The sequence below is a fragment of the Nicotiana tomentosiformis genome, chromosome 4 (genome assembly GCF_000390325.3).
Source record: "Nicotiana tomentosiformis chromosome 4, ASM39032v3, whole genome shotgun sequence".
In the NCBI taxonomy this organism is placed as follows: domain Eukaryota; kingdom Viridiplantae; phylum Streptophyta; class Magnoliopsida; order Solanales; family Solanaceae; genus Nicotiana; species Nicotiana tomentosiformis.
Genome location: NC_090815.1, coordinates 24,175,064 through 24,247,152, shown reverse-complemented (window position 1 = coordinate 24,247,152; position 72,089 = coordinate 24,175,064). Strand labels below are relative to the sequence as shown.

The window sequence follows — 72,089 nt, the reverse complement described above, 5'->3', positions numbered from 1 at the left end:
GAAGGACTTGAAAAGGATTTGAGTAAAAAGGATTTGGATTGAATTACAACTTTGGAACCTCTCAGGTGTTTGGATAGCGAGAATGAAAGCCTTCATCATCCCAATCAGAGAACATTAATGCTATATAGAGGATCAAACATAGTACCTTTTGACTGCATCCGCGTTGACGGTTGTTTCAGGGACACTTTCTTCGTTGCTTCCCAAGTACAACGCTCTCTTTTGTAGTATTCTCATTACAATGTATGTACCTTTCCAATTTAGAGCCAATTTTCCTTTAGCTTCTTCATGAGTTGGGAGGATACGTCTCAGAATGAGTTGTCCTATTTTAAATTTATAGGGCCGCACTTTCTTGTTGTAGACACGGACTATTCTTTGTTGGCACAACTGCCCGTGGAAAATTGCGGCCAATCATTTTTCATCCATCAGTGTCAATTATTTCAATTGGTTCTTGACCCAATCTTTATCCTCAATCCCGGCTTCAACAATGATCCGAAGAGAGGGAACCTAAACTTCATTCCAATTTTCTATTTATTTTCTTACAAGCCTTGTCTTCAAAATATTTTGTTTCTTGATCTATTATTTTGGGGTCTGACAACGTTTTAGGATCTGGGCATGAAGTCCGCAAGCATGTCATGTCATTAAAATCTGCATTAACAGAAGTAAAAAGAGAATAAGAAAAGTGACAAGATTAAGAAAAGAAACATTCCCCGATAATGAAATATTAATTTTATTTGATTTTTTTAAAAAAGTTTTTAAGATAGAAGGGTTTACATCAGAAAGCAAAGCAGTGAAGTAAAATATTAGGAATAGATCCTGAAATAATTCGGACGCAGAAAAGATAGCAAGACCGGCTACCGAGACTCCCTTATGAAAATTTCAGGTTTAGCGCCCGTTTTTAGGTTTCTCTTCTGTCTCGGCAATGACTGTAATGGCCTTCAATGCCAGATCAAATTTCTCATCTTCATAGATCATTCCGATTACTGGCCCATTGGTGTGAGTAGGCAGAGAATTGTTCATCATATTAGGGGCCTCTTCATTCCTAAGCACTATTTCCTTGACATTGATGAGGTCTTCCACTGCTCTCTTAAGAGTCTAACAGTCTTCTGTATCATGTCTGACTGTTCCAGAGTGGTATTCACATCTAGCATTAGCCTGGTGCGAATGGGACTCAGGGTTTGGCCGGTTCGGGGCTACTGGCCACAGTAGACCTAGCCTGACTAGCTTTTGGAACAAGATCGAGTATGATTCACCAACAGGGGTAATCCATCTCGGGAGGCTCTCTCTCTTCTTCTTTTTTTTTTTGATTTTTTTTTTCATATCTTGATTTTTTTCTCTTTTTGTTATTTTTCGCTCTTCGTTTTTCTCTGTTATTTTTTGTCACTCTTTCTCTTCTTCTTTTTCACTCAATGTTTTTTCGATTTTTTTTTTTACTCAATTTGTTTATGGCTATGATCGAATCCGATGGGGATTGCCTACGTATCATGACGCCGCATGAATCAGATCATTACGTAGTTCAGGAATACCGGGAACAAAGTACATAAGCTAGCTCTTTTTTTCTTTTTGAATGTTTGAAAAGAAGAATTCTTAAAGGAGAAAGAATTTTTTTTTTTTTGGATTTTGATTATTTTTGTTTTTGGATTTTTTGGCAGAAAGACTTCTAAAGAAGGAAAAAACATATTTTTGGATTTTGATTTTTTTTTTCAAATGAAAGACTTCTAAAAAGAAAGAAAATATTTTTGGTTTTTTTTTTCCGGTGAGAATCAGACCCGTGTAGTTCGGTGGATCAGAAATAAAATAGATAAACTAACTCTTTTTTATATACAATTAATCCGACAAAATTTCCTAGCAAAGAAAATATTTTTAAATTTTTTTTTTCGATTTTTTTTTTGGAATTGGTGAAAGAAAAACTTCTAAAGTAGAAAAAAAAATTATTTTTGAATTTAATTTTTTTTAAAAAAAAATTCAAAAGAAAGAAAATATTTTTTTTTTTTTGGATTTTGGGTGAAAGACTTTTTAAAAAAATAAAAGGAAGAAAATATTTTTGGATTTTTGGTCTAAAAAAAAAAAGGAATCTTCTAAAGAAGTAATTAAAGGAAAATATCTTTTTGGATTTTTTAAAAATTGGGGGCCGAAACCGATGAGCTTTGCCTACGTATCTCACATCCGGTGAGAATCAGACCCGCGTAGTTCGGTGGATCAACTATGTTTTTTTTTGATTTTTTTGAAAAATTAATCTTTAAAAACCGTATGCACTAGACCACATCATTTTTTCTATATTTGTTCAACTGATTTATGCTAAGGTCGGTCGACATGCCAGCCTCCCAAATAATGCAACAAGTAGCACATAACATGACATAATGGTCTCAACAAGGTACCTATCCTAAAACAGAACTCGGCCCTTGTGTCGAACGCTGCTAAGTCAAATGCATATGATGCAAATAAAGCGTAGACTACTGGGGATATTCATATTCATTGCTTGTGGCTTGTTCTTCTAAGTTTCTAAATTCTAAAGGAGATAGTATCTAGACCTGACTTATCTGGGCGGACAACCCGAGCCGAGGAGCGTCAAGCGTCACCAGAAGTAGAACAACACTGGCTAGCTAACGGCTCTCCCGCGTAAGCATGTGTGACTAAATCCTTCACCAGAAGCTGGTAGGCTAACTGACTTTATCTCAAGATAGAAATTTTGTGATGCTGGTAGGCAAACACAACATAACTAACTATAAGAAGACTCAGAGGGGTGCGAGAGGATACAATTTATATGTACAGTTCAAAAATATCAAAACGGAAAAAAGTGGACAAGTAACACATTAGGCCCAAATAAATCACAATATATACAAAAATTAATAAAGCCAAACAAAGTCAATATACAAGCTCGAATTCTTGAGATTCCCCAGCAGAGTCGCCAGAGCTGTCACACCCCTTTTATGCCCCCCCAAAATGATAATGTGTTTGGATTGTGGTTTAAAGAGTTTTTCCAATTAAAGTGACAATTTTTGAAATAGGGATTATTTTATTTACAGAGTCGCCACTTGGAATTAATTTTTCGCCGGTGTTCCAGGTCACCTTTTATTTGAATCCCTAGTCAAAGAAAGATTTGATTCCTTTATTATTGGTCTGCGAAAATAAAGTCCGGGTAAGAAATTCTGTTAACCGGGGAGAAGGTGTAAGGCATTCCCCGAGTCCCGTGGTTCTAGCACGGTCGCTTTATTGACTAAAATTTGGCTTGAATAAATTTTGGATAAACTGTGTTTTATTGATTTTCACATTTTACCTATGTCCGATTTTATTTATTAAAATATGGAATTATTTTGGATAAACTGTGTTTTTTTTTAATTATTTGAAGTTATGGTCAAGTCGCATGAAATGCGCACTCGAATTGAGGATTATGTATCATGACTATGCCACGAAAATCGTATCCATAGTCACGATATTTTATTATTAACGTGCCTAAAAGCAAACTACGAGTGTTTATAAGAATTATTTTCTAAACTAGCGATTATTGCAAGGACAATTGTTTATGGATGTGGAGTTATCGAAATGATTTTTTACATCTATTACTAAGTCGTTTGATCTAACAAAATTGACATTCTCTTCATTTAATTTTCACATGACTCAAGTCTTATACCATACAGTTCTTACATATATCTATGCCCCATTTAAACTCTAAATAACCAAGTTCTTACCACCCTATGGCCCAAATATCTTAGCTAATAGTCCATTTTGTAATCCAGCCCATTAGACCGAGGTCCAAACTACCAATAAAGATCTTAAGCAAAAAAAAGGAAACAACTGAAGCAAGTTCAATGCTAACACAGTAGGCAATGAAATGAAGAATAACAAAGTATCCAACAGTCAATGCACTCAAGAAAAATCAAGATGCATTCATAGTTTGTCTAAAAAAAAATGAACGAAACATAAATTTTTATATCTCCAACACAAAACAAAAATAGAAAGTAGACCTTCAATATTTATTCGCTAAATGAGATCTACAGCAGTTGAAAATGAGCACAACAACAATGCTTTCATTGTACCTTAAAAGCAAACCACGAGCGACGGAAGCCGAAGGAACCTCAGTTACGACATGTACGTCTTCGTGTCGTTTTTTAGGAACCTGTGGTGTCGTTTTGGAAACAGTAATGAGGGTCGTTTTTGGCTGGGTTTGGGACTGGTTTCAAGACAGTTTTGCAGTTGTTTGTTAGAGGAAAAGGAGCTGGTTGGAGATGGTATAAATATGACGGAGACAAGGCTATTTCTGGGGTGTTTCGAGACTGTTTTTGGAGCTATTTGGTGGAGGTTTTCAGCTCATTTTGGGGCTGTTTTTGATGCTTTTTGAGCAGATTTTGTGGCTTTTTAGCTTCTGTTTTGAACTGATTTTAAGAGCTGGGGTTTTGATTTGGAAACAGAGCTGGTTTATGGACTGTTTTTGGATTGGATTTTGAGTAAGAAAGCAGTGCGTTTCAGCTGCGTTTTTGGGTGGATTTGGACTGATTTTAAGAGCTGGTTAGGAGGTGTTTTTGTTGGTTCAATTGCTGGAATTTTTCATGCTTGTTGTTAGAGGAAGAAAAGGATTGAGCTCCCTCTTTTTTGTGTGTTATGTGTGTGTTTTATAGCTGAAAATGGGGTATGGGGTTTGTGATAAGAGACAAACATGGGGGACAAGGAGTGGGGAACAATGGAGAGTGAAGTAGGAAGCAAAGTGTGGGGGGGACAAGCATGAGGGACAAGGAGTGAGGAACAATGGAGAGTGGAGTAGGGAGCAAAGTGGGGGGGGGGGGGAAGCATGGGGGACAAACATGGGGGAAAAATGAAAGTGGAGTGGGGACACGCCTGGGAAGATGGGAGCGAGAAATATTCAAGCACGGTAAAAAATTAGGTGCTCACAATATCATGGACCAGGAGACAACATACAACGCCATAATAGGGCGACCATGGATACACACCATGAGAGCCATTCTCTCCAGCTTGTACCAAGTCATCAAATTCCCAAATCCATGGGTATATTCAGTATACAAGGGGAACAACGCATATCTCGGGAATACTACCGCATCGCTCTACCCTGCACTATCACTCAACAAACGAAGGGCAAAGAAAAAGAAGCATAGCAATCAATAGGGTCGAGGTCGATTCACGATGATAGCGAAAACGTCATCAGAGACCCCGATACGGTCGAAGCTGCGGGATCGACCGTAGAAGACCACATCAAGAAAGCTTACATCGGCTGCAAGCTTCAGGAACCAGGTAAATTTTATCAATTCTTTACTGCTAACGCGGACTTGTTTGATTTTAGCCATGCAGATATGCCAGGTATCTCGAAAGAAATCACCACACACAAGATGAACGTCGATCCATTTCATCCCCCGGTGAGGCAGGTTAGGCGTAAGTTCAACTCCACAATTAATGATGCAGTACGCTAAGAGGTGAAAAAACTATTAGAAAACGGCTCTGTCAAGGAGTCAAAATACCCCCCAATAGGTCGACAACGTAGTCATGGTGAAAAAGAAGAATGGGAAATGGAGGATGTGCATAGACTTTACAGATTCGAACAAAGCATGCCCCAAAGATTCATTTCCGTTACCCCATATCGACCAACTCATCGACGCAATGGCCGGGCACGAACTACTGAGCTTCTTGGATGCCTACTCGGGCTATAATCAATTCCTTATGGAAGAAGAGGACCAGAAGAAAACCACTTTCATCACCCATCAGGGGACGTACTGCTACAGGGTCATGCCCTTCGGGTTGAAAAACGCAGGGCCAACTTACCAAAGGTTAGTGGCGAGGATGTTCAAAGACCAACTCGCCAAAACGATGAAAGTCTATATAGACAACATGCTGGTCAAGTCCAAAAGGAAAGGGGATCACATCGACCACCTAAGAGAAACCTTCGACATACTCAGAAGGTACAAAATGAAACTGAATCCCGAAAAGTGTGCATTCGGCATGGCCTCGGGAAAATTCCTAGGTTTCCCGATATCGCAGCGAGGAATCGAGGTCAACCCTGATCAAATTAGAGCCATCGAAGGAATAACAGAACACCTAACCACAAAAAAATAGGTTCAGAGCTTAACTGGTCGTATCACCACCCTTTCAAGATTCATTTCGCGATCATCGGATAAGAGTCACAGATACTTTAACGTACTCAAGAAGGATAACGGCCTCCAATGGACTTCTGAGTGCATCAAAGCCCTGAAGGAATTAAAAGCATATTTATCATCGCTACCATTACTTTCAAAACTAGAGCCGGGGGAACGTCTCCTCGTCTACCTTGCCGTATCCGAAGTAGTTATGAGCACAGTCCTGGTCTGAGAAAATGAAGGTACACAGTCTCCCATCTATTACATTATTAAATACTAGTCGACATCGAGACGAGATACCCTCACCTCGAAAAACTGGCTATGGCCTTAGTCGTAGCTTCATGAAAGCTTAGACCATATTTCCAATGCCACCCCATCTCGGTCATCTTGACTTTCCCCCTAAGAAGCATTTGGCATAAACCCAAGCTATAGGGCAGGTTGGCCAAATGGGCCATCGAACTGAGTGAGTACGATATCACATATCAACCATAAACAACGATATAGTCACAAGTCCTTGCAGACTTTGTCGCCGACTTCAGTGCAAAAATAATGCCCGAAGTCGAAAAAGAAGTCGTCCACACTTCTCCCCAAACACAAGACCTCTAGGTCCTATACACTGACGGTGCGTCCAATGCGTCAGGGTCCGGACTGGGACTCGTACTCGAAGTCCCAACCAGCGAAGTGATTCGCCAGTCCATAAGGTGCCCAGACATAACTAACAATGAGACTGAGTATGAGGCCGTAATTGCAGGGCTAAAACTAACACTCAAATACAGGGCGAAACGGCTAAGACTACGCTGTGATTCTCAACTCGTTGTCAACCAAGTCACATAAACTTTCTAAATCAAGGAACAAAAGTTACAAAAGTACCAGACCAAAATCTGCAAGCTGCTTCCCGAGTTCGACGAATGCCAACTCGGTCAAGTCCCCCGAACACAGAATATCGAGGCAGACGGCCTCGCCAAATTAGCCACAACCAGCAAAAACATTGCAACCGGAGACAGAAGTGTAATCCACCTTCTTAACTCATCGCTAGACCTAATCGAGGTAAGAACCATAAACCTGACTTGGGACTGGCGCAACCGTATTATCATATATTTGCAGGATAGAGTACTCCCAAGTGATAAAAAAGAAGCCAAGAAACTGAGAATGCAAGCAGCCAGGTATAGCATCATCCACAACGACCTGTATAAGAGAATGTACGGCGGCCCTCTGGCGAAATGCTTGGGCCCAAATCAGACGCGGCACATTCTTGAAGAGGTCCATGAATGCCATTGCAGAGCTCATTATGACAATCAGGCTTTGATCAGATGCCTAATACGAGCAGGGTATTACTGGCCCACAATGAAAAAAAGGTCGCGGATTTCGTGAAAAAATGCGAGCAATGCCAAAAGTAGGCCCCAATGATTCACCAAGCAGGAGAACACCTCCACTCAGTCACTTCTCCTTGGTCGTTAATCAAATGGGGAATGCACATCGTAGGCCCCCTCCAGGCAGGACGAGGTAACATATGATTCCTTTTGGTTTTGACTGACTATTTCTCTAAATGGGTAGAAGCAGAAACATTCGCCCAAATACGTGAACATGAAGTGATCGCCTTCATATGGAAAAACATCATATGCCGATTCGGCCTCCCCAAAGAGATCAACTGCGACAACGGTCCCCAATTTACAGGAAAGAAGGTCGCTAATGTTTTTGAAAAATGGCATATCAAAAGAATACTCTCAACGCCATTTCATCCTGCGGGTAACGGACAAGCGGAGTCCTCCAACAAGTCGATACTGAACATCATGAAGAAAAAACATAAAGACGCTAAAGGGCTGTGGCCGAAAATATTACCAGAAGTACTTTGGGCTTACCGAACAAAGAAGAAGACAAGCACATAAGAGACACCTTACTCATTAATTTATGGGACTGATGCAGTAATACCGGTCAAAGTCGGGGAGCTCAGTCTAAGATACTCCAACGAGAGTAGACCAAGGAAAGATGAAAGCAGAAGGCAGGAGCTCGACGGAGTTGAAGAATGAAGAGATATGGCCTACGTAAGGATGATCGCCCAAAAACAACAAGCAGAACGCTATTATAACAAAAAGGCAAAGGTCTGGACACTCAAAGTCGGGGACTACGTGCTTAAAGCTAAAACACAAGCAAGCAAAGACTCACGGGAAGGTAAATTGGGAGCAAATTGGGATGGCCCGTACAAAATCACAGCAACAGCAAACAAAGGGTCAATCCAACTAGAAACAATAGAGGGAAAGCTACTACCAAACAACTGGAATATTACTTACCGCAAGTACTTCAACTTTTAAGGGATAAAACGTTCCCTAAATCATACTCTTTTTCCCCTCACTTGAGTTTTGTCCCAATTGGGTTTTCTCAAAGAGGCTTTTAATGAGGCGACGATAGGGACACTTCAGGTTGAAGTGCACACAAACGGAGGCACAGGACGACTAGTTCATTACTCAACCTCTCAAGACTTCTCCAGGTCGACCAATGACGGGACTAGATAAACTGGGACTGGGGCTGGAACGCCAGCCAACGCCCGAAAAAAAGATGTAAATTTCTCCAAATGTATGAACAAAGCACAAATGCATGAAGTTTATTTCTATTTCTCCGGATATACAACCAAGGCAACATTGCCTTAAAGTTCACAATGTCGATAAATGCCTCACCTAGAGGCATATCTTTCTAAACATAGGTTATGTTCGACCTCGCACGAATTAACACCTAACTGGCCCTCGGCCATAACTCAACATAGGTTATATTCGACCTCGCTCGAATTAACACCTAACTGGCCCTCGGCCATAACTCAACATAGGTTATATTCGACCTTACTCGAATTAATACCTAACTAGCCCTCGGCCATAACTAAACATAGGTTATATTCGACTTCGCTCGAATTAACACCTAACTGGCCCTCGACCATAACTAAACATAGGTTATATTCGACCTCGTTCGAATTAACACCTAACTGGCCCTCGGCCATAACTAAACATAGGTTATATTCGACCTTGTTCGAATTAATACCTAACATGCTCTCGGCCATAATTAAATATAGGACATGTTCGACCTCGTTCGAATTAATAGCTACTGGCCCTCGGCCATAATCAAACATAGGTTTTGGTTTGACCCCATTCAAACTAATGATCCTCGACCGTAATTAAACTTAGGATGTGTTCAATCTTATTCAAGATAAATGATTACGGCTAAGAAAATCAAAAAGCATACAAGTGAGAACCAAAGAAAAAGAGTCAAGTACGAGTAACAAAGTCGGCATTTCATACTTAGAATATTTTTACAACGGCTTATAAAGACGCCTACAAAAAATGCACAAATTTATAGCAAAATAAATGAAGGAAAAAGAAAAACTATTGGTCGCCACCAGGACCATCAGTGCCACCGGCTTGACCAGCTGCCCCCTCACCATCACAACCGCCCTCAGGGTACGTGTCCTCATACCAGGCGTCCTCTTCTATCTGATCCACATCCGCGTCTCTCTCATCGTTACCGGTCTCCAGCGTAATAGGGTCATATCCACAAGCAATTCGAGCTTCACGAGCCTTAACACGAGCATCTTCAAGGGAGTCCCCAGGAACAGATCCCGCCACATGCAAATCTCGGAACACGTCCAGTTGGGCCTCAGCGTGAATCCATTTCTCGTATAGGCCCCGGGGAACGTTTGGGAAATTTGAAGTGTGAGAAGATGATGGTTGCGCAAGCATTTGAGACTTCTCGGCCTCTAAGGCGGCCACCTAGTCCTGAAGGAGGGAGTTGTCTTTCTCCAACTCCCCAATCCTCTTATCAAGCCACTCTTCTTTAAGCCTAGCCATCTCCAAGTCATTTTGTTGCTCAGAACGAAGAATACAGATCACTACCTCCAAGCTTCCACCTTCCTCAAAGCCCCCGACCGAGCAAACTCATCTTTCTCAAGGTCCTATGCCTTCTCGACGACCTCGCCTCTTAGAGAATCCGCTCTGAATTGCCACTCCTCAAGTTGGGCGCGCAGATAATTTACCTGGGCTTAGAGGTCTCCGCACTAGGCTTCGACCTCCCTGCTAACATCAAGCTCTTCCTCTTGATTTCTGAGCGTCTCCTCGAGGACGCTGCACTTTTCGTTGACCCTCACCAGTTCGTCATCCTTCTCCTTCAGTACATCTCGAAGAGCTTGGAAATCTCACCAAACCGCCTATAAATTTCCCGGTGCTTGCCACGGTACTCGCAGTATTTTCGCTGCAACTTTATAAAAATAGCCTTACGTCGCTCCTCTCTTCAGGCACTTTCAATTTCCAAGATCACGGTCTGAAAATGAAAGAAAAAGAAAACAGACAGAGTAAGAACAAAGCCTAAATGTTGAGCATAACGAACAGAAGCATCGAAAAACTTACCCTGAGAGCGAGGCCGGCTATGTTCCTCAATAAGGTAGCATCTTTTAGCTCATGGAGAGTTCGACTCTCCATGTCAGAACAAAGGGGACCGAGGGCATTAACCACGTTCTCAGTATCTTTTAATAAATCCCGATCCATAGGGATCGCAATAGTCCGCGTAGACCCCTCCAGTCTCACCTCCAGCTGGGTAAATCCCTCCTCCATCATCATCATCTCGTCAGCATCGAGATCAGAAGTCATAGCAGCCAGCCGTTCGGCTCCTATCACCGCAAAAGGAAGAGGTATTTTCCCAACGGCCTCCGCCGATATCGGAACATGAGATGCCAGTTCGGCGTCGTCCTCAAGTATTATGGTCTCCGTCTCACGGATGACAAAATCATCCCTTGCTGAATCCGCAACCCGAGCGACCCCATCACCAAAGTCCACCAATCTTCTCTTACAGGGGACCAAATTTCCTCCGCTCGGTGACTCCTCCTCCTCTTTGTCCACTAGACGGTACAAAGGGGAAGCCGGAAGCTCTGCAGTCAGGATATCCACAGGTTGAGAAGAAACAGACGCTGAGGCATCATTAGATGGGGCCGACGATCGAGCAGACCTGGCCATGGTTGAGGAAGGAATAAAAGCAGATGATCATGCAGTCTAGTCGCGGTCACAGCGGGAATAGACGCCGAAGAGGAGGCAGCCTTCCTCTTATGAAACGCAGGAGGAGGAGCCCTCGGCCTCCTCGAAGATCCTCGGGATGAAAATAAATAAATCATAGCAAGGTAATCATCACCACCAAGAGCAAACTACAATAAGTAGGCGACCATGAGGCCAAAACATCAAAAACATATATAGATAAACTCACTGGCCAAGGAAAGAGCAGGCCCGAACTTCTTGAAAAAGCTCGGCCACTCACGAATTCCCACGATATGAGGCAGAATCTGGCCAACCCAGTCAGAAATGTCCCCGACCAAAGGAGGGGCGTAGTCTTGGCTGCACAAAGAAGGGATAAAATTTCAGGGCCTATGACTAAAGCACACAGATCAAATGTTTTAACAAAAGAAGAATAGACACTCACGAGTGTAGTTCCAAGTCTCAGGGAAGCCGTACGCGTTGGCCACCATGTCTTCAGTTCTGACAAAGAAGAAGTTGTGCCAGAACTGTCGATTTGCCTTGTCGTCCATCTTCACCACCGGGCATTTGCCTCCTCGATGGCGAATGTTCAATATTGCCCCTATAAAAACTAGGGGCGAAGAAATGCATCAGATGCCGGAGTGTGATCTCGACCCCGACTAACTCAGCAAATTTAGTAAGCATCCTAATGAGCTTATAGATATATGGGGCGAGTTGAGCCGGGCACACACCATAGTAGCGACAGAATTCCTCCGCCAATAGGAGAAGAGGAAGAGTGTAGCCGACCTGGAAGGGATATGCATAGAACGAGCAATACCCAGGGCGGTGGATTTGTACCACATCACGCCCTGCTGGGACCAAATCGATACGGGCAATAATGTTGAAATTTGCCCTAAGCTCTTCTTGATCGGCCTCTTTCATCGCCGACTCAGAAACCTCGGGCTCGTCTTCAGGCGCCTTTGAAAAATCAGACCTAACTTTCTCACTGCGAGAAATTATTTCCTCCATAGTAGGAAAGTTCCCATCTTCGAGGCGACAAAGACGCCATCAGAGTGAGGAGGCATAAGCACCGCCAAAGGGACAAGATCAGTTCCTACACCAGAACCAGAGGATACATTAGCCATATTTCCGATGAGAGAAAGGATATTAGGGAAAAGAAGGATTAGAAGCAACATGAAGCACTAAGACCAGGAAAAAAGACTTACAGCAAGGGAGGAAGGAGAAGAAGTCACAAGGTTTGATGAGAAAAACACATAAAGAACAAATGGATGTCATCACATCTCTATTTATAAGAGTTCGGGCATCAAAACCAAGAGATTATGCCATCATTACCCAGCACTGGAATCGACGCGGCAGCTCCAACTGACAGTCGCACGAGAAACGACGCAAAGCATCGGAAAAATGCACCATAATGACGCATTATGTCATGACGTCATTCTAGTGCAGAAACGACGCAACCTCAAAAGTTGTGACTCACGAACGGCCCACTCTCCTTGACCATAACCAACAAAGTCCGCTCATCGAGGTCGTCTGAGGACGACCTCAATAAGCTGAGGGACTAACTGTATAGGTCAAAATCTACCACGGAATATTTATGGCGAGGAAGTATTGAGGAAAACTCAGTCGAGGTCGATTAGGAAATGACGAAACTCGTGGTCGGGATGCTTATGATGGTCGAGGACGAGGTCCGTGAGAAGAATCATAACGTCTAGTTTTTAGAATAGGATAATATTCTATTCTCTGCACATGTACTATTAGGATTTATTGGGGATATGTCTCATATAAAAAGGACAAAAGAGAAGGAAAATGGTATGTAATATTCAGGGGATAAGAAGAGATTTCTGAAAAAGATTCTTTCTCTAGCAAAGATATAAACATTATATTTTCATCAAGATTCTTGTTCGTATTATTCCATACTTTTCCATCAGATCCGAGAATAGTTCGAACATTCTAGGATTTATCTGTCACTCATCACTGTTAAGAGGAATAATCATCTAGTTCATTCTTTATTGGGTGAATCATTCCTCCTATTTACTTAAATATCATTTATTGTTATTTATTGCTAGTTTCTCCTCCATTATTGCTCATACGTTTTGGAATATTTAATGCAATTGTTATTGTCAATCTCTCACTAGATCTGTCCCACATTATCTACACTTCCAGGATCAGTATTTAGAGATATTATCATTAACTAGGTTTAACCGTTCATTATATAAATGCAATAATTTTAATCGAAAGTTATACTTTTTGATCAAACAATATGTCCATATTTTTAAAATATCACTGGGTTTTTATTGGCTTGAACTCGGAACATATAATAAAATCATTTATATATGCATAACGGATGGCTGGATGATGTAGATGGGCGAGAGAGGACTGACAGGTTATTTGACTTTGTAGACCGGTAAATTTCTTAAGAAAGAGAACATATGACCCTTAGGCAAATCTCATATTAGTAATAATATAATATAGGAAGAATTTCTTCCGCATTAGATGGAGAGCAAAGTATATGAACGTTAGCATCACCTAAAACGATAGACTTAATAAAGGATCGATGGTCTCATTCCATAATGTCCATAGTTAAAAGTCTACTTCGATTTCAACACTCCGACAAAATTGTTGGTTTTTTTGTGCTCTTAGATAAGGTCTTTCACGAGCTCCACATAGCTTTGTGTTTTCCAATAGTTTCCCACCTCCTTTGAGTTGGTCTCTGGCCACAATTTTTTGAACCTCCAAACTCATTATTTTTTTAACTACTTGACAAACACAAAAGTAGTGACATATATATATATATATATATATATATATATATATATATATATATGAGAATTAACCTAAATATATATTAGAATTAACCTAAATAATCTTTCGCTCAATCCCTTAAACTAAAAATAGTTAGCGGATATATAATATTTAAGTTAATTCTTCTTATATGGGATCTTTATGCAAATAGCCAGATAGATTTATTGTTTATATTTCTTAGCCGGTATACATAGATTATGCCTGATTATATACAGTTATACATATATTATACATGAATTATACTTATATTATACATCCGTCAACTATTTTTAATTTAAGCGATTTGGTGAACGACTATGAGGTGCTCGTAAAAGACCAACACAAAGCTATATATAACTGCATAAGCTTCAATAAACAGTATGTATACGGTCGAAATAGATTTCGGCCTTCGTACGATTGATCGAGGTCAAAACATAATGTATCGAAGTAAGACTTCGAGATGAGTTCCGAAGATGGTACAAACAAGCTTCGAGCCCGAGGGACCGATTAATGTGGAGCTCGATATCCTTATCAAGCTCGAATCCAAGTCGAACTATGATGCAAAGTAAAGTTATCGAACTTATGATTCAGAGATCGACCAACATTGGCCCCGAATCAATTCAAGGGTCCAAGTCAGAATCGGGCTCAAGTCAAGATCGAGAGCTCGAGTCAAAATCAAAAACTCGAGTCAATATCGAGCTCATAGACAAGAGCCGTTGCAATCCCACTAGAGGAGAGAATCTTGGCAGGAATTATGGAAAAACTGATTTATCATGGATCTTCTACTATGTATTTTAATTATATCTAAAGTAAGGTCCCTCTACTATAAAGGGCATGGTTATTATTTCTATAAGGACCAAGTTTTTACTTACATTGTAATTCAAGCACCATATTCTTCCATAATCAAAAATTATTCTTTTAAGCTTCATTAATTGATCCATTGTGCTAAGTCCTAAAAGTCATTTTCTTTCCTACCTTGTTTATATCGCATTCTTTACAATCCATATTCGATATTTCTATTTATCCCTACGGTTTGTATCAAGTTATATCATATATCCTTAGAACTACGTACAAATTCAACTCTATCCATTTTTCGGGTAAACACTGTGAGCACAGTAGGTAAATTGCTACGTGCCTTTTGTTTTTCTGTTATACCATTCAGTGGCGTAGCCACCCTATGTCAAGAGTAGTCAAGCACATATCCTTCATCGAAAAATTATATTGCGTATATATATTAAATATTATTTTATATGATTATATATTATATTTTGAATACCCTTAACACAGTTGAGTGAGGTAATCCAGCGGTTTATGGTGTTCAAAGTGACGTGTTGTTCATGGTTCAAAGTTCTGCTTATTTTATTTGCCAAAACTAAACTGAGACCACCATATATGGTATTTTTGGATTCTTTTTCAATCAGAAAAAGTTTCTAATAAAATTCTTAAAACTTAAAATTTGCAACTAATCTTAAAAGTAATTTTTTAACTAAAAGTTAATTCTTAAATAAATATTACAATTTAAAAGTCAAGCACTATAAAAAAAATTCTTCAACAAAATCTCTCTACAAACTACAAATCCTCTCTATTCTCTCTTTTCTTTGGTAATATGCTTATTTTTATTAGTAAAATTTCTAATATTGTCTTTTAGCTATTTTAATTTTCATTTATAAAATTATATTCTATTATTTATTTTTTATTGTTTAACTATAATATGTGTAGTTTGATCTAAAAACTTTGGTAATAGCATTCATCCACAAAAATAATTATTAACTTAATTAAAGTTTGAACATCATGAAATTTAGCACGTGGCTTACATTAGGCAACTTACAAAGTTGGATTAGATTGTCAGTGGCGATAAGCAATTGTATCATTGTATTCTACTCAAGGATTTATTTTTTTTGGTTAAATACTACTCTGCGTGTTGCAGGGTAGGTGCTGTATATATCATGTAAAAAGAGGGGGACTAGGCCAAAACCTAAGAGTTACTACAAAAATATACAACACAAGAATGGTGTACCAGACCATTCTTCAAAAAATGGGGAGGTTATGAACAAAATGACTCCCTTAATCAGAGTTCTAATTACATTCAACTTACAAAAAAGTTAGCCTTATCAAATCTACTTCTGAAACTTGGTAATTGCCATTATCGAAAATAATCTCACTAATCTTTCTCTTTCTTCCTTCTATTCACTAGCCCATCTTTCTATTTAATCTCACAGTATTGTGTACTCATTTTCTTTCTAGCTGGATATTTATCTTTTCTCTTAGATTTTCAAGTCAAGTTTTTAATGTTATAGAGACAGCGAAATGTGCAGGAAGGAGGAAATGAGGCTTGAGAATTTGTGGAGCCATGAAGATATGGAAAAAGAGGAGGATAACCAGGTCTCTAATACCATTAAGGCATGAATAATAAGCAACTTCAATAATTAAACAATTACGAGTGGTATTTGTAATATGTAATAATAATTTAAAAAAATTATCCTTCTAGCAGCTATACAAAATATATCTATTAAAATACATTAATTATTAACGTAAAGTAGCTGGTACCAGCAGCGACGGATGTAGCTATCAAGCTGCGAGTTCTAACTGAAACCAATAACTTTTTATACGGAGTTTAGATAATACATATAAAAATTACTAAAATTTCAATAAATATTACGTATAATTCTAAAAATGCAATGAGTACAATGATAAAACCATAAAGATCGATCCCATCAAGCACTACAAGAAAGTGGAGATACGACGACATTTAATAAATGTCGTACTAAGCTGTTTAAATGTCACAAATTCATTTACCGACATTTAATTTACATTTGCATCAAATGTCGTTAATTTCAATGTCGGTAATTTTCCGACATTTAAGTAAATATCGGTAAGAAATTATGACACTTATTTTATGACATTTAGGTAAATGTCGATAAAAAATTTATGACACTTATTTTACAACATCTAGGTAAATGTCAATAAGAAATTTATGACATTTAATTTACGATATTTAGGTAAATATCGGTAAGAATGTTACGACGTTTAATTTACGACATCTAGGAGAAACGTCACTTAAAATTTTCGACATTTAGATTAATGTTACTAAAAAAATATGACATTTACGTATGATCTTCACAAAATGTCGTATTAAAATTTCCGACATTTTGGTAAATGTCAATAAGAAAATTCACAACATATACAAAATGTCGTATCCACGTTACGTGAATGTCATTTAAAAAATTAGTGACATATCTTTTACAATATAGCAAAATGTCGCATTAAATATTTGACATTTAAATTAATGTAGGTATCATATTTTTTAGAATGTAAATAATAATGTTCTGTTTAGTTTCATCATCATTTACATTCACAAATGTCAAACTTTTATAATAAACATGAAATAAATGTAAAGAAAATATCTTTTAATATCGTAACCAAAGAATAAAGTAGCAGTATAAAATGTACTTAGTACAAGATAGATAATCTCAAATCAAATAATTTGTTCTCACTTAAAACTAAAATCTAACTAAATCATAAAAGATAGTAACTTCAGCGTGTAAGTACGTTAAGATCACTCCTAATTCGAATTAATTTCCTTAACTTCTAGACTAAATCTTATAAAACCAACTCTCCACAAGTCGAGCTTTTCATTGCCAGTAATTGACATGTATCACTTCCTTCAAAAATGCTACACAAGAAGTCGCAAAAAAAAAAAGAATTATAACTTTTTAATAAAGTGAATTCTTTCCTCCTCTAAAACAATTGGAATACCAAAAATAATAACTGATTGAGGTTCTAAAAGAGAAACAAATTGATAATAAATGTAATACTAGTAGCTGAAGAGAGAAAGAAACAGACAACATAAAGCAAAAAATCCAACAAAGTGAACGCAACCGCCAAAACTCAACAACAACTGAAATAATCTAATATCATAATGCAGTTGAAGATATTTTTTTGGTTGTGGGGGGATGTGAGAGGGGAGGGTTGAATTTTGAAATATTAGTTTCTGTAAATGATATAGTGAGTTGAAAACTAATGAATGTTATATAAGTTTTGCAAACTATAACATGAAGGGTTTCTCCCTTTGAAAAGGAAGAACAAAAATCTTGTATTTTTTTCAAACTTACCCACTTCTTTTTCTTTGTGCCAACTTCACTAACTCCAGTCTTCTTGATTATGTTAACCTGTGAAGAAATATAAGATTGGTTACTCTGGTAGTTTAGAAAATTGTGAATACAAGATATAAAAAATAGAACAAAGTCAAATAATAATTTTTATTTCCTAATATGATGGCGTTTCAATCATAGATCTTTATTTTCCTAATCTAGACAAGAGTCTTTAACTTATTCTTTCTTCGAGGTTCTACAAGAGTCTAAATAACTTATGTAGGAGGGTAAAATCATGCTTGATGGGAATCTTATCAACATACTAGAACTTAACTACTAATAAAAACTTCTCAATCAAATCCCTTTATAATATGTTTCATATTAGTAATGACAACTCCATAATCACTCAAGATACTTCTATTAATTGCATTTGGAAGATAAGGTCGCTAAATAAGATAAAGTAAATTTGACTTCTATGCCAAGTAAAACTACCCAATAATTATCTCTTAAGTAAGAGATCAATTTAGCTAGCTGAAATGAATCATACATCAGAATATACCCTTCAAATTATTTTACACTCAAGCAGCACATAATAGCCACATATCCAAAAAAAGAAAAAAGGCAGACATTAGAATTCTGAACCTTATAAGAAATATGCAAGAGAAGAAACCAAATAACTTATAAATCAAACATCATATGATGTTAAACAATAATCCAACATTCTACGTGAATAAAGAACAAATGAATCATATATATGAGCAAAAATAAACTTGTAAAAACTTACGATGTGACCTATTTTATACGACCAATCAGTCGCACTCCAACCATAAATATAAGCAAATAACTTTTACATAATCCAATATAATATTTTCTTAATCCTTAAGCCCTTGGTAAAGTAATTTTTCTTTTCCATGGCAGAGATAAATCAAATTGTGCAACTAAATATGGCAAACATAAACCGCCTTTTAGATTTGATTGTCGCATTAACTTCTTTAGGTCACAGGATTACATGAAATTGTCCTAAAGAAAAGCTCCTTATCAATAAAAGTTACTTGAAAGAGGGAGACAAACCCATGTCCCTACAAAAGACCACCGAGTCAATAAGCTAGAGATAATTCAGTTGAGAAGAAAGGGAAAAATGATGTGGAATTTGCTAGAGAGAAACAATGAAGATGATAACCCAGGCTATTAAAACTAATCCACTCTGACTTCCCCCTGCTGGCTTAGGGCCCACTGCTAGCCTCTATGATCATCACAGCACCACAAACTTTAGCAACTATCACTGACCACCCACATTTATTATAGCTTGAATTTCAATAAAATGCACATATGCAAGAGAAGGAAAAATACTCGGTCACTGCAAAGTTTTTACCAATAACTTAAACCGACTATGTGTGCTTAAACAAAGCATTCTTCTTTTGAAATTATCGGAGCCAATCTGGTTAAAGTGCAACCAGCACAATTAAACCCTTAGGCAATAATTCCAATATAATGTAGATACGTAAAAGATTATAATTAATATTTTCCCAAAATAGCACAAGCTACAAATCCAAGATTCTTTAAAATGGGAATGCAACTATCCCTGAAACTCATGTGAGGTACATACCCAAAAAACATATACATAACTTTCTTAAGTTGAAATTAGATACGAACAGAAAGTAAAAGCAATAAACTAAGGCTACACCCATAGTAACATCAATTCGTAATTTATAGTTAAAAAGATATAGTTAAAATGAGCTTACGAACTCACCTTCTTTGTGTGAACAACGAAAACAGGTGATAGTGATTATTGGTGATCGTCCATTGAGTTATCAGAAACCTATCACAAAAGAGGAAGATTACTACATTTAAAAGAAAACTAAATTACAAGATTATCGTAAAAACAATAAATTTTTGCTAAAGAGCACAATATTTTTTACCTGCTCATTACCAAATAATTTCCTATTTGAGCCAATAGTAATACCCAAAGACTCTAGATATGCACCTATACCCAACTTTACTTTCTCGTCTATTTTTGCTTCCATATCCTTTGTTGCTTCAAATATTTTCCCCCCATCTCTTTTATTTCTTCTTTTGCTTCAAATAACTTTTTCTCCTTCGCTTCTATTTCTTCTTTTGCTTAAGACAATTTTTCTTCCATCTCAATTCTTATGGCGGAGGTAGTTTTTTTAACTTCTATCTCAACCCTTCTATCAAATTCTCTTTGCTCAGCCTGGGATCGTTTATATGCAGGGCCATAAACAAAACTTGAAGCTGCTCTTTTTCCTAGAGTTCGAACATTTCCATGAGTGCCTGGTCCCATAACCTGTGCATACACATCATTGGGAGCACTTCCACGGACATTTAACTCAGGATACACCTTAGCAAGTTCATCCATTTCTTTCTTTTGGAAATAAAAGGTAAAACAATAAAAAGTTAATAAAATTTTATTTGGAAAGAAAGTAATTTTATATTCATAAAGAATGAGAATTTACCATAGTTTCATCAGCTATCTCATTTACTGGTTGTTTATTCTTTCTCGTATGTGTTTCTTTGAACACCTCAATACGACTTGGTTTTACACCATTCTTCTTTGTCATCTGTTTAAATAGTAAAAAATGAATTGCAAATATATTCAAGAAAATAAGAATTGATATATAAATTGCAGAAAGCTTATAGTAAACATGGCATACATTATCTATAATTTGAGAATGACTTTTTCTTCCTGATGTGTGTGGCATACTCAACTTCCTTCGACTTTCTTTGTTCCTCTCACTTTTTTCCTAGAAAAGTTACACATAATTTTATATATTAGAGATAATTCATGGCCAAACATTTTTAAAAGAAAAAAGATAAAAAGTAAGAAGAATGACAGAGGAAAAGCATAAGAATATTTAAAGGAAAAAGTGGGATCCGCATACGGAATGCGCTAATAGCATGTGCTAAGAGCAAGAGAAGAAGATGTTTGATGCTTGGAGAATACCTTTGCTTCATTAGAGCTCCAATAATGAACTAATGCACGCCACTGGTCTTCTTCTACCTTATCTGGACGTTTAGCTAAGCGTTCAATATCGTTGTTATATGGCTCATAACCGATTATTTTTGCTTCATGCTTCCATTCTTTCCATTTAGATCCAACCGATATCATCAACATAAGTCTCATATCCTCAGTAGCATCAGTATTTTCCTGCAAATATCAACATATAACACATGTATAAAAGTATAATATCAATAAGCATCTTAGTATATAATATTTTTTTTATTTTTCTAAGCACCTTAATATGATCCCATATCTATTCTTGTACAGTTTAGGCACAAGCCTCCAATCTTTATGATTTAAGGGAGCTAAAATACCATTTCGTGCTATGACACCAAGTTTTAAACTCAATCTAGATGCATCAGGCCCAATAGCTTGGCTAAGATCATTGAACTCAACATGTAAAATGCCACCATCTTTTTCCCATCCTAAGTGAATCATAGTAGGACCCCTAGGTCGCTTAGATTGCTCTTCACTAGCACTAGAGTCTGCAATAACCAAATATAAAAAAGAGGTTGCTTATGAAAAAGTGTACAAATACACAAAGAGTAACTATTCAAGAAAGATAAGATATTATACAGAATAAGTACCTAGGGAATTTTCTATTTCATGTGAATAATTTCTTGATTTACCAGATCAGATAGCTTGTCCTTCATTTTGTGTCCAGTTTTGAGGTGGTTGAGGCATTGCCGCACCTCCCATTTGTTCTTCTTGTTGCTCCGAAAAATCAGGCAGAAGCATTTCTTGACTGGAATTTCTCTGTCTTTTTCTTGCCATCACAATAAAGTTGCTCAAATACTATAGTTCCTGCAAAATTGAAAAATATTTTCTACTATCCAAAAGTATAAAATAATATCAAACTAACAAGCCAAACAAAAAGACACATGCACATATTAAACAACTAAAACGCATAGTAAGAAATCCCCAACACGATGATCTATATATGTTCAATAACAATCTTTACTAAAATAATGACAAATAATAAAAGTAACTAAGATATGTCGTCTTCTTCATCATATGTCTCATTACTTTACAAAGTAAGTGGGTCAATTTCTATTCCCAGCACACCTTCTCTAACCCATTCAATATCCTCTTCATTTTTAAATATAGTATCATCCAGCTGTTGTTCTGGCCACAATTTCATGTGCTCTTCCATATGCTCATTTGCTGGTTTGTTTTTACCTAAATTATAAAAACCTCTTGGTTTAATTTCAACTATAATCTGCCATTCTTTTGCCATTGGATGATGGACATAAAACACATGTTGAGCTTGAGAAGCAAAGATGAAAGGTTCATTTGATGGGTGCTGCCTTTTGTAGAGTAGATGAGAAAAATTAACAAGAGTAAATCCATAATCATCTTCCACAATAAGCCCATTGTTATTGTCCACCCATTCACATCTAAATAGAATAAACTTGAGGTTTGCGGTATAATACAACTCAATTATGTCCGTGAGAATTCCATAAAAGGTGACTTCTGCTAATATGGGATTTCTGTCTCTTGCGCTTGCATAGCTCTGAGTGGCAGCCTTTACCATAACTCCACTATTTTGTGTTTTTAGCTTTGCATCACGAGACTTTGTTAGGTATCTAACTCCATTACTTATGTATCCGCTCATCCTTTTTGCTTGCTTTGATGGGCCAATAACTAGATTTTGAATTTCTTCTGGTATTTGCTCACCTGCCATATGTATCTTCTCAACCTATCAATTATAAATAAGCAAGAACTAATTAAAAAATGATATTCTATATAGTGTGTGTGGGTGTGTAAAAGCATTTTAGATGGTTCACAATTACATATTTTCTAAACCATATGTGAAAATTTTCATTGTGAATCCGATCCACATCATGTCTCGATAGACGAGGATTTTGCTTCTTGATTTCTTTTATATGCTCACTCAAAAAGTAAAACACATAAAAACTTAATAAAGAAATTATAAATATTATAACCTAATAATTAATTATAAAGCAGAATATTATTGATACTTACTCGCGATATGGAGTTATGGTAGCAGAATTAAATAAAACATATCTATGTGCTTGGGCATGGGTAATGTCATCAAGCATAAACCCGTCAATTTTAGTTGACTGACGACCCTCTTGATTTGGAATCTCATTATACAAACCATAATTTCTTAAAGGTCGATTTAACTTTGTCTCCACATCATGTAAATATCTTGAGCAGAATGTCATGCACTCTTCTATCCAATATCCCTCTGCAATTGAACCTTCTGGATGGCTTCTACTCCTCACATAATTTTTAAGAGTAAGCAAATACATAAAATAATAAATAATATTATAGTTCAATATAATACTTCATAAATACTATAAATAAGAATAACGAAATGGTACCTTTCAAATGCCCACATCGAACGGTATTGTGGAGGTCCACCAATCTTTGCCTCTTCAGCTAAATGGATGACTAGATGTTCCATGATATCAAAAAAATATAGAGGAAATATTCTCTCCAGATGACAAAGAGTTATTGCAACTCGATCTTGGAGCTTTTCTAATTCACATATATTCATAACTGTTGAACAAATGCCCCTAAAAAAGTTACTTAATTCGATAATTGGCTTAAGGACATTCATGGGAAGGAGGCCTCGCAAAGCAATAGGAAGGAGTTGTTACATTAAAATATGGCAGTCATGACTCTTCAATCCATGCACAGTGCGTTGCTTAAGATCAACACAACGTGATATATTTGAAGCATATCCATTTGGTACTTTCACATCTCTTAAAACTTGTAAGAGCATATCTTTTTGTGCATTGCTCAAGGTGAAACATGCCGGAGGTAGATAGTATTTGCCATTAGCTCTTTTTTTAGGGTGCAACGCCTTTCGAATCCCCATCTCTTGTAAATCCAAACGAGAATTCAGATTGTCTTTTCCTTTCCGGTCAACATTTAGTAATGTCCAAAATATATTGTCAAATACATTCTTTTTAATATGCATTGTGTCAAGATTATGACGAATCATATTATCTTTTCAGTAGTCTAACTAAAAAAATATGCTCTTTTTCTTCCATAAATATTGCAACATGGCATCATCAACATGATCAGAATTCTTCCATTTTCTTTTCTGGGATTTGGTCGATGGACATTTTCCGAATTTATTTTTAATACCTTTCAATTGCTTAAGAACTTCAATACCTGACAAACATTTAGGTGCTGCCTCTAACTCCTTAAAACCATCAAACAAAACTTTATCTTTTTGAAACTTGTGCCCATGGGGTAACCATCGCCTGTGCGACATGAAACAATATTTTCGCCCATATTTCAATCTCAGAAATTTAGTCTTGGTCAGACAACATGGACAAGCATATCTGGTTTTCACACCATATCCTGATAAGTTACCTAGTGCTGGAAAATCACTGACTGTCTAAAGTAATGAAGCACGCATTTGGAACATATGATTCTTTGATGCATCATAAGTGTCAACACCAACCCACAATTCTTTTAACTCATCAATTAACGGTCGTAGATAGACATCAATATCATTGCCCGGTCCATGAGGGTCATCAATAATCATTGATAATATCATGTATGGTTGCTTCATGCACAACCATGGTGGCAAGTTATATGGAACCAAGACAACTGGCCATGTGCTATGTGAGATAGACATAGACTTGAATGGATTAAATCCATCTGAAGCCAATCCAGGTCTAACATTTCGAGGATCTTGAGAAAAATCTTGACGCGATTCATCAAATTTTCTCCAAGCAATACTATCAGCAGGATGCCGCATTACCTCGTCTTTAGTGCGACCTTCTGCATGCCATCTCACATCAGTAGATGTTTTAGATGACATAAATAATCTTTGAAGCCTCGGTATCAATGGAAAGTATCTAAACACCTTTGCTGGAATTTTTGAGGTTTCCAAACTACCAGATTCACCTACAAATTGTTTGTATCTTGGAGTTTTGCAAAACTTACAATCAGTTCGATCTTTTGTCTCACTCCAATAGATCATACAATCATTTGGACACGCATGTAATTTTTTGTATTCGAGTCCTAAATCTTTAATAATTTTTTTTGCATCATTAAAGGACTTAGGTAACATTTTACCTTTAGGAAACACATCTTTTAACAACTCTAACAGGATGAAAAATGAATTGTTACTCCACCCATTGAGACACTTTAAATGTAATAGACGAACAAGAAAAGAAAGAAGTGAATATTTGCTTCCGGGATACAATTCACGCTTTTCTTCCTTCAATAAGTTAAAAAACTTCTTTGTTTTCTTATCAAATCCCACATTATGTTGATTTAACCCACCAAAACTATCACCACGAGTGTCCGTATTAATAAAGTCACTAGTAGGAGGAACTCCAAAAGCATCATGCACCAAGTCTTGTATCTCATCACCTCTATCTTATCTATCCACAGACATTGATGAAGATGATGTCTCACCATGAAAAATCCAATTAACGTAACTAGGTAGAAATGCATCAACCACAATATGTTCAACAATTAATTCTTTTGGGATAAATTTCATATTACGGCACTTCCGACATGGACACAAGATTTCAGATGCATTAGGCCTATCTAATGAGGCAAAATAATGAAACTTTTTGGCTCCATTCTCATATAAGGATCATTCCTATTCGATATGTTTATCCAACTCTTATCCATTAATAATAATCTATATATATAGCCAAAAAACAACTAAAAGAGATTAATTATAGATAGAAACTACAAAGAGTATATCGCAGAATACAAATATTTATTTTAATTTATACACTTTACTAATGAATATACAAATGTGTTCATTCAAGGCATGGAAAAAAAAAACATATCTAGTTTCTTTAGTTTTTTTCAAAAATGAATCTTACAAACTAGTTCACTTTATTGCCACAATATATAATATTTTATCATGACTAAGCAAAATCAAACTATAGAATACCATAATTGACATCTTGAGTAAATATAACTTTTAAAAAACAAGTATCAAATTGATGTTTGATTGAACTTGATTTAGCTCTATTTTAGATTGAACTAGTAAATGACATCATACTAATCCAATCTTTTCAAATAGTACCATTATTTCGATACATAAAGTTTAAGTATTACAAACACTTTGCAAGCAAACTTCTAAACAACTAGGAAAGAAGAAACCTACTAAGTATTTTTAGAACACAAAAATCTCATATTAGAGATATGAATAAAGCAAAACAAATTAAAGAACTGCCCCCAAAAAATGAACTTTCTTCCATCCATCAATTCGTCAAACTATGTCTCATCCCCAAATAAGTTAGAGTTGCCTATAAAAATCTAAGTCTATTGTGTTCGTTATTATTTATCTGTTCTTTTATATTTAAATCAATATACTATTTCTATGTTGGCCAAACAACCTACGTCCCTCTTCCTTTATCAGGTTAAAGAAATTAACATTCTTCAAAAAAAAATCCGAACAACTAAGAAAAAGAAAGAAAATGTTTAACCCAAATCTGAAAAATTAAGAAAAAGAAAGAAATCTGTTAACCCAAATCCAAACAACTAAGAAAAAAAAAATTATCAACTAAACTGGTACCTTGACTTTGTAGAAAATAAGTTTTGTGAAATCTCAGCAGCAAAAAATTCGGTGATAAAACTTTTTTCTTCTCCAAGTATCATTATAGTACAACCAAATGTAAAATATTAGGTTTTTTGAAGAATTCTAACTAAGGAAGGAAACTGTATTTTTTAGAATTGGGAGGAGGGAAGCAAAATTCTTACCGCCAAAATCTTTTCCTTCTAAATCTCCAATACTCTCCATACATAGCTCCTTGTAGAAATTCTAGCCAAACCCAATTTGAGATTTTTTGCCAAACCCGATTCGAGATTTAGATTGAGAAAGGAGCGGATAGGTACTGAGGACTTCAAAGGCTTGGAGTACGGCTAATTTCACTTGTGTTTTAAATTGTGGTCAATGGTGGGTTCCTTGGTTCTATCAATATTTTTGTTTTATTTTAAATATTTCAATCTTTAAATAAATCCAACATCTAGTAAGTAGTAGTAATAATAATATATATATTTTTACTAAACATTGATATTTTAATAAAAAGTTTTAAATAGGCACAATATTTTAACGTGATACGACATGGAAATTTTATTTAATATCGGGTGAGGTGTAAGCTTCTGAACCTTTATATTTTTAGTTTAAGAAATCGAAAAAAAAATAAAAAGATAGAAAGTACATTAAAAGTTTAAAAAAATGAACGGATTAAGCAAACTCATAAAAAACCAAAATAGCTAACAGTTTTACAAGTATAAATAATGCAATAGTGTTAAAATTATTATCAAAAAACACATTGTATTACTTCCCTAAAATGCTAAAAGTTATATATTATTATCAAACTACAAATTTAGTTACCTTCCTAAAAGTAAATAATCAATAAACTTTATTAATATTATAATTTAAAATATTACTCATTCATAAATAAATATAAAATTACTTTTAAATAGTAAAATAATAAAAGTCTCATAATAATTTTGGGTGATAAAAAAACTAAGAAAAAAAATCAATTATAGCGAGTGAAGATATAAAGTTCGGCTATATATATATTCAGAAAAAATGTTCAAATGATATTCACCCTCACGACGTTCTCACTTAGTAAATATGCAATACTATGACTCGTTATTTGAGTTAAGATCATTCAATTGTTAATGTATTTTGAGGGTCAACACTATTAATTAAAAAATTTAACATATGATTTACCTAGTAATTGTTGAGTGAGCCTCGAACGCTGAACGATCGGCGTGTTTAGGGCGCATAACCATATGTTTGGGATATAAGCCTCACAAATTAAGCCCTACACTTGAGCCGTTGCAAATGTTTAGCCCAGGAGCTAGTCCTAGACGAATTAACCTTTTAAAATATTAATCAACAATAAGATAAATCGTTTATACAACAACAACAACAATAACACACAACCCGGTATGATCCCACAAGTAGGGTCTAGGGAGGGTAGAGTATACGCAAACCTTACCCCTACCCCGGAGGGAGAGAGAAATCGTCTATGTTATAGGTAATTATCACTAATTAAATATAAAGGATGATTTTTTTTAGACAAAGAATGATTTAAAATTCGAAAAATTAGAGAAATTTTCAATAGTAGATGCAAATGTTCGTAACTACCGACAAATAATATGACATTTAAAATACGGTCATATTTTTTGTCAGTTGTATCAAAATATTTTTACAACATTTGATATAAATGTCGTATTTTTACTAAATTTTGCATCAAATGTCGTTTTTATGACATTTTGTACCAAATGTCATCTTTTTTACGATATTTTGTATCAAATGTATAGTTTTTACAATATTTCGTAGCAAATGTCGTACTTTTTACGACATTTCTTCAAAAATGTCATTGTTCCGACGACATTTCGTATCAAATATCATTTTTTTACGACATTTAGTATCAAATGTCATTGTTTCTATGACAATTTATATCAAATGTCGTAGTTTTTACGACATTTTGTCATAAATGTCAAAAACATCTTTTTTCCTCATTTATTTCAATAGTCACTAAATAAATGTCGTCGTATCCTCAATTTCTTGTAGTGAAGTAAAAATTTCGAATCCATCTCTTCATGAGCAGTGTTTTAAAAGGCGTTTTCCGGGCAAGCCCCGAGGCGATCGAGCCCTAGGGCCAGGTGCACTAAAAATTCCCCGAGGCAATTTTGGAGGGAGGAAGTCTCAAGAGGCGTACACCCAACGTATGGGCGTTGAGGTGCATTTTTGTGGTGAGGCGTAAGCCCAAGAGACTTTTTCAAATTAAAACAAAATTTCTGAATAAGTCCTTAATATAATACCCAAATTCTCAAAAGTCAACATGTAATTACCCAAAAGTCTTTAAAAAAGCACAGGAAGTCTTTAAAGTTTAATATAATATTTTAAAGTCAAGACCTTTTATTTTATTGCTAGAATCTCTAATTTATGGACCTTTTCAATTCTTTAATTTGTCCGCAAGTCTACTACTATCTCCCAAAAGCAACGAATAGTTAATATTTTTGCAAATACAAAGAAAACTTCATTCTTCTCCATAGCAGCAAGTTCAAAGTTAAAATTGTAGGTTATCGTTTTTGTTCCTCCATGTAAAAAAAATTATTTTTTTCAATTCAAGTTATTTGTGCTTGTAAGTAGCGGATAGTGGATTATTTTGACTAATATTTTGTGGGGATGTAGCATATTTATATATATATTTTACTTATTTATAGTTTTTTTTTATTTTTATGTAATTTTACATGCTTAGAAATATTTACTGTAATTCATAAAATATTAAAAATTAAATACGTGTGGGGCTTACGTCCCATGCCTCGGGGCTTACATCTCGCTGAAACATATATAAAACGTTTGTCTTATGCCCACGCCTTTTAAAACACTATTCATGAGTACAATGTTCATTTCATGCACGCAAAATGTAGGCATTTCATATTGATAACAAGAATAAGAGAAAAGAACAAACAATTAAAGTGTCACTTCCGATCCACACAGTTCAGAGAATATTCCACAATTACAAATACTATGAAAGTCCACCAGATTCAACTTTACGTATTGTACATTGTTGTTACGCACAAAGGCACAACTGCAGCAGACCATTTGCAAGAGCCTTCCAGTTTTCATATAGCTCTGATTTTTTTTCCTGTTCAAGTTACTGGAGAAATCAATTGCATGCAAAACATATTTGACAAATAATGAGGAATTAAATTTGATTAGGAGATGAAAATTGATAATTACACTTGCAATTCTTGGATTGGTGCTCCTTTGCCATCTGTTCAAATAGGCTACCATCATAAACACCTCTAACCTTTTCTTTTCCCAACAATCCATGTTTGTCTTTGCAAAGGAAATAAAGGATTTTCCACTCTGATAAAGCAGCAATACTGCATAATCCAGTTTATTATATTATTACTTTTCTCAAGAGGCCATAAAAATGGAGTTTTACGCCACGATGTAAAAGAAATTTTTACATGTTAATAAGTCATCTAAAGTATAACAATACAGATAACTAACTCTGCTCATAATAAATGAAACTAAATTTAATAACCTAAAATACAGATTATACTAATTACATGTTAATAATTTACTGATGGGTAAAATCCAAGTTGACAATAAGTAATTTATATTACCGTCCCTTAGAGTCCTTTGGTTGCTCATTTGCCTTGAGCATTTCATCCAGTTCTTGGGCTGTCAAGGCGTTTCCATTTGAACGTGCATGTTTCCTGAATATCTCTTCGAATTTTTCGGGAACAAACCTTCAAAATGGCAATTGGCAAGGCAGAAATTGAGTTTCACTGTTCAAGTATGCTAAAATATAGGCTGAATACATATTAAACTTGTCCATTTTTTTTCATTAGACACCCAAACTGTTCCTATATATTGAACACCTGAACTCAAATTAAAGCAGTGTGTCCTATTAAACATCTAACTGCAAAACAAGATGCAACAACTCTTAGTTAAGGTGTCTAAATGAAAAAATTGGACAAGTTTAAGGGGCTACATATGTATTCAGCCTAAAATATACTTTATAAGCAGTATAGAACCCTTGGTAAGCATCAACAATAAGAGATTCACTGACTATGCAATGACTTTATTTGTGCTCGTCCAAATTAATACAGATACTTCATAATTTTTCATATTTATCAATTCATACGTTGAATAAACACTTATCACATTAGTTTTTAAGTGACACCAACATGTAACTACTTTTCACACGTCTGAGATGAAACTTAGCTCTCTTAACAATAAGTTAGGGGGACTGCAGGAGCGAAGCTAGCGTTTAAGGTACGAGTTCGGCGGAATTCAGTAATTTGAACTGAACTTTGCATTTGTATTAAGAAATTCGTTTAATATGTATTTAGAACTCCGATCCGTAACTTAAAAAAACTGGAATTTCGAACTAATAAACTTCAAAATCTAACTCGGTCGAGAGGGAGGGAGAGGTTCTAGCTAGTGGGATAAAGAGAGGCACGAGATGCGTACCTTCCTTCAGTGTCATAGACGCCACTATCACTGCCATGCTTTGCTAATTTGATGTTCTTCACTTCAATAGGAAACAGTAAAGAAGGCCATTTCCCCTGTGCATTCGTAATAGTTATCAGTTTCTTCCCTCCATCATTTTTCCTCGAGCAAAACTATATATTATTCATGAATTTATAGTGTGTAGTTAAGTACCAAAGACGTTGACTAACTAAATATATATATGACCGATATTGACTAATTGGTACGTCCTCGCATGTCTAAATCTTGAATAAACTTGATTAATTTGTGAATTGAAGTTGTATCACTTATGATTATAGCTCTATCATTTCTGATAGTTCATTGATCTTTAATGAAATTAGATCAATAAAAGAAAGAGGGGTTTGTTTAATACTCTCTCTTGTTTCAAAAAGATTGACATTATTTTTTTATTAGTCTGTTTCAAAATGATTGACATCTTTCAATATTTCCTTAATAAGAAGTATTTATAGTCATACAAATGCTATGGCAGGTTTCAAACCACAAATTTCAAAAGTTTTACATCCACACAAATGTTATGGCTTATTTAAGACTACATATTTCAAAAGTCTTCCCTTTTTTATTAAATCTTGTGCCAAGTCAAACTAAGACAATCATTTTGAAATATAAATAACAAAATACTAGTCAAAATAAGAGATTCTTTTTTGCTATATTCCGGTTGTTATGAGCTGACTCTAACTCGTGTCTTTCACACATGGACAGTCTAATAAATTATTGGCAGCTTATTTTAAAAAGTATTTTTGGTGAAAAATAATTTATATTTCGCTAACCAATTTGGAAAGTACTTTCGAGTAGTAATTAGTATTTTGCCAAACTTTTAGAAAATGCTTCTAAATGTATTTTTTCTCAAAAGCATTTTTCAAAAAAATATTTGGGAAGAAGCTATTTTTTTTTTCTTCTCAAAAATTGCTTCTGTTTCTATTTAGAAGTACGTTTTTTTTTTTTACCTTCCTAGAAACTTGGCCAAAATTGGAGAAGCTTGGCCCAACATACTATAAATTATTTTTATTTAAATTCAATTACATGTAACTTCATATGAATAGCGCCTATAACGTACTCAATTCTCTAAAAGGTGCCAAAACTATGAGAATCTTTTCCTAAAAATATTAGAATTAGAAAGCACAACAAAATTGGAAAAGAATAACTTTAAAACGTCATTAAACACACCATGCAACAGGTAATGTTTGGTTTATTTAATTTGCATGTGAACACGATGGCTTGATTGTGCACCTTAATTACTTAATTAGGGATAAAGCAATTAGCAAGAATATGAAATCCAATTCATGAAGTGAAAGGAATTAAGATGGGCATCTGCCAGCTTGCTCCATATTTGGCACTTTCCAAAATCACGTGCATATTAGAATATAAAAGCTATCTTATTGCTCCACTTTTGGTAATATTAGGGTCCATTTCCAGCCAGCCAAACCACTTCTATAAAAGCTTCTGCCTAAATATAAATTTTTCGCTATCAATACTTTAACTTGTTGTTTGTGTTATTTTCCAGATTACTAATAATGTAAATATTTTTTTCGATGTCAATATAGAGTAGTTTAACTCTCTTAAATAATGGAGTAACTGTAAAGTGTAAAGTGCATTTGTTATCCTACAGTGAAATGTTTATTTTCCTTTTTTCCTTCTTTTTTGTTTCTCCAGAAAGGAAGGATCCGTCGTCATATGTGGATAATATTTTAGCAGAATACACAAATATATCTTCTAAATTTAGCATAAATTATTAGTGCCACAACTAAATTATGACGAGTCCCAAATTTATGGGGTTGTTATTAATTAATTCTATTCTCCTATTAGTGTCATTTTTCTTCCCTCCTCCGACAGGCAAGGGTACTTCTCACAACCCTTGCATCTACAAATTAATACGTAAATAATAATTCTCCTATTTTTGTTTTTCATTCGGTTGTTCGGTATTCGCATTGGAATCTAATTAAATCCGAATTCGCGCCGGAAAATCCTCACATTAAGAGTAAAGTGCTTCCTAACTAATACGGCTTCATACCCAATAAATAATAATTATCGATAGTCATGCACAAATAAGAGAATAAAGGTGGAAATATACTTCTGATCAGGGCCACAGGCTTATTATCTGATATGAAACTTTACCAATAGAATCTTAAATAAATAAAGTAATTAGCTTCATGGACGAACAATTCGTGAATAAATAGATTGGACAATATTTTAATCGCTTTCCACCGTTGAACATTCTAATTAACTCTTGTTACCTACTCATTCATACATAACTTCTCTTCAAGTTAGGGAAACAAAGGGAAATTTTCTCATTTATTTTTTTCAGTTTAGTTCTTCTATGTCATATTAAGTAGTATGAATATACCTACCATAGTCTTTCAGTGTAATTCTGTTTTATTTCTCTTACGATCTTCAAAATGAGATCTAGATCAAACAACTTATTAATATATGAAGGAAAACAAATAATAAATCTCTTGATAATCTCTATGATTTTCTACACTTCTCTACAAGTTCTTCACACATACCTCCACACTTAAAATAAGCTAACAATCCTATTTATAATAGTATGAAATCTATTTTAACTACGAACAGAAAAACATTTCTTATATTAATTATTTGACTAAAAATCCTAAATAAACTTGCAAATATCAAATTCTAAACAATTTTGGTTTGGTACTAAAACTTTAAATTTGTTTTCCAATTATAACCACATCATAATCAAGTGTAGGAAATTATGAAACTCAAAAGAATCATATATAGAGAAAGAGATGGAGAGAATTACAGGTCGAGTTTTGCGACTGAGGCCAGCATTAATAAAAATGGAGGCGAAAATGGAGAGGAAAATACCACTTCCAATTTTCCGAAAACCTGGTAAAAATCAGAGAGAAGATTGTTTTCAGAAGAAAAAAAAAAGATGGTACATAAAATGAAGTAGAAAAGTAATACTGAATAATATGGAAATTATTTTGTAACAGAAAGAAAAACGACAAACGAACAAAAAGATATTTTCCAAGGACTAGACAAAGATCACAATTCAACTCATAATATGACGAATTAGAATTAATTGATCGCTTGGCCACAATTGCTTTGTAGTTTCATACTCCCCCAAACTATGCTAAAGAAAAAATGAAATGAAAATATTTAGATAGAAATTAAAACCTTGATAAGTTTCCCAAGGGTAAATAGTTCCATCCTTGTTGATATCAAAGAACATAACATGCTTTTCCAGAGGAGTTGGCTCTTTCTTCTCAATTCCTGCATGCCAAAAAATTACACGAATTATGTGTAACTCTTTAAAATTCTCAATCACAAAAACTAAAAAAGAAGAAAAAAGAAAAGAAAAAGCGCATACCCTCTTGGTGAATGCTGTTGTAAGAAGCCATAAAGTTTTTGAATAAAATGAACTGAGAAAGAAGATGAAAAATATCAATAAGAATATGGATGAGAGTTTGGAAAGAAAGGAATAATGGAATTATATACGTTGGGGTTGCTCTTTAACTCTTTCTTGCTTTGTAGTATTGGTATTTCACAGAATAAGTGTGTATATATAATATATAGACACACATATACACGTATGAGTGTTGCTTGTGCGTAGTTGCTGAGTTGTATAACACACGAGGCGAAATTTTCACCAAAATATTTTTTTTAAAAAATCAAAAACACGTGATTAAGCGATATATATATATATATATATATATATATATATATATATATATATATATTGTTAGGATCGGGAACCCGGGTAGTGCGTAATATAGCCAAATAACGGTATAATGGCAATAACAAAGACAATGGAAGTTGATAACAACGACAATTAAAGTAGATAAAGAAGACACAAATTTAACATGGTTCGGTCAAAGTGACCTACGTCCACAAGTGGAGAGGAGCAATTTACTATAACAATAAGAGGACAAAAGAGAGTACAAAGTTAGAGTAAACACTCTAATTAATCCCAAATACCCTAAGAGAATAACCTCACAAGATCACTCCAAAGAAAGGGTTCACACAAGTGCTTCCCAATACTAACTCTCATACAAAACACTCTTAATAAAAAAAGAAAGGAAGAAACAAGAATTAAAGACAAGTCTTGTTGGTGTATCTAAAATGAACTAATGGCCTTCCCTTTTATAGGCAAAAAAATCTTGACCTCTTAGGTGTAAAAGAAGAGATACAACTTGTACAAATGATGTCCAACACACAATGCAATATTTTTAGGTCCCAAAGAATATTGCCAACAAAGTCTACACTTTACAAAGATGCTTATGCTTATGTGAGATGGACTCCATTTGACAAAATAATGGCCATATTACAAATCTCCACCTTGGTCTAATTTTGGATGATATAGTAAATTTGCTCCACCTTCTCCGTAAAAGCCCCAATGGGCATATGTCAAAATTTAATGCCATCAAAATCAGACAAATTGTCTGATACTGAAACTGTAGTAGGGCCTATAACAGTGGGTCCCAATAAAGTATACAACGAACTAGATCTGTGTGCTTTCATGATCAAACGAGCACCTTGAAAAATTTTCAGAACTCCACCTTCACCAGTGAATTTGCACCCAAGGGATTCTAAAGTGCCTAGAGATATGAAATTTTTCTTCAACTCAGGAACATATCTAACATCGGTGAGAGTTCTCACCACATCATCGTGCATTCTAACTCGAATTGTACCTTTGCCAATAACGTTACAAGTAACATTGTTACCCAATTGGACAACTCCACCTGCAACTAAATCATATGTAGAAAACAAGTCCCTTCTAGGACACATATGATATAAACAACCGGAATCTAAAATCCACTCATTGTCTAATCTGAAACTAGTTTCAATTGCTAAAAATATAGTTCCCTCAATCTCATCAGTTGCTACACTAGCTTCGGCAGTGTCAGTATTTTTGTGCTCGATTTTTCTTTCCTTATGCTTTTCTTTATTTTTCAGCTTATAGCATTCGGAGATAATGTAACCTTTCTTATGACAATAGCGACACTGTAGATTATTGTATCTGGATATGGAGTCGGATTTGCCCCTAACAAACAAGCCAACTTCCGCTTGAGTTCCACTAGCTTCCCCAGTAATATCATTATCTATCTGTTCCTTTGATTTTAAAATAGATTTAATATCCTTATAAGAGATATTATCCTTTGCATAAAGTATAGTATCTCTTATATTCTTAAAAGATGGGGGTAGAGAACAAAGCAGTAGCACGGCTTGATCCTCATCTTTAATTTCAGCATCTATATTACTCAAATCCATAAGAATGGAATCAAAGATGTCAAGATGAGAGAGAATAGAGGTACCTTTACCCATACGAATTGTATAAAGCTTTTGCTTCAGGTAAAGTCTATTTTCTACCGTCTTCTTCATATATAAGGTTTTCAATTTTTTCCACATGCCTTTGGTTGTGGTTTCTACAGAAACTTCACGTAAAACCTCATTTGAGAGATTTAAAATGATACCTGCTTTTGCCCTTTTGTCTATGACGGCAAACTCCTCATTCGTTATTTTATCCGGCTTCTTTTACTTTTCTTGCAACGCCAAGTCTAAGCCATCTTGAATTAGGATAGCTTCTATCTTTAATTGCCACATTACGAAGTTTGCACTTTGGTCAAATTTCTCAACATAGGTCTTTGTTAGAGTCATTTTGGCTATTGAAACTAACCCGGTTAGATCCGGCTCTGATACCAATTTGTTAGGATCGGGAACCCGAGTAATGCGTAATATAGCCAAACAACGGTATAATGGCAATAACAAAGACAATGGAAGTTGATAACAACGACAATTAAAGTAGATAAAGAAGACACAAATTTAACGTGGTTCGGTCAAAGTGACCTACGTCCACAAGTGGAGAGGAGCAATTTACTATAACAATAAGAGTACAAAAGAGAGTACAAAATTAGAGTAAACACTCTAATTAATTCAAAATACCCTAAGAGAATAACCTCACAAGATCACTCCAAAGAAAGGGTTCACACAAGTGCTTCCCAATACTAACTCTCATACAAAATACTCTTAATAAAGGAAGAAAGGAAGAAACAAGAATTGAAGACAAGTCTTGTCGGTGTATCTAAAATGAACTAATGGCCTTCCCTTTTATAGGCAAAAAAGTCTTGACCTCTTAGGTGTAAAAGAAGAGATACAACTTGTGCAAATGATATCCAACACACAATGCAATATTTTTGGGTCCCAAAGAATATTGCCAACAAAGTTTACACTTTGCAAAGATGCTTATGCTTACGTGAGATGGACTTCATTTGATAAAATAATGGCCATATTATATATATATATATATATATATATATATATATATATATATATATATATATGTGCAAAATAATTTTTCGACATTGAGTCCTAGTTTCGCCCCTGATCACACAAAACGCACGAGCTGGGTGAAAATTAAACTAAGGAAAAAAGAAGTGGGAGGAAGAAGAAAACAGCAAAGTAAAGTCATGTCTTAATTATATTCCAGAAAATTCCTTGCTATTCTGGGTAGGACCAGAACTGCAACACCTGGATTTTCACTTTCGCATCTGGAATTTGGAATCTTTCTTTATTGTCTTAATTTTATTTTCATCTCTCTTTTACCTTTTTCTGTAATTTAGTTTGTTTGACATTATTTAATAGAATTAAAGCTTGTTGCTGGATCTGGAGTACTTTGTTTTTTTCTTAAAAAGAATTTATTGTAATCAGCTTCCAAGGACAAAGAAACAAACGAAAAAACTCCCGAGGACCAAGCCTGTTGTCCTCGAAAAGAACGCAATGAAACCAAAAAATGAAAAAGGAAAGGTGTATTTGGTATGACGAAGGATATATATATTTTACCGTAGATGTTTAACATGAGCAAGTTATTGTGTCGTAGACCGCAAGGATCGGCTGAGTGAGTGGTTTTCCTTATAGAAGAATGAGATTCCTTTTACCAAAAGCTTCCTCATAACTCGTCGCATCGGGCTTGTCTAGTACGATTTACATGATCTTATGTGTGGTTTGTGAGATATTACACAATAAGCAGATTACTTAGTGCGCACCCAAACGAATTTCACCCCAAACTTTGTAAAAAAGTTATTATGTCGCATTCGAATTGACTGAAGTCATTTTACAAAGAAAATATTGTGCATTAAATGGACGAAAATGACTTCTTACAAGGAGAAGTTATTCTTCTTGTAACTTAACTACCTTTAACTTTTAGTTTCATATCGCTTCAACTAATAATTAAATATTATAATTAGTCTTTATTTTTTGAGAATGTTACACAATATTTTCAATTTGCGTAATATCTATATATACTTATTTAATAAAAAATTTGACAAAGCAGTATCACGTGACATCACTTGCCGCAAGATGTATTCGCCTCTGATCTCGAGTCGGTACATTGTATTTCTCCCTTCACTAAGGAAGAGAGAAAAAAAAAACACTGACAATATTATGATTCTGCGTTATCTCATTCCTGAAAGAAAAAACACACACACACAATTAAGGTAGTGACAGTAAAGTTTAAGTCAGTGGATGCTTCTTACTTTTCTTTTCTTATTATTATGTTTTTGGTGGGCTCATAGTTCACCGCCTAAAAAATATTAGATTTAAAACGTTGAAGCAACAATCGCAAAAGCAACTTAATTATTTGGCTTGAAAGTTAAAGCATCAATCTAATAAAGCAACAAAAAACATTATTTGCTTTATGAAGAAATAACGTATTTGTACTTCCTTTTGTTCTTGCCGCCTTTGCCCTTTAGCTTTACAAGAAACTTCCGTGAAGCATTAACGAAGAAAAATGCGTCGTCTGTGTGGGGTCCCTGAGAAATAAGGACTTGAAAATGTTGAGTCTTGAATGATCTCATATTGTTATATTTTAGGTATTGCAACGTAGAGTTTGGTTTACGAGTGATCTCATTGTTCGTGCATTTCTGTTATTGCATGCATGTGTATATATAGCTTGGTTTACATATGGCATCATTCTCTTGTGAAGATCATTTTTTGACCGCTTTACATATACCTCAACTATTCTATCGGATATATATTCTTTCATTAGCACAAGTGTCGAGTAACTCTAAGGCAGATAGCATAACAGTTTACAAGGGCGGGTTAACCACATTAGGGGCCTAAAGCCAGAGTTTAATGGAGGTCTTAAACTTAAAAAGAAAATCTTAATTTATTTGAAGTCTATTTTTTTAGCTTTGTGAGATTCAAAATTATTTTTTATTACAATCGATTTCTTCTAATTATTCTTTTTAAATTGATAATATAGCTAATCCATTTAATATTTCTTGAGACATTGTTGATCTTAGGTAAGTCTAAATCATTTAACATTTTTAATTTAAAAAATAAATCTAAATTATCAATATTAGAGTGACTATTATGTTTTAACGAACATTGAAGAGCACACGCTTCAAATTGTTTAAATCTATTCTGAAGTGAGACTTCGTTTGGTCTACTATAGATAAGAAGTATTGAACTTTAAAAAAAAAAATCTTCAAGAGACTCTGTGACTATCAACATAGTACTAATCAGTTTTTTCTTTCTATAAATTATACCATTATTATCAAGTCCAATTTCTATATTTCAGTGGTGAAAAATAATCTTTTTTTTTGTTGAGCAATGTAATGAGTAATAAGAACCTTCAAATCAATTAATGTTGTTCAACAACAATAGTTGAGGCATTAGCATAAGAACTAAGGCATGAAAAATGAGAAAGAAACTGAATTTACTTACGATGGTGTTGCACTCCCCATTTTATACTTTAAGGAGTCATTTGGTACGCAGACTAAATTATCTTGGAATTATAATTCAGGAGTAATTTATACCACATGAGAGATGGGATAAAATAATCTCATATTTGACTTTTTGGTTTAGTGCAATTTTTCGGTTCGGTTTGAACACCCACCCCTATCACTAACGATTGAACTCAAAAGTGATTCTCTACAAATCTTTTTTTAAACAAATCCCACGTCGAAATGTGTGGGCAAAGTAATTAGTGCGTATAAAAAAGACAAGTTCAAGATTAAACCGTGAAGCGTATTTTGAGTTAAAGCCCAAGCTAACAAAACCATGAAACAATAGACTGGGCCGCTACAGTGGCAAAATAATTGGTATATTATCATTTTTAGCCCGCACCAGAAACTATTTATATTTGATAGCCGAAAAAGTGTATAAAACTTGTATATATTTTTTGTATATAACATACAGAATGTATCTATATACAAAAAATATACAGATTTTATACTTTTTTCGGTTATTATTTTTATAGCGGCTATACAATGTTATTTTTCCAAAATAATTGGACCTTAATTGCAAATTTACATATGGCGTAAAAATGACGCCGGCTGGCCACTTTTTGGTTCATTTCTTAATGTTCCGCCACTGTATGAAACACAGCTAGTTTTTCATTGGAAAGTAACAGAGGCCAGAGACAGAGACCCACTTCTTTATCTTCTCTTGCTTTCTTGAACTCCAAGTTTCTACTTCTACAAAAGCAAGACTTCTCCCTTAAGTTTCTACTCCTACGAGTGAAACCCCAAGATAGTACTATCATAGAGTTGAAAATTGTATGTGAAACTTCAGCACAGTATGGTAGAGTTGGAACTACGTTGGAGACGGGGGCGGCTCAAGTGCATGTGGGACCTGAGACCAAAGTTTAGTATGAGGCCTAAGTATTTATAAGAACGTTATAATTGTTATAAATAGAATTGTATTTAAGGTGAATTTCTATATTTTAGAGAGATTTTAGGGATTATTATTTGTTGGCTATAAATAGAAGGGTTCTATTCTATTGTAAATCATCCCAAATCAATAAGAATTCTCGCTCTACATTTCTCTGCAATACTTTCTTTCTTCTTTTAATATTTCATTACACGTTATCAGCACAAGACTCTACCGTCTCAAGAAACTTTTTGAGAAGACTAATGTATAATTTTTCTCATCTTTTAACTATGACTGATATTATTGTATACGGTCGAAATAGATTTCGGCCTTAGCACGTCCGATCGAGTTCAAACGATGATCTATCAAAGTAAGATCCCGAAGGTGGAACAAACTAACCTCGAACCCGGGGAGGCCGATCCGTGTCGAGTTCGATATCATTATCAAGCTCGAATCGAAATCGAACCATGAGGCAGAATAGATCTATCATGCTCATAATTTAGAGACCAACCAACATTGACCTCGAATCAATTCGAGGGCTCGAGCCAGGATCGGGCTCGAACCAAGATCAAGAGCTCGAGTCGAAATCAAGCTCAAACCAAAATCGAGGGTTCTAAGCAAGATCGAGCTCGCAGACAAAAGCCGTTGCAATCCCACTAGAGAGAATCTTGGCAGAAATTGTGAAAAAGCTGACTTATCATGGGTCTCCCACTCAATGTTTATTTTATTATGCTTAGAGCCAAATCCCTCCACTATAAAAGGGCTTGGTTACCATTTCTGTAAAACAAGTTTTCTCAGGCTTACATTGTAATAAAAGAGCTATATTCTTCTACAGTAAAGAATCGCTCTTTTAGATTTCTTAGATTGATTCTATTTGTTGAATCCTAAGATTCATTGTTCCTGACAACCTTATCTATTTCTCATTCTCTGCGATCTATATTTATATTTCTATTTATCCTTATATTTTGTGTTAAGTTACGCCACATATCCTCGGAACAACGTATAAATTCAACTCTATCCATTTTTCGCGTAAACAGTTTTGCGCCCACTGTGGGACCGAGGATAACAGTGGTTATTTGATACAAATCTGAAAACACACGCCATTGTGCTTTGCGCTTATTTCCGAAAACATCTTGAATTTCGGATCTGCTACGAATAACCACCAATCAAATGGCTTCACCGAAAGCCCACCACTACTTCACACTCCAAAAATAGACGAAAAACTTTGTTTGTACTTGGCAGTATCGGAAGTCGCCGTAAGCGGTGTTCTAGTTCGAGAAGAGCAAGGTACGCAATTCGCCGTTTATTATACGAGTCGAACCTTAGGAGAAGCGGAAACTAGATATCCGCTCCTAGAAAAATTGGCACTTGCACTGATAAGTACCTCAAGAAAGTTAAGGTCGTACTTTCAATGTCATCCCATATGTGTGTTAACCACCTACCCGCTTTGTAATATTTTGTACAAACCCGAGTTATCAGACCGACTGGCCAAATGGGATGTCGAACTCAGTGGGTACGATATCGAATATCAACCCCGTACGACCATCAAGTCTCAAATTTTAGCAGACTTCGTGGCCGATCATTCACGCCAACCCTCGTACCCGAAGTCGAAAAAGAACTCCTGTTGAAATCAGGTACATCATCGGGGGTATGGATCCTTTTTACGGACGGGGCTTCGAACGTGAAAGGGTCCGAGCTGGGCATAGTTTTGAAACCACCCACGGGTTACACTATTAGGCAATCTATTAAAATTATCAGGTTGACTAACAACGAGGCCGAGTATGAAGCCATGATTGCAGGTCTCGAGCTAGCTAGAAACTTGGGAGCAAAAGTCATTAAAGCCAATTGCGACTCCTTGCTGGTGGTAAGTCAAGTAAACAAAACCTTCGAAGTTCGAGAAGGTAGAATGCAAAGAATAATGAGGCCGATGCGCTTGTGAATTTGGGGTCGTCGGTTGAGGTAGATGACTCGGACTCGGGGAATGTTGTTCAACTTTCGAGATCGGTAATCGAAGAAGGTTGCGCCGAAATAAATTCTACAAGCTTAATCTGGGATTGGAGAAACAAGTATATTGAATACTTGAAGAGCGGGAAACTCCCATCGGACCCTAAAGATTCCAGAACCCTACGGACTAAAGCTGCTCGATTCACGTTGGCTTCGGACGGAATGTTGTACCGAAGAATATTCGATGGACCGTTGGCAGTATGCTTGGGTCCGGGAGATACCGATTATATCCTACGGAAAGTGCACGAGGGTACTTACGGGAATCACTCTGGAGCCGATACATTAGTTCAAAAAATAATCAGAGCAGGGTATTATTGGATCGATATGGGCAAAGATACGAAGGAATTTGTTCGTAAATGTGACAAATGTCAAAGGTTTGCACCGATGATCCACCAACCCGGAGAGCAACTCCACTCAATCCTATCCCCATGGCCATTCATGAAGTGGGGAATGGATATCGTCGGCCCTCTTCCATCGACCCCAGGTAAAGCCAAATTCATTTTATTTATGACTGATTATTTTTCTAAATGGGTTGAAGCGCAGGCGTTCGAGAAAATAAGAGAGAAAGAAGTTATAGACTTTATTTGGGATCATATCATATGCCGATTCGGGATACCCGCCGAAATAGTGTGTGACAATGGAAAACAATTCGTTGGCAGCAAAGTAACAAGATTCCTCGAAGACCATAAGATAAGAAGGATATTATCGATGCCATACCACCCCAGTGGGAATGGGCAGGCCGAATCAACGAACAAAACTGTCATTCAAAACTTAAAGAAGAGGTTGAACGACGCTAAAGGAAAATGGAGAGAAATCCAACCCGAAGTCCTTTGGGCATATCGGACGACGTCAAAATCCAGTACGGGGGCGACCCCATTCTCCTTAGTATATGGGTCCGAAGCATTGATACCAGTCGAAGTTGGTGAATCCAGTGCCAGATTTCGATTCGTGAAGGAAGAATCAAATAACGAGGCTATGAATACCAGCCTTGAACTATCGGACGAAAGACGAGAAGCTGCTCTCGTCCAATTGGCCGCCCAAAAGCAACGAATCGAAAGATATTATAATCGAAGAACCAAGCTCCGCCATTTCAAGCCTGGGGACTTAGTGTTAAGAAAAATTACCATCAATACCCGAAATCCGAACGAAGGAAAACTAGGATCGAATTGGGAAGGACCATATCAGGTGCTCGAGAACATCGGAAAGGGATCGTACAGGCTCGGCATTATAAATGCCAAACAGCTATCAAGTAGCTGGAATGTATCACATCTAAAACGGTACTACTGCTAAGGTACGACCTTTCCATATTCATTTATATTTCAAAACTGACCCCTGCAGAAGTTCGAACAAGGGCTAAGATGGATCTCTCGCTTGAAGGCACGCGTTGCACTCTTTTTCCCTTAGACCGATTTTATCCCAAATGGGTTTTTCGGCAAGATTTTTAATAAGGTAACCATTGATCGTGCAGAATTTACAACAATATCCGAGGCCTCGCAAGAAAGTTATTTCACAACAACAGGGTTCCAATAGGAAAAATTGTAAGAGCCAAATGGTCGAAGCGAACCATGCTCATATAGATTGGCCCGAACCCAGGCGTGTAATAACGTGCGAAGAAAGTTCTCTTCTTTATCGGCATCTTATATCCAAGGAAAATTCCTCTATTTTGAGATTTATTATGCAATCAGAATTAAGATAAACTCGACCACTAAGCCTACGGGCTACTTTTATTTCGAGTTCGAGCAAACACTCACTCGACCATTACACCTACGGGCTATATTACTTCGAGTTCGAATCATTCACTCGACTAAGCCTACGGGCTACTTTTATTTTGAGTTCGAGCAAACACTCACTCGACCATTACGCCTATGGGCTACATTACTTCGAGTTCGAATCATTCACTCGACTAAGCCTACGGGCTACTTTTATTTCTAGTTCGAGCAAACACTCACTCGACCATTACGCCTACGGGCTACATTACTTCGAGTTCGAATCATTCACTCGACTAAGCCTAAGGGCTACTTTTATTTTGAGTTCGAGCAAACACTCACTCGACCATTACGCCTGCGGGCTACATTACTTCGAGTTCGAATCATTCACTCGACTAAGCCTACGGGCTACTTTTATTTTAAGTTCGAGCAAACACTCACTCAACCATTACGCCTACGAGCTACATTACTTCGAGTTCGAATCATTCACTCGACTAAGCCTACGAGCTGCTTTTATTTCAAGTTTGAGCAAACACTCACTCGACCATTATGCCTACGGGCTACATTACTTCAAGTTCGAATCATTCATTTGACTAAGCCTACCGGCTACTTTTATTTCCAGTTCGAGCAAACACTCACTCGACCATTACGCCTACGGGCTACATTACTTCGAGTTCGAATCATTCACTCGACTAAGCCTATGGGATACTTTTATTTCGAGTTCGAGTAAACACTCACTCGACCATTACGCCTACGGGCTACATTACTTCGAGTTCGAATCATTCACTCGACTAAGCCTACAGGCTACTTTTATTTAGAGTTCGAGCAAACACTCACTCGACCATTACGCCTATGGGCTACATTACTTCGAGTTCGAATCATTCACTCGATTAAGCCTACGGGCTACTTTTATTTCAAGTTCGAGCAAATACTCACTCGACCATTACGCCTACGGACTATATTACTTCGAGTTCGAGCAAGCACTCACTCGACCATTACGCCTACGGGCTATATTTCTTCAAGCTCGAATCATTGACTCAACTAATAAGCCTAAGGTCTACATCGCTCCAAGTTTGAGTAAGCGCTCGCTCGGTTACAGAGGCTATCGTTCTGGTATCAAGCCCATAGGCTTTCAAAAGCATCATTACCTGCTTAGAAAAATCGGTCTGATCTCGATAAGCCTTGGCCAACTCAGATCGGAGGTCTTTTATTTCCTCTTCTCTCTGCCCTAAGGAAAGTCTAAGGGAGTTCCTCTCATCAGTATCCCGTTATAGGTCGGCCTCGTATCGATGTAGCTCATTTTAGGATCGAGAACATTATTCTCGATGAACTGCCGCTGCCTACAAAGAAACAAGAAGCAAAGTTAACGAAAAATGAACATAAAGATAGTACCGACAAAATAATTTTAAAAGCTCACCTGATTCAAAGCCTGCCGCAATCCGTGAAAAAGATCCGATTCATCACCAGCACCGGCAACGTCCTCAATGCCAGTAAACAGGTCACGAAAGGGATCTTCTTCATCGTGAGGCCTATCTAGATCGAGGGTTCCCAGAGCTTGAGCATCCCGAATCACCCCTGTGGAAAAAGCAGGAAAGGTAGGCGAATCCTCGATTGTTGCTGCCCCAAATGAATCGCCTGGAGCATTCTCCTCGGTTCGAAGGGGTTCGAGGGCCCCTTTGGTCATATCCCCTGCCCGTTGACTCCAATGAGATGCGTCTTCGATATCCGATAGTTCGGGGACTCTACCCGAATCTTTCTCCGGTATATCCTCAGTTCGAGGCGGAGCCTCATGGAGCATCATCGATCCAGCCGCTGATGAGGCATCGGTGGTTCTCTTAATTCGGACCGCCAGCGCGGACTCATCATTTTCTTCTTCTTCTTCATCTTCATCCCTTAGACGCAGAACGGATTCCACGGTCAAAGGAATGACATTCTTGTTCGGCTTATGAGCCATTCTCTTCTTCGGTTTTGGATCTTCGAGAACGGAGGCTCTTTTCCTTTTATTTTCCTTCACCGGCTTTGGGACAGAGGCCGAAATTTCCTCTTCATTGGACAAGGGCCTCAAAACCACGTATTTACCCAAACCTGCATATGGAAAACCTTAATAAAATATTTTGAAAACCACCTCGTTCGGATCATCAAAGAGTACGAGAAATGAGCTTACCGTGATTTTTGTCCCCCCACCGACCCTTTGACAAATCACGCCATGAGCGCTCGGCGTATGTGGAGGTTGAAACAAGGGCTCGTACCCAGTTCTTGAGATCGGGAACTGCTCCGGGCATCCAGGGAACCGCTATATCACAAAAAGAGGAGTGTCGATGAGAGAATAAATGAAAGAACAAAGTAGAAGTAACAGCAAGATCACACTTACGTATCATATTCCACTCCTCGGGAAAAGGCATCTAGTCCTTACTCGAACGAACCTGCCCATCCAACCCCGGTCCCTGTCCTCGTCAATACTCGAGAACAAAGCCTTGGTAGCCCGACACTGAAGTTTTATTAACCCTCCTCAAAAAAGTCGAGAAGTTTTATTAATCCTCCACGAAAAAGTCGAGGACGGTATAATCGGATAAGATGGTCAAGAGTGAACGGCATCCCCTCGATTTTGCTTACGAAATATCGGATCAGGATAATGATCCGCCAAAAAGAAGGGTGGACCTGGCCTAGGGTTATTTGGTATTGACAACAAAAATCAATGATAACGGAATCGAGGGGACCCAACGTGAAAGGATAAGAATACACATTCAAAAAACCCCTCACGTGCGAAGTGATATCTTCGTCAGAAGAAGGAATTATTATTTCTTTTTATCCCAATTGCAATCTTTCTTTAGCTGTTGGAGGTGCTTCTCGGTTATCGAACATATATACCTCGATACCGGTTCACATCAACCAGGCACCGATGATCCTTTATCGACCTTGAAATCAGAAGTAAGGACGCACGCCCCAGGAACGCACTCCTCAGGCCGTGGTTCTGCCGGCGTATCATCGGCGGCACACTGTGAAGACGAATTTTTCTCTTTTGGAGGGATGGTTTGTGACGTTTTTGCCATTTTCGAGTTCAGAAGCAAGGATGCCAAAAATTTGGTAAAATTGAGGAGGGGCTTTTGCAGAAAGAAATCACAGATTTACTGGTAAGTTGGAGAGTACGAAGAAGAACTTGGGAAATTTGGAAGATAGAAGATGTAAAAGTGGTCAAAGATAAAAGAAAGGGTTATTTATAGGTTCAAGCGATGGCGGTTCAGTATCAACGGTGGCCGACCACCGCCTGACATGCACTAAATGCCTTGAAAGACTAAACCGACGGGACAGCTATCAGATGCGTCATGGTCGAACCCGATGAAAACGACAGGTTATAATCTGATCGAGCCGTTAAAAAATCATATCGTTTCTCGCCACATTCTTTCTGAGAAACGAAGGGACTATCTGTATACGGTCGAAATAAATTTCGGCCTTAGCATGTCCGATCGAGTTCGAACGATGATCTATCGAAGTAAGATCCCGAAGGTGGAACAAACTAACCTCGAATCGGGGAGGCCGATCCGTGTCGAGTTCGATATCATTATCAAGCTCGAATCGAAATCGAACCATGAGGCAGAGTAGATTTATCATGCTGATAATCCAGAGACCAACTAATATTGACCTCGAATCAATTCGAGGGCTCGAGCCAGGATCGGGCTCGAACCAAGATCAAGAGCTCGAGTCGAAATCAAGCTCAAACCAAAGCCGTTGCAATCCCACTAGAGAGAATCTTGGCAGAAATTGTGAAAAAGCTGACTTATCATGGGTCTCCCACTGAATATTTATTTTATTATGCTTAGAGCCAAATCCCTCCACTATAAAAGGGCTTGGTTACCATTTCTGTAAAACAAGTTTTCTCAGGCTTACATTGTAATAAAAGCGCTATATTCTTCTACAGTAAAGAATCGTTCTTTCAGATTTCTTAGATTGATTCTATTTGTTGAATCCTAAGATTCATTGTTCCTGACAACCTTATCTATTTCTCATTCTCTGCAATCTATATTTACATTTCTATTTATCCTTATATTTTGTGTTAAGTTACGTCACATATCCTCGGAACTACGTATAAATTCAACTCTATCCATTTTTCGGGTAAACAATTATGAAATGAAAGTTTGATGCCCTTGAAATTTCGGGTAAGAACTATATGACATGGGTGTTGGATGCGGAAATTCATTTAGATGCAATGGGTCTTGGAGACGCCATCAAAGATAAAAATAAAGCATCTACCCAATACCGTGCTAGGGCTTGATTTTCTTGCGCCATCACCTTGATGAAGGGTTGAACATAGAATATCTGACAGTCAAGTCAAAAATCCATTTGTTTTGTGGAATGGCTTAAAGGAAAGATATGACAACTTAAAGTTGGTCACTCTTCCACAAGCACGATATGATTAGGCTCATCTGAAACTCCAAGACTTTAAGTCTGTTTCTGAATATAATTCTGCGATGTTTAGAATTACTTCTAAATTGAAAATCTGTGGAGATAGTATCACTGACTATGATATGCTTGAAAAAACGTTCACAACGCTTCATGCCTCCAATATGGTCTTGCAACAGCAGTACCGAGAGAAAGGTTTCAAGAAGTAGTCTGAGTTGATTTCTCTCCTTGTGGCTTAACGAAACAACGACTTGCTTTATGACAAATCACGAAAATTGACCCACTGGATCTACACCATTATCTGAAGTGGATAAGGTGTATTCCCATTATGCTAAGCATGAAAAAGGTCGTGGCACTGTTCGTGGTCGTGGCCAAGGAAGAAATTTTCCTAGTGTTAATCATCCCCCAAAGAAAAATAACCACGAAAAGTGGAAAGGGAAAGATGAGAAGACAAAGGGTTCAGAAACTGAATGCTATCGTTGCGATGGAAAAGGGCATTGAGCAAATATTTGTCGTACACCAAGATATTTGGTTGAGCTTTATCAAGCATCTCTAAAGAATAAAGGTCCTGAAGCTAATTTTGTTTATGACAATGAATTTGACATCACCCACTTGGATGTGGCAGACTTTTTTGAGTACCGTGATGGAAAAATATACAACTTGATTGGTGATGGATCCGTGGTTAAAGATGATTGAGCAGTTTGATTTTTATTTTTACCTATTCGTAGTAGCTAGTGAATAAATATTATGTAATCACAGTTCTTTACATGAGTAGTAGTCATTAGTATCAATTAATTTAATTTAATTTGTTTTATGAAATAGTGTTAGTTGTTTTGATTAAATATATTTCTAGTATTTGTTTTGAACAATATTTCAGTTTGGTTAGTTTTCAAGGATTAACATATTTTTTATTAAAGTAACATTGTGATGTGAAGAGAATATTTAGTTACTGGTTTTGGACAGAAAAGGTACGAATGTATAGATTGTTACTGGCAACCGGCAACTGGCAAGAACATTCGCCAACAAAAGCAAATGTTTTTTTTTTTGTTACCTAGATTTGACGGCTTTCATTCTTTGGTTTGTTGAATGGACAACCAAATCATCTTAGTTAATTTCCACAAGTGCACGTTTGCTATTTAACAAAAGAAAGTAATATGATTGTCTTGTCACCATGTCGCTACTAATAATAAGTCAATATTGCTAACTATCCGGTCTATGAATTTTTGTTATGAATCTTAGTAGTGAGTTAGGATATATAGACTATTAAAGATAGCCTAATTGAGCAAACCCATGTAGTACATGAAAGCATATCCTAATTTTACTGTTTATGTTTAATGGTGCAAAATACTAATGTATATTTGTATATTTTTTTTGTATGTCACACCATGGGAAGCAAATATGAATATCTCTCAAAGCAATTTTGGATCAAAGTTCAATTGTAAAAATATTTGTTTAGTTGATTCATGTACGACACATACAATATTCAAAGAGAAAAAAATATTTCTCTCATTTAAGTATGTGTAAGGCAGATGTTACTACAATTTCAGATAGTAATAATCTAATTGAAGGCTCTGGAAGAGCTACTATAACTCTGCCTAGGGGAACAATACTTATCATAGATAATGCAACGTTCTCCTCGAAGTTCAAGAGAAACTTGTTGAGTTTTAAAGATATTCGTCGAAATGGATATCATATTGAGACAATAGATAAGAATAATCTTCAATATCTCATCGTTACCAAGAATGTCTCAGGCCAGAAAAGGGTTATTGAGAAGTTCCCATCTTTATCTTGTGGCCTGTATTGGATAAGAATTAGTGCAATTGAGGCACATTCTATCGTAAATCAAAGGGTTACTGATCCCAATACATTTGTATTTTGGTATGATCGATTGAGACATCCTGGATCAATTATGATGAGACGAATTATAGAGAACTCAAATGGGCATTCATTAAAGAATTTAAAGATTCTTTTAAATAATGAATTTTCTTGTACTTCTTGTTATCAAGGCAAGTTAATCATTAGACCATCACCAACAAAGGTTGGGATTGAGTCCCCTGCATTTTTAGAACGTATACAAGGGGACATTTGCGGACCTATTCACCCACCTAGTGGGTCGTTTAGATATTTTATGGTCTTAATAGATGCATCTTCTAGATGGTCTCATATGTGCCTATTATCATTTCGCAATCTCACGTTTGCAAAATTATTGGCACAAATAATTCGATTACGGGCACAGTTTTTCGATAATCCAATTAAGTCTATTCGACTTGATAATGATACTGAGTTTTCATCCCAAATATTTAATGATTATTGCTTATCAATTGTGATAAAAGTGAAACATCCTGTCGCTCATGTTCACACTCAAAATGGCCTTGCAGAGTCTTTAATTAAACGTCTCCAATTGATAGCAAGATTATTACTCATTAAAATGAGGTTACCCACTTCTGTTTGGGGTCAGGACATTTTGCATGAATCAATGCTAGTTTGTCTCAGACCGACAAATTATTATAAATACTCAACGTTGCAATTAGTTTTGGGTCACGAACCTAATATATCTCATTTAAGAATTTTTGGATGCGCGGTATATGTGCATGTAGCACCGCCATATCGCACCAAAATGGGTCTCCAACGAAGGTTAGGAATATATGTTGGGTTTGAATCGCCCTCCATTATTCGCTACCTCAAAACATTAACGAGAAATTTGTTCACTTCTCGATTTGCAAACTGTCGATTCGATGAGACACTTTTCACAAAATTAGGGGAGAAATTGGTGAAACCAAACGGAAAATTTTGTGAAAAAATCAATCATTGTCTCATCTTGATCCACGTACCTGTATTTGTGAAAAAAAAGGTGCAAAAGATTATTCATTTGCAGAAAATAGCAAATCAAATGCCAGACGCATTTACGGATCTGAAAAAGGATAACAAAATTGCATATCCCTGCAGAGAATGTTCCAATCCGTATTGATGTCCCTGTTGGACAATCTTCTAATGTCATAGCTAATGAGTCAAAATCATGCATAAAGCTTGACAAACCATTGAGTTCTAAGGTTCGAAATCCTAGAGAAATAAAAGAACAAATGATCAAGATGACACTACGAAATAGTCTCATGAAGAAATCCATGATTTAACCAATCCTGAGATTCATGAGGAAATCAATGAGCCTGAGACTTAAGAAAATAAGGAACTATCAATAAATCCAATCGATATTGAGATAGATTTGAATCGATTGGATATAGTGGTGGATTATGTCTTTGCATACATTATGCAAAATAGTGAGGATCTTGAACCTCAATTTGTTGGAGAAAGTCGACAAAGACGTGATTGGCCAAAATAGCAAGAAGCAATCCAATCCGAGTTGGATTCACTTGCGAAACGTGAAGTTTTTGGGCATGTAATCCAAACACCTAATAGTGTTAAGCTTGTTGGCTATAAATGGTTCTTTGTATGTAAAAGGAATGAGAAAAATAAAGTACAAAGATATAAGGCACGCCTTGTTGCACAAGGATTTTCACAAATGCCTGGTGTCGATTATGAAGAGACGTATTCTCCTGTTATGGATGCTATAACGTTCCGTTATCTCATTAGTTTTGATGTCCATGAAAAGCTTAACATGCATTTAATGGATGTGGTTACATCCTACCTTTATAGCTCACTTGAAAATGAGATATACATGAAAATTCCCGAGGGATTTAAAATGCCTGACGCGCATAATTCAAAATCTCGGAAAATATTTTCAATCAAATTACAAAGATCTTTGTATGGTCTAAAGCAATCAGGACGAATATGGTATAACCTTCTTAGTGAGTATTTATTAAAGAAAGCTTATATAAATGTTGTCATTTGTCCATGTATTTTTATAAAGAAAACAACGTCGGAGTTTGTTGTACTTGCCGTATATGTTGATGACATAAAGCTTATTGGAGCTCATACAGAACTCCAAAAGGCAATTGATTATTTAAAGAAGGAATCCGAGATGAAAGATCTCGGAAAGACAAAATTATGTCTCAGTTTGCAAATTCAACATTTGGCAAATGGGATTTTTGTTCATCAATTTGCCTACACAGAAAAGGTATTGAAACGGTTTTACATGGATGGAGCACATCCATTAAGTACTCCGATGGTTGTTCGATCACTTGACGTGAATAAGGATCCGTTCTGACCTCAAGAAAAGAATGAAGAGCTACTTGGTCCTGAAGTACCATCTCTTAGTGCAATTGGTGCACTAATGTATCTTGCTAATACAACAAAGCCTGACATAACTTTTTCAGTTTGCATGTGGAGCCACTGCCATATATTGGCGATCGACTAAGCAATCAATCGTAGCTACTTCATCTAATCATGCTAAGATAATTGTTATTCATGAAGCGAGTCGAGAATGTGTATGGTTGAGGTCAATAATACATCTTATTCGAGACAAATGTGGTTTCTGCTGAAGCAACTGTTAACATTATTTTATAAGCAATATAAGCATTTGGAAAAGAATCATCAAGTCTTTTTATTTGATTGACTATATCGATTAGAGTATTATTTTCTACTTGTACTATTTCTCTTAACACTTTTAATTCGAAAAATAAGTCTAAACCATCAATATCAGAGTGATTGTTATGTTTTAAGGAACATTCAAGATTAAGACAATATTTTTTAAAATTCTCGTCATCTAATGATCTGAATTTTTTTACCACTAAATAGGAAACCAAAGATATTTTCATATACTTCAAACTGTTCAAATCTATTTTGAAGTGAAAAAATGGATTGATCTACTATGTATAAGAAGTAATCAACTCTAAAAGATTCTTCAAGAGACTTTGTGATTTCATTATCAACATTCTCATCAAATTATTTCTTTCTATGTATTACACGTTTATTACGAAATTCAGGTTCTATATTCATCTCAAATACAATTTTCTTAACTGAAATCATAGCATTTGTAAATCCTTCAATCTCAAATGCAGGTTCTAATATTTTTTAGAAAAAGAAATTAGACCTCTTAGTTGATCTATGGCAACATCAATATGCATATCTTTTGATTGTAAACTTTTGCTAACTAAATTAACAGCAAATAATACATCGTACCAAATAGTTATGCCCAATAAAAACTCAAAATTTTCAAGCTCATATGTTGCTAAACAACTTACTTTACTTTTTTTTTTGGATCGTCCCTAACTTCTACTAATTTTATTAAAGTATCTCTTATTTGTGAACCCTGAAATCTTATTGCTTTAATACTTTCAATACGACTTTCCCAACATGTTTCTACTATTTTTAAGTACGTCAAATCTTTACTTTATTAATATATCTAAAAGGTTTTCTTTCCTTTTATATGAAAAGTACAAAAGTATTATATATATATATATATATATATATATATATATATATATATATATATATATATATATTTTTTTAAACTTATAAACCTATAAAATATATTATTCCTAAAAAATGAGGCCCCAAAAGTCACTTGCCTTACCCCCGTACACTTTTAGAGCCGGCTCTGGTTGGAGGTCTACCATTAAAACCCAGCACACTAATTCAAACTTCCGCACATTATGTGAGGAGGTTCCAACTCCAGCGTACATACAAGGAATTCCACCACCAATAGTAATACAATCCACTTGGAAAAGTTCTAAACTCTATAGGGAATTTTCAAATTGTGCTGAAATTTCACACGTAGCATTTCTTCAAATATGGCATCTATTTCTCCCTGAACAAAATAGATGGCGTTTCCAAAAAGTTCAATATTAATTAGTAATAGATTTATAATTTTGGAGGTCGAAAATTATGTAACCTAAAAAAGAAAACATCTGGAAAAAGATCGATTATCTATACAAGTCATTACCCTCTAAGCAATGACTCTTCTTCGATAGGATTAGTTCATAACTCAATGATGTTTTTACATTAGTAATGGTTAAAAATACATTGAGGTTAAATTCTGGAGTCTCATATCAAGAGCAGAAGTAGTTTTCAAGAAGCATAAGAAGGCAAAAATAATTTTATATCTAACTTCCCTCAGGCAAGAGATTTGATATCACAAAACATATTGAGTCTTACTCAAGTAATGGACTTAAAAAAAGGAATATTTTACACTAGATACCTGTGAAACAAAATTTTAAAGAACTCATGTTTTACTTTATGTATAGTCATCCACCCTGATTTCTGCTCTCTTTTTCCCCCAAGAGGATGACATAATAAAATTTTCAACAGAATTTCCCGAAGATTGAACTATAATCAAACATCTATTCCTTTGTTGATTTCCTCTTCATTCCAACAGAGTATTTTGATTTATTTTTTATTTTTTTGGGTTGGCGGGGGTAATATTTGAATTAGAAAAACATTACTTGTTGCGGAATTTAAGTGTACAATGTATTTTTATTTTCTTTTTTTGAACTCAAACAAATACTTTTATTAGGCTGAATCAACAACCAATAAGTTTACAATAAAACTAGGAGCAAGTGTACAATGTTACTTTTAGAATCAGACTAACCAAATTTTATAGTGATATCTCATCAAACCGTAAAATCTAGAAAGCCTATAGCTGTTGCCTGTTGGGGACATCCGATAAATAAATGGTTATAAGATTGTTAGCTATAATATAATATTAAATACTAACAAGTCACAAAGTTTATTTTAAAAAAGACTGATAAGAAAAATTCATTGGTCAAAATAAATAATATTTGGCCTTCAAAGTCAAAGTGAATAAGTACTATTGGAATAGAAGAAATTTTTTACACGACAGAAAAACTGGGGTTATTTTGCTAGCTTGTAGAAAGTTAAAAAGTGTGCACATTACCAGGAATACTCTTCAGCAACTAGAATGAAAGTTAGAAGAAATCCACATTTCAAGATCTTTTTCCAGAACATCTAAAGGTTGATATAGGAAGCAAAATAACACTTGGAATCACATAAATATTATTGTTCCAAAATCTACACTGAAGCCATTTCAATACCTTAACATGCTTCACTGAGTATTTGAGGGGCAATCATCGACTCTCTCTTTAAGCGCCATCACTGGTATTCTCAAACAAACTTGAGCATCATTCAGGATATGATTTAAGTCATGAAACTAGTTTGCCTTATTTATACAGTTGGAAAATTGGCATTAAATAGCTGTCCACCCCATAATTAAGGAGGATTCAATAAGAAGTACGAAGCATATACGCGTTGATACATACTAAGACAATGTTTGGAATCATCTAAGTATTAAGATTATATACATTATTACCTTCAGTATTTCATTAAATTACATAATGCAGCATTTCACCACTAAGCCTTTCTGATCCACCCGGCCCTCCTCATTGCCTGACAAAAGAAAGTACAGCCTTGATTCAGACTATCGCATTTTTTTTTTCAACATCCTATTTGACGTAACAACAAAGACCATTACCTAAACTGATCGTATTGAGACATTAAATCAACATGCATCAACATATACTGAGATATAGACATGACAAACTGAATGAAGGGGAAAAATAAATATGCAGACGTGTAGATGCTAACCAATCCTCTTCTCGGAATGCAAATTCTCTTTGGAATAAAATTAAACAAGCAGTGCAACCTAGCTTTTGTTCAGGACGTTGATGCTATGTAAGATACAATTGAGGAACTGTGCAATCTGTAACTATGTTTTGTAGCACTAGGTTAGTGCTCGATCTCCTAATAATAACATTATTTATTACTTATCAAACAATAAAAGGTTAAACAAGCAGTGAAGAAAGATCAACCTTTTTCAATTAAGAAAATAAAAGCATAAAAGATCAACCTAGTGATGACTCACCGTCGGAAGGCTGAGATAGTTTTCGATTTTGGGGAGACATCATTTCCTTTTTCAACTGCATCAATATATCCTCCATTGTGTTTTCCCTCTTCCAATCAGCAAGCATCGGGAAAAGACGTGGCTCTACCTGATAAACGTTCTCACACATAAGACTGTTTTATTAATATCAAACCTAATAAAGTCAAATAGAAAGTAGTACCTACCACACCAGTTTCATAATTTACACAGCTCATGTTAATCCTGGTCTGGAACCTTACACCAGGTGGCTCATCTGGATACTCCTTTCCACAAAATAGTTTCAACTGATAGATCCTACCTTCATGTACAGTCTGTCAAGCATTGCATGTCAGTTAGCGCACATAATATTTTCTCTCATTACTGCCGAAGCCACCATGAGTAGCAAACAATTCTTTTCTTTGTCTTACAAAAATGAGTTAAATACAAGCTAGAGGCACATTTGATCGAAAGGTTGCTGTCTTGATTCCTAATATTGGATTAACGCCATTAAGAACCCTAGAGAGGTTTCCAACAATTACAAAATGGACGTTTTTTTATTTACAAAAGACCGCATTTACTTCAACAAACGGTAAACAGCTAAGAGAATTAAGGTCCTCCAAATTTTATCAACAGCTAACTTGTCGTTGTTACCTCATCAAATTTCATTTTATTACTTAAAATATATCTTTCTGCCCACCTACTGCTGACCTCTTGTTTCTTGTACCACACGTGGTGGTTGAGAATCAAGTTATCCAGAAGTGCAGAGTTGCAGAGTTGCCCAGCTGGAGGCAGGTCTCCATTACTCTGTCATTTTGTACTTTTTCTTCCATTACAATATTTTCAGCTAAAATGCATTGATGCTTCACTTATTTTATATACCCGTGTAGAATAGGTGTGATGTGGTCCTCATGCAAATTCGTCCAACCAACAATTACGCCTCAGTCCCAAATAAGTTGGGGATACATAAAACTTGCCAATTCACGATTAAAGATACATAAAAATTGGCAAATAAAAAAATGTGAGTGCCCATACTGAGTTCATGTAACATAGATTTTCATAAGCATTTGAATTAGAAAGTATGAAGGTTGTGAGATGGAAGGGTATCGCAGTTGGTAGGCAGTACAGCAGTTAAATTTTTATTCAAATAGTATCTCGGTTAATAAGAGGACAACATTGGCCTTGGTGTTGAGGTTAAATGTGTTGGACACCGTCGCACGGGGCTAAAATTGAAACTGAGGTAAGTGCAACATTTTCATATTAGTATCTTATCCAAAGAGTAGACAAGGTATGTTTAGGCTGTGTTACAATGGCAGAATCAGTACACATCAAACACGAATGTCTGTACGGGTATCTGCAGCTTTGCTAATTTTTAGTGTGTACCCAAAAATTCACACCAAGTACTCACTCATGCCCATGTCACACCCATCAAACACCGATATAGTGATATGTCAAACGCAAATGCAGGATTCATGTAATATGATCCACTTTGGTCGTCTTTTCCCTTTTTCCTTTTTTCATTGTGCTAACTCAATTTCATCTATTGGGATTTTCTTTTTTTATTTGATGAAAAGGTAAAGCAAAATTTCATCAGAGCAGGTATCACGCAAGAACTACACAAACATAAATTCAAAAAATTCCTAGTCAAATTGCACAGACAATACCTTCTAGAATGACATTAAGTACGAAAAAGAAAAATTCAAAACAACCAAACACCCAATCAGAAGTGTCGAAACGCCTTGAGGTCAACACCTAGAAAATGTGCCGTTCCCACAGTTTATTCAGTCTGAACTACATTTCCTAAGTTTTTCTTTCTCTCTTCTTGTTCCCCTTTTCTAGACTGTTTCTCGCTCTTCTATATCTGTCCCCCTCATTCTTTATCTATCCCAAAACAAATAACAAGTATTTCAGGTACAGAACTTGCAGGTGAACCCCTAGAAACTTTCCTGCAATTGCAGTCCTTAACTCCTTATTAGTCTTTTCTTTATAACTGTGGTGTCCAGGCCAGCTTGCGCGTACCTCGACTAATTCCACGGGATATCTGCTACCTCCCACCATCAATCGATACTAGGTAACTCTATCCACCTTATTATTCTAGTTTCTGCTATCTACAGTAGGATATCTTTTTATTGTTAGTTTCTGCTATTTACAGTAGGATATGTATGCTACTTTCTACTCTACCATCTTCTTATTCATCAAGTAGTCCGAGTTTAAAGATTGAAGCCCTTCTATGAAAATCCAAGTGTAATTTTCAAAGTTTTTGTGACTCAAGTGTGTCCTTAGTTCCTTAAGGCGGAAACTTAATTATCTTTAGATGTATTCGGAACAAAGTCCGGTATACAAACTTGCTCGTCAAGTCATTAAGTAGCAAAGAAAGTCTAGGCCTCCAACTAATTAAAATTCACTCTTGCACTCTAAGTCATCACTCTTGGCTCCTAACTATTATGTCCTGCTATATGCACTGTATCATTCTTTCTTTAGCAGATTATAAATGGTTATGACTCATATCCAGCATCCTGTTTTTTCGGCAGGACGCCTACTCTCTCTTCTTTCTTTTGCTACTACTCCTACTGCTTACCTTCTACCTTCTTCCTCTTGGACCTGAGTCATTACTATTGCTCCCTAATTATTACATCCTATTACATGAATTATATCATGCTTTCTTCAGAAGATTGTACGAACAGATTTTCTATATGAAAATTCATTATGAGTCAAAATTGACATCCCGTAAGAGGGGATTCCCTCTCTCTCTCCGCCTCTTCAATCTTCCTCCACGGTTTGTTTACCTCCCGCTCCATTTTTTGTTTTTTTGGATCAGTGGTGATAACGGTGGTGTTCGGACAATCTTGTGTGCACCTCGACTATTCAGCCGGGTACTTGCTAGCTCCCACTAACTGAAGTACCAGGTAACTTTGCCTACCGAGGCTTTAGGCACCCTCTTCTTCTTCTTCTTCTTCTTCTTCTTCTTCTTTTTCTACTGCTGCATCCTGTTCAAAATGAATGGACTTGTAGTTGCTCTTTTCTATTTAACCCAAGATACACTTTCTCCAACAAATTAGCATATAGACAAGGCATAATCAGCCCCAAGTCCCCTTTTCCTCAGCAACATCTAAGTGTTATTTTTCGGATAGCCTCCAAAAGGTGTCCAATAGTAAATGCAACATCAAGTCTATAACATAGACGAAGTGCCATAGTCAACAAAGTGAACAGTAGATCAGCCCGAAAAATTTACATTAACAGCAGAAAAGTACCATGAAGGCCTAATTACAGTCACAGCAGTACAGCTCGACAGTTATTGAATAAGCAAGATATATCAATATATCTTATAACTGGAATTCAATTAACTTTAGGTCCCATTTCAATTGGTGATGTGAACTCATAATGTGAAAACCCCTAATGTTAATGTGACAAGTATTTTCATAGAAGTAACTCATATTACTTTGTTAGTCCTCCAACTGGAGTAGTAAGATTTCGAATGACATCTAAATTGACAAGATTTGAAATCCTTTGAAAATGATTTAAAACATACTTTAGATGTCAACACGAGAGCTGCACCTCATTAATTCATACATGCAAAATACGATTTTTATGTGCAACTATATAGATGTCATGTCAAATCACTTGCATTCAAATGGAGCAACAGGAAAACAGCTATTCAAGAGCACAGAAAAAGAAGAGTTACAAGAACAAATGTGAAAGAGCTGAGAAAGAAAGCCTACATTAGGAGGACCAATTATAGTTCCTGTCCATGACTGCATGAACACATCATCCGCGTCATCCATCCCGTAGCTGACAGTTCCATCCCCTATTCCCTTTTCTCCTCTTTCGAGCTCTTCCAATAATCTGAAATTCCTCGGGACTGGACATGAACACAAATACTATCAGGTAAATATTACATAACATGATGATATGGTGTGTGGGATGTAGCACATTAAGAAGGGGCTTCCTCGAAAAAGACTAAAGACAAAGTTACTGAACAATATCATGTTATTGCAATTATAAATGATTAAGTAAGCAGTTTAAAGCCACAAAAGGGGCAGTGTAAGAGTAAATGTCATTATACTGCTTGTCCATTGAACGTTTTAAAGAAAATTAATGTCAATTCAAATAAAGAAAGGCATCCCGGAAGTCTTACAATTTTGTTAATTCTCTTTGAACTCCAAGTAAAGAGGATAAGAACACTTCCATTAGCCTTATATAAATTGAGCTCCAGACAGATTTCTCGTGAAAATAGTTGTTTTTAGAAAGCTAATAAAGATAACTGATTACGTGCTTACCACAATTATCAGCATTGTAGAAAGGTCATGCACGCATGCTAAACAGAAAACTCAAAGTGGGACCTAAATTAGAACCACTGTCATCTCCATAGATGAAGTCCTTAGCCTTTTCATTTTCTACTTTTGAGACTTTTGTAAAGATTGATCCGTAATTGGAGCTTCAGAAGCAATGTTGTTTGACCCATTCGCCCACCACTCTAATCAAACATGACATAACTCAATGTTTAAGTGTTCAGTTCGATTCATTTTGACAACTTCTCTGGTATGGACGAATATAGCTGTTAAGCTTGTTCTTTTTTAATTATATAAAAGCAGTCTGTATTTACAGTTATAGAAAAATCACTTGAAGTCCTGCGATCCCTACTTGTTTTTGCATCATGTTGTCTTACACTAGTTGCGCACCCAACACATTCCAACATTTAACAAAATCTTCTAATGCGGGTGTGTCATAAATCATATTCCCCATCCTTACTTCCACATTTTTCAACATCTACATCTCAGATACACTATCCTCTCTCTGCAGTTAAATTCGGTTTCCAAAAAAGTAAGACACACACACACACAGAGATAAGCATTATAAATCGAGAAAAGAAACTCGAACTGCAGTATAGATTAAGCCCCCATCAGTAGTTTCTTATCCATAGCATTTCGGAAGAAGTAAAGCGCAGCTACATATTACAAAAGAATAGTAACCCTATCAGTAGTTTCTTATCCAGTTTTTGTACAGAACCTCCAAACTTGGCACCAATTCAGCTGACATCTCTTCATCTTAATTGGGCAAACATTTCTGTTAACAAATTCTTCTACTTATCCATAAAAGCTCACACCAAGTTCACCAGATTCATTCAATAGGACAAAAAATTTAAACTTTCTGTGTCGAAAAAGGCAAATAATCATATGCCCACCCACAGCGCACCTATCATAATCTGGGCAAAATCCAAGAAAGAAATCCTACTCCCCAAATACCAAAAAGGGTTTAAACAGCATAAGAAAATACATAAATTGTAAGCACATGAATTCATACAAAAGAAAAAGACTTTCCAGTAACATATAAAAGAGTTATACAAAGATATACAACTAGATTAAGATCAAGTTTACAATTAAAAGAAGAAGAAAAAACTGGAACTTTTAAGATTTTGAAGCTTACCTACAACTTTTGATGATCCTTCTGATCCCATATCTTGCAGCATCCAAAACAGCAAATTAAAGGTTTTTGAGTTAAAAACCCAAAAGGGTATTCCTAAAAAGAGGCAACAAGAGAGAGAGAGAGAGAGAGAGAGAGAGAGAGAGGTGGGGGGAAAAAGGGAGAAACTGGTACCAAAATCAAGACAGCAGCTTTATGGTGTACTATTCACAGTGTGAAGTTACTTTCACAAAGGTTTGAGGATAAGATTCAGGTAAGAGGGAGAAAGATTTAATTCTGTAGTTCATTACTTTAATTATATAAATAATCATGTTCACATAAGATCACTGGGAAAAAAAAAAAAAAAAACATAGAAGATTTGCCGAAAAATATAAGTAAAAATTTAGTAATGTTATGAAAATAATTATATTGTGTATGTCCATTTATTACTCTGTCTTTTCGAAGAAAATTATCTATTTAGTACTCTGTTGAAGTTTATCTACAAGTATCTGATGCAGGGAGGTTGCAAGCAGCTCAATGAAATGATTTGCAACATATTCTTATTAAGCAGGCAGATTGCAATCAGCTCATGAAGAAAAGCTGATTGCAAGAAAAGCCTTGAAGCTGCTTCCTGAAAAGCCTCGCAACTGCTTTATTTCTTGTATAAATAGAGGAATTTTCAGTTCATTATATACATAAGTTTGAAGTTTGAATAATATATTAATCTCTCTCTATACTTATCTTCAGTTTATTTACTTTACAGATTTTATTTTATAAGAAGTAAGATCAGATTCTTTCTATTTAAATTGTAAGTGTGGTAAGAGAGCATTTTCTTGCCAATTAGTTTTATTGTCCATTATAAAAGAAAATTTAATTTATGTTACATCTTTATATATATATATATATATATATATATATATATATATATATATATATATATATATATATATATATATATATATATGTATGTAAAATATCTGAAAATAAAACGTAAATGAAAAAACTCTTTGCATGATCGTTTTTAACTATTTAGATGTTAAAGAATTACTCTGATAAACTATTTTTCGTATTATTGAAGGAGGATTAAATCGTTAAACAGAGTTCATTTCCCTAATTTCATTTGAGTAGGTAGAGTGAGTAATAGTCTTTTAGGCCCGCAAAAATCAGCTTATTTTGAGAAGTGTTCTTTTCAAAAAGTTTTTTTGGCGAGAAGTACTTTGTGTTTGGCTAATATACTTAAAAAGCACTTCTGAGCAGTAATTAAAAATTGACTAACTTTTAAAAAAATGCTTCTAAGGATATTTTTCTCAAAAGTATTTTTCAAAAAATAGTATTTTTAGAGAGAAGCTACTTTTTCTGTTTCTACTCAAAAATACTTTTCTTTCCTCTAAAAACTTGGCAAAACACTTCAACTTCGAAAAAAATACTTTTAAAAATAAATTGCCTTGAAGAAGCTTGTCAAATAGGCTATAAGTTGTTAAACTAGCTAGTCACTCAACTTTGATATTGGGATTTCATTCTAATTTAGCGCCTTGTTTTTTTCAAAATTAAAATATTTATAAAATACTCCACTAGCAACACTTGATATAATTGACATTCTATTACTAAGTATTTTAAAAAGTTCATAATTTTGTTGTCAATTGAATTAATACTTTTTTTTGGGTGAATAAATTTTTTATTTCACCAAAGGAATTATGTATAGGTATCTAAGCAACAAAAAAGTTCTAGAGTTAGGCATGAAGCCTCAAAACTCTCAGCAACTACAGAACTTCTAAGCAGTTACAAAATTATCCGCCTACTATAATCTACTGTAATAACCTTTTAGTGTAATTACGCAATGAGTAGAAGTTTAAGCTTTCAAGCCTTCTGGCCATCGTATGCTTCATGCTCCCTCTGCAGAATATGTCTTGAATTACTTGTCTTGTAATCATCCCAAGACTTCTTTGGTTACTTTGAAATACCCTTAGATTCCTCTCTTGCCAAATGTAGTAAACACAACCTGCAAAGGCCATTCTATAGATCTCAGCATTGACAGTCTTGCCTTTCATCTCGGTAACAACTTAGTGTAGTTCTTCTTGCCATGTCATCACAGGTCTTTTTATCCCTTGCCATAGAAGCATCTTTCCCCATAATTCAGTAGAAAATTTGCACTAAAAAAAGAGATGTGTAATGGTTTCATTATGCTCTTTACACAAGATACACTTTTGTTCGATCCCCATTTGGCAAGCTTGTCCTTTGTATTCAATCTACCCCAAGTAGCCAGGTTTAGAATGAATATCCACTTTAGAGAAGCATAGTTGTTGCAAGTCAATTTCCTCCATAGAAAATTTACAAAGGTACCACATAACAATTGGTGCATTTTTTTAATAGAGAAGTTTTGCATTCGCCTCAGTTCATCAATATCAATACCAGCATCTGTGATATAATGTTTAGCTTTCAGTATCTTCAGCAGCATCCAAGAGACTTGTTTAGGTTCTATCTCCCAAATTTCTCTCTTCTGAGTATAATAAATGTGGACCCATTGAATCCACAACTTATCTTTTTCCGGCATAAGTTCCACAATAACTTGCATATAGTTGCTCTATTCCACATTCTAACATTCAGAATATTGTAGCCTTCTGCTGTTTTTGGCCAACAAACTTTATCCCATGCTAGCAATAATTTTTTTGATAATGCAGCACCCCAAGTCCATAAGAATGCTCTGCAAGTTGTTTCAATCGTGTGAATAGTTTTTTGGGGCAGCATAAAGATTTGGAACCAGAAGGTTTGTATGGTAAAACTCTCCCAGCATAGGATAAGTGTCTAGCAGTCCATGAGATTATTCTACCCAGCATCTTGTCAACCAAAGGGTAACATTGCATCACCGATAATCATTTAGTGCTCAATGGGACACCAAGGTATCTAATAAGCAGCTCCTTTTTTGTAAATCCCAGAACATTTAAAATTTCCAGCTGTGTATCTCTTCCAACACCCCCAAAATACACTGAGCTCTTATTAATATTTGCTCTCAGTCTTGAAGCCTCAGAGAAATAGTTGAAGCGGTTGAAAAGAAGTGGAGCTGAAATAACATCCCATCTACAGAACATGAGAAGGTCATCAGCAAACCCAAACTGTATAATCTACAATTTATCACATCTGGGATGAAAATTAAAGTCTGGATTACTCCTCAATGTCTTCATCAACCTATTGAGGTACACTATGGCCAAGATAAATAAAAAAGAAGACAACGGATCTCCTTGTCGTAGCCTCTTCCTAGCTGGAAATGGCACACTAGACTTCCAATACTAGATGTGATAATATATCACATTCCCTCAGTGAATATCACTGAGGGGTAATATTGGATCACAAAGAAAATATTTTTTAATAGTAAAAATAACAATAATAGAAAAAAGGTGTCTTCAATAATTTGTTTAAAGAATTAGAACATTTCCAACTCATAGGTAAGTATAGTAATTTTTTCAAGAATCATTCAAAAAGTTCTCCAATTGCCTTGCAACTACCTTATCAATTTCGTTTATAAAAAAAGTATAAAAATAGCTAGTACAAGCTGTAGTAGAAGACAAACTATATATAAATATCACATTTCTCGTCCACACTACTTCTACAACCTTTGGAACTTCCCTACGAACACCAAACATAAATGATAAATTTGTGTTTAGTATAGCAATTTGTTCCAGAGAAATTTTAAATTTAAGATTCAAATTGAAACTCGAAATAGATTTTGAAGATGTTATTCAGATTTTTAAGCAATCTTTTTTCCTCAAGGGAAAACAATATCCCCCATCATAGTGAACCTCTTCTTGTGATCGGGATAAGGTAAACACCTCCTAGCTGGGAGCAAATCGGATCAGAGTTTTTTTTAGGTAGCCATTGACCTACGATTATCCTTAAATTTTCGTGTTTAGTGGAGAAGAAGCGAACAAAAGTTATTAGGCTGAATCAACAACCAACAAGTTTATAATGAAACTAGGAGCATACTCCCAATATAAAGCACTAGCATAATTTTTAGACACTCTTGACAAGCAAAGTGCAACTAGATTTGCTTGACTCTTCACCCATAGCAGAAAAATATTAGGATTTCTTCTTAACAAGAAACGACAATCTTCTAAATACCCTTCGACCGCCCTAAAATCTTTACTTGAGGAGTTATAAGAAGTCACAAATTCCTAGGCATCACATTCAACTATACCGGGGCCAATAAGTATTGAATCAACTAGACAAGAGCAAAATGTAAATTTATAATTTATGCATGATTGATACAACCTCGAAAAAACAAAGAAGCTGCAGTCACAAAAAAACCTGCCGAATCACGCACAACAGTCCTGTTCCACGGTAACTCCTAATAAGAAAGACAATTGTATTTATATTGTATTTAGATCCCATGTGGAGGCTCAAACCAAAACGGGATCATAACTCGAGTGGAAGCACTCACTAGACCTCTCGATTACTTTTCAGCCATGGCAATTGTCACGACCCAAAACCCACTATAGGTTGCGATGGCGCCCAACTTTGCCATCAGGCAAGCCAACAGTGAACTAACAACTTAATTATTTATTTTATTATTTTTAAAATCATAATTGTAATTAAGTAAGGAGGTTTACACCTTTAAAATCACGGGTACGTACATAACTAGTAGTCTTAAAAAGGAAATGAAAGGTGATAATAATATACAAATCCGTAGTCATCATCTAGAATATCCCAAAACTCGATGTCACAAGTGCATGAGCATTTACTAAGGAGTACAATAATAATACAACATCTGTCTGGAATATAAATAAGACAGGATAAAGTAATTAATAAGATGGAGACTCTGTGGGCTGGGATACGTAGCCTGAAATTTGCAGCTCACCATAAAGTCCCTATAGCAGTTGCGCCTATGCGCCAAGGTGACCACTAAATAAACCTGTCAGATCCTACACATTTAGTGCAAAAGTGCAGCATGAGTACGTAAATCAAAGCGTATCCAATAAGTATCTAGCTTAACCCCGGAGAAGTAGTAATGAGGGGTAGACATCGACACTTACTAGAGGTCCAATAAATCAATATAATAAATCATAAGAAGATATGAAGCACACAACAATAACGGGGTAAAAATCTGTAAGATACATAATCTTCCTAAAATTTCTTTTAAAGGTATGAATTTTCCAGTCTTGTATTCTACCTCAACAACTGAGATGTATCAAGTACCAGTATCAAACGGATAAGAAATACCATATAAAATGTCAGGCATTAGTGGAAGGATAATTTCGTAAATATTCGGACTACCAGCGAAATAACACACTATTATGCCGATGTCCTTCGGTCCGATCCAGAATAATATGTACACTGCCGAGGATCGAGCGGCATTGAACCATAGATACATCTATTATACTGCCGAGACGTTCGACCAGCTCCATAAGAAAAGAAGTAAATTACCGAATTATGAGACACGTACTTACAATACAGTACATGATCACCAAGTGAATATAACCTTTACCATTTCCCAAATAACTTGCCAACAACTCAAGGTGATAAGGCTCGCCTAATATATACATATATTTATTAATCAATTTCAATTATAAATTTAATTAATTAAGCCAACAAAATGAGTTCAAATAATTCAAATATTACATGATAAAGTCATAAGTCTACATGGACATAAACATGGTTTAGCTACGTACGGACTCTCGTCACCTCGTGCGTACGTAGCACCCATAACTAGTAGCACATAACAATTACATCACCTAGGGGTAGTGTCCCCATCACAAGGTTAGACATGAGACTTACTTCGCTTCGAAGTTCCATAACCGGCTCCAACGCCTCTCTAACACTTCAACTCAAAGCCAAACGCTCCGAAACTAGTCAAATAATGTGCAAATCAATCAAAATATACTCCAATGCGTATAATTTAATAATTTATAATAATTCTCAACCCCGCTCGAAAAGTCGACAAAGTCAACCATCGGGGCTACGTGCCCGGATGCCGAAAATGTTAAGCTTTACCCATAACATCACGAACTCAAATATATAATTTATTCTCAATTCCACGTCCAATTTCGTGGTCAGCATCCAAAAATACCATATTCTAGTTTTTTCTCTTAAAATTCCACAATTTTCATAAATATTTGTGTTTTAATCCACATATAAATCATGTATTTAACTCACAAGGTGTAAAAATCACTTACCTAAAGTTTGATGATGAAAATGGCACTCTAAAATCGCCCCAAAGTCGGCTCCCATGGAAGAAATGAGGTAAAATGAGACAAACCCCTGAAATATAGCTTCTGCCAAGGTATTTACCCTTTGCGGTCGTGGAAAATGCTTTGCGATCGCGAAGACAACTTTTCTCAGCTCAAAATTGCCCTTCGCGATCGCGAAAAACAAGCTGCCTAACTCCTCCAGACAGTCTCTAGTATAATGGTAATAACTTTTCGTACAAAACTTCAAATGACGTATGGTTTGACTTTCTAAAAACAAAACACCAGGGCTACAACTTTTAATTTGAATTATCTCCAAATTCCTTATAGATTCCAAGATATAAGCTTCCAAAGTTAGCCCTATGCAACATAAATTTCTTCTTCGCGAACGCGAATCTGCCTCCTTGAACGCGATTCACAGATCCCTTTCTCCCATTTTTCTCTTCGCGAACGCGATCCAATGTCCGCGATCGCGATGCACACCATTGTAGACGAAAACCAGCAATTTAAAATGGCCTAGAAATAGTCTGAAACTCACCCGAGCCCCTCGGGACCCCGTCTGAGCATACCAACAAGGCCCAAAACATGAAACAAACCTGCTCGAGGCCTCAAATCACAACAAACAATATCCAAACTACGAATCGGCGATCAAAATCCTTCTTTTAACTTTCAAACATCCAAACATTGTCGAACGCGTCCGAATCATTCTTAAACATTCTGGAATGACGCCAAACTTTACGTACAAGTTATAAACCACGATATGAACCTATTCCAAGGCTCGAAACCCCAAACAGACATCGATAACACCAAAATTCACTTCAAATCGAACTTTAGAAATTCTTAAACATTCAAAATGCCAACTTTCCATAATAGGCGCCGAAATGCTCCCGGATCATCTGATACTCAACCCGAACATACGTCCAAGTCCAAAATTATCATACGAACCTATTGGAATCTTCAAATCCCGATTCCGAGGTCATTTAATTAAAAGTCAATCCTCAGTCAATTCTTCCAACTTAAAGCTTCCGAAAGTAATCAACTCTGAACTTTCCGAAATTCGATTCCGACTATGCGTACAAGTCATAAAATATGAAGTGAAGCTACTCAATGCCTCAAACCTCCGAACGACACGCTAGAACTCCAAACGACTAGTCGAGTCGTTACATTCTCCCCCACTTAAATATACGTTCATGCTCGAATGTTCCAAGAACTATTCTAGAGTTGTCCAAAAGCATTGTTTAACACCTTGTGCACCTGCCCATGCCACCATAACCCATGTGAGCACATTAGCTTGAGCCAAACTGAAGATCCTCCCTATAACCTTGGCTAACATGCCTTAGAACCAAATTCCAACATTCATAATTCTCCACGAGACCCAATTCTAGCATACGAACACCGCATAAATTCCTATACACTTTACCAAAATTTGATCATGCTCATATGCTAAAATCACACCATGCACCACATAAGTCGCCTGCCCTAATAACATCCTCCGACCACAATAGTTGAAATTCCACGAATCGGATGCATGCAATACACCTCTGGACAGATATAAGCCATGTTCTAACTCTCGCAATGCCGCCACAGTGAAAGAGATGTGCTGAAACTCATTATCACCTGCCGAATAAATAAATCATGGGGGTCTCTCCACCTGACAAGAATCATTACCTCATTCTGAACTGAATAACGATATTCTCTTTAATATACCCTACATAAATCTGATCGCACTGATCTCAGGTCCAATAACCTTGTCTCTCCCAGTATAAGTTGCTCGGGCAATAAGTCACCTCAAATACTATCTAAAATCTCATACAGCGCCAACTAGATGTAACTCGAATGTGACCCATTGGGAAGAACGAACTCTGGCAAAGAACTATCCAGCCCGCATAATGAATAAAACGGCCAAACCGATGTTATGGTTCTATATCAGAGATGGGAAACAAGGTACACAAAATAAGTATAAGGAATCGTACTTAACATCTCACTATTGCGGCGTGCAACCTGATCAAAATATGACATTGTTGCGCCGCGCAACCCAATCCAATCATGACATCATCGCGGCGCGCAACCCGATCCACATAATATACCCGTGGAGGCGTGCCACCCGATCCAAACAATATACCCGTGGTGGTGTGCCACCTGATCCACTCATAACAATCAATAAGGAAACACCCATCAAACCGAAATGCTTATACTTATGAAATGCCGAATATCGACCACAAGCAAGCCATAATACAACCCTGGGGAGACAGATAGTTCCATAAGCTACAAAAACCCAAGCATGACTCAGGTACAATAAATGACCTGCATCTCGAGAGCCATCTTGCTCATATAACACCACAAGCTACACGGGATCACAACACATGTGCGAATAATCAAGTCGTCTCACAACCCACCTGGCACAATTGAGTATTACATGGAATAGCTGATGACGAGAATAACATCCAATGCCCGAAGACTCCTCGGTAAGAAATGTTATGCCAAATGAACACATCCGACCTGACGTAGAGTACACACCCACATTAGACCCACCAACGGACCCCAAGCCGATTATGATCATACCATACTGAGCCACAACTTTCCAAGGATCCACAATGGCTCTATTCATGACACACACGAGCAACCGTCCAATCCGGAACAAACTCCCATAGTCCATAACCAAAGGAATAGAGTGCCTTCCAAGCATAAACTCTCACGTTAGCAATAGTACCATAATCTTCATACTTGGTTTCAATATTTAACAATCAAGTGACTAACATGTTACACTTATACGATCTCCTCGTGGGATATACCCCCACAATCTTCCGCATCAGGTAGTAAAATCCGAACATTAATGGCCATCGACCATGCTATTTCCATAGTGCTAGTCAAGCATCCGCAAATCAATACACGATGCCTCTTATCCCGGACATCGTTCTCAAGCGACAATAAGATGATTCTAACTTACTCTAAACATCTTAAATCCCCCCCCTCCCCCGCTCCTCCAAGCTCGTGACATTCTTGCTAACATAGAACTGCAACCTTGATCTTCCACTTCCAATTCCCATGCCGCTCACTGCACCTACCATGCCACTACGCGAGAGTACAAGAATTCATCATAACCCCTGAACCACTAGTGGAATAAGCACTCCATTGGCTAGGAACCTTTCACTTAACTCATTTGAACTATTGCAACACACAATTGAATCCCCTAACAACAGAAAATACAAACCTCAAGTCGTGATATAAACTGTCATAGCTCTTCCGGGATCCATTTACACATAACAAGGCCATTAGAATCAAATACCTTCCAAATCAATCAAATTATGGTGGTTATCAAGCCCGCACGTACAACTACCTGTATAAGTTAATGCGCCAAAGGAACTGATCAGTGCCACAATCATGCTGATTCAAACCATTACCAACCGACCCAACTTCCTCCAATTTACTCTTGACATGTCTTAGAAATAATAATAATAATAATAATAATGATAATAATAATAGCTCCATTCAAAAACATAATGAAACTCGATCAACAGTCATCCCGAGTGACCTAAATCACGAGATCACATTGTCTCAATACCCACTACAAAAACTCAATCCTTAACCATACAACAGACCCAAAATCCTTAGACTTACATCCTTGAACCCATTAGAGACACTATTGAGAGTCACCCAATCTCACCTGATCCCGAGTATAATCAAACTCCAACGCTCTATTAGCACATGAACACTCCCGAAGAAGCAACCAGATGAATTATTTTCCTTGTACATCACCTCCACAAGAAGCATAAACTCTAAGTCTTCCCAAAACCTGCACATGAATCGATAAGGCCAAATATAGCACACATTCATCAAGTTTTTTGCTCGAATTACCCCTGATGTTTTCTTTTCTTAGTCATAAATAATCCACCAATGCACAGATAACCAGAAACCGCACAAGCAGACAAACATACGACCCAATCGTAGGCGGTTGGCTCCCCCACTTAGCTTTAAGCTACACGCACATAAATCTAGAATTCACAAGGATTCCTCCTTCCCAATTACTATGATCTCGCACCATTAACTCGCCAAACCT

General features: G+C 36.1%; 3 protein-coding genes across 14 annotated transcripts; all 3 read right to left on the bottom strand.

The window, feature by feature from the left end:
• Positions 1 to 17,248: 17,248 nt before the first annotated feature.
• On the bottom strand, positions 17,249 to 26,864 carry LOC104100882 (uncharacterized). 11 transcript variants are annotated; one of them, XM_033657307.2, is made up of 10 exons: positions 23,317 to 26,864; positions 22,955 to 23,206; positions 21,598 to 22,861; positions 20,912 to 21,115; positions 20,622 to 20,711; positions 20,424 to 20,528; positions 19,869 to 20,332; positions 19,700 to 19,768; positions 17,971 to 18,027; positions 17,249 to 17,531 (listed from the first exon to the last, which is right to left on the bottom strand). In XM_033657307.2, the coding sequence occupies exons 3-7, from the start codon at positions 21,619 to 21,621 to the stop codon at positions 20,069 to 20,071; spliced, it is 687 nt and encodes a 228-aa protein (XP_033513198.1). In that variant the 5' UTR covers positions 21,622 to 22,861; positions 22,955 to 23,206; positions 23,317 to 26,864; the 3' UTR covers positions 17,249 to 17,531; positions 17,971 to 18,027; positions 19,700 to 19,768; positions 19,869 to 20,068. The 11 variants fall into 11 exon arrangements, with proteins under 11 accessions (XP_033513198.1, XP_070055768.1, XP_070055763.1 ...); XM_070199667.1 differs by adding an exon at positions 21,283 to 21,453 and having other exon boundaries at positions 17,435 to 18,027; XM_070199662.1 differs by having other exon boundaries at positions 17,435 to 18,027.
• Positions 26,865 to 29,353: 2,489 nt separating this feature from the next.
• On the bottom strand, positions 29,354 to 34,467 carry LOC104100881 (probable peroxygenase 5). Of its 2 annotated transcripts, none has more exons than XM_009608242.4 (7): positions 34,300 to 34,467; positions 34,107 to 34,202; positions 33,730 to 33,815; positions 30,933 to 31,027; positions 30,080 to 30,205; positions 29,688 to 29,833; positions 29,354 to 29,592 (listed from the first exon to the last, which is right to left on the bottom strand). In XM_009608242.4, coding segments are annotated over exons 1-7 (582 nt in total). In that variant the 5' UTR covers positions 34,331 to 34,467; the 3' UTR covers positions 29,354 to 29,590. The 2 variants fall into 2 exon arrangements, with proteins under 2 accessions (XP_009606537.1, XP_009606536.1); XM_009608241.4 differs by having other exon boundaries at positions 29,354 to 29,604; positions 34,300 to 34,466.
• Positions 34,468 to 55,737: 21,270 nt separating this feature from the next.
• LOC104117231 (ubiquitin-conjugating enzyme E2 variant 1B-like) lies at positions 55,738 to 62,079 on the bottom strand. The gene is made up of 5 exons (XM_009628254.4): positions 61,881 to 62,079; positions 60,176 to 60,315; positions 56,666 to 56,791; positions 56,463 to 56,589; positions 55,738 to 55,987 (listed from the first exon to the last, which is right to left on the bottom strand). Exons 1-5 carry the CDS (start codon positions 61,921 to 61,923, stop codon positions 55,929 to 55,931), a joined length of 495 nt encoding a protein of 164 aa, XP_009626549.1. The 5' UTR covers positions 61,924 to 62,079; the 3' UTR covers positions 55,738 to 55,928.
• Positions 62,080 to 72,089: the final 10,010 nt, after the last annotated feature.

What these genes read in the sequence shown, in the direction of transcription:
- LOC104100882 (XM_070199660.1), bottom strand. Translation starts at nt 23,555, where the DNA reads ATGAATGTCCTTAAGCCAATTATCGAATTAAGTAACTTTTTTAGGGGC. An exon ending in TCGATGTGGGCATTTGAAAG is followed by an intron (nt 23,207 to 23,316) that starts GTACCATTTCGT and finishes TGTGAGGAGTAG; the next exon opens with AAGCCATCCAGAAGGTTCAA. An exon ending in ACATATGGTTTAGAAAATAT is followed by an intron (nt 22,668 to 22,761) that starts GTAATTGTGAAC and finishes TATAATTGATAG; the next exon opens with GTTGAGAAGATACATATGGC.
- LOC104100881 (XM_009608241.4), bottom strand. Translation starts at nt 34,330, where the DNA reads ATGGCTTCTTACAACAGCATTCACCAAGAGG. An exon ending in CAACAGCATTCACCAAGAGG is followed by an intron (nt 34,203 to 34,299) that starts GTATGCGCTTTT and finishes TTTGGCATGCAG; the next exon opens with GAATTGAGAAGAAAGAGCCA. An exon ending in CCAAAGGACTCTAAGGGACG is followed by an intron (nt 29,834 to 30,079) that starts GTAATATAAATT and finishes TGGATTATGCAG; the next exon opens with TATTGCTGCTTTATCAGAGT.
- LOC104117231 (XM_009628254.4), bottom strand. Translation starts at nt 61,923, where the DNA reads ATGCTGCAAGATATGGGATCAGAAGGATCATCAAAAGTTGTAG. An exon ending in AGGATCATCAAAAGTTGTAG is followed by an intron (nt 60,316 to 61,880) that starts GTAAGCTTCAAA and finishes GTTCATGTCCAG; the next exon opens with TCCCGAGGAATTTCAGATTA. An exon ending in CTATAATTGGTCCTCCTAAT is followed by an intron (nt 56,792 to 60,175) that starts GTAGGCTTTCTT and finishes AATGCTTGACAG; the next exon opens with ACTGTACATGAAGGTAGGAT.